This window comes from Rana temporaria, chromosome 4, assembly GCF_905171775.1.
Source record: "Rana temporaria chromosome 4, aRanTem1.1, whole genome shotgun sequence".
NCBI classification, from domain to species: domain Eukaryota; kingdom Metazoa; phylum Chordata; class Amphibia; order Anura; family Ranidae; genus Rana; species Rana temporaria.
Genome location: NC_053492.1, coordinates 403,857,591 through 403,929,679, shown reverse-complemented (window position 1 = coordinate 403,929,679; position 72,089 = coordinate 403,857,591). Strand labels below are relative to the sequence as shown.

The following is a 72,089-nucleotide window of genomic DNA, read 5'->3' as shown; positions in this document are numbered from 1 at the left end:
CGGGGAAGCCGTGTTTACACACGGCTCTCCTCGTTCTTCAGCTCCGGGGAGCGATCGCGACGGAGCGGCTATAAACAAATAGCCGCGCCGTGGTCCCGGATCGCTCCCCGAGCGGACCCGACCTCCGCATGTAGCGGGGGGGGTCCCGATCGGACCCCCCACCCGCTAATAGGCGAGGACGTACCTATACGCCCATGTGCCTGTACGTGCCATATTGTGGACGTATATGTACATGGGGTGGTCCTTAAGTGGTTAATCGTTAAAAAATCATGATCTTGATTCAACCCCCCTGACGATCTCCAATGCAGAGTTTGCGATTCTTTCATATGACAAGTGGAGAGACTTTCAGCTGTCAAAAGAAAATATCTGGGGAGCCTGCCAAGTTTTTAACAGGAAACATTGTAACTAACACTTCCTTCTTAGATCAAAGGGATACACTTCTGTGTGTGTGTAAAGAAAAAATCTGGGCTGTCTGCCAAGTTTGTAACAACATTAAACATTGTAACCAACTTCCTTCTGAGGCCCGGTACACACGAGCAAACGTGTACGATGAAACCGGTCCGTCGGACCGTTTTCACCGTACATGCCTGCCAGAGGGCTTCTGTACGATGGTTGTACTAACCATCGTACAGAAGTCCGCGCGTAAACAATACGCGGGGCGTGTCCGCGTCGTCGCCGCGATGATGACGCGGCGATGACGCGGAGACGTGGGCGGGCCTGCCATTTAAAGGCTTCCACGCATGCGTCAAAGTCATTCGACGCATGCGAGGGACGGCGGGCGCCTGGACATGTACGGTAGGTCTGTACTGACGACCGTACATGTCCGAGCGGGCAGGATTCCAGCGGACGGTTTTAAAACACGTCCAGGAATATTTGCCCGCTGGGAAAAGGCCCGGCGGGCAAATGTTTGCTGGAATTCGGCCCGCTCGCGCCTACACACGACCGAACATGTATGCTGAAACTGGCCCGCGGACCAGTTTCAGCATACATGTTTGGTCGTGTGTACGGGGCCTTAGATCAAACTTCTGTGTGTAAATGCAGGAAATGTAACCACTTAAAGTCCAACACTTGTTTCTTAAGTTAAAATCAATATTCTTTGCTAGAAAATTACTTGGAACCCCCAAACATTATATATATTTTAGCAGAGACCCTAGGTAATAAAATGGCAATTGCTGCAATATTTTATGTTACACTGCATTTGCCCAGCGGTCTTTGAAATAATTATTTGGGGGAAAAAATACAGTTCAATGAATAATAAAAAACAAAAAAACAAAACAGTAAAGTTAGCCCATTTTTTTTTTTTTTATGTGAAAGATGAGGTTACGCAAAACAAGAATCGTGAGAGAATCGTGATCTATCTTCTAAGCAAAAAAAATTGCAATTCTCATTTTAGCCAGAATCGTGCAGCTCTATACCATGCAACATAAAAAGTTGCAAAGATCACCGTAGAGTGATTTTCTAGCAAAAAACAAATGATGATTTTTACATGTAGTAAAGAAGTGTCAGAATTGGCCCGGGTGGCAAGACGTTAATTACCATAAGTAATATACAAATAATTATTATAAGCACTGTGATCCTCTCAGTCTGCTGCAGTGTCAGCTTGTATTTATACTGGCCGCTCTGTATGTAGCTGCTGACAGGCTGTGCAAGCAGGCCTGTATCTCCGAAACCATAAATGATAGTCGTCCCATATTTTAAACAATTATGGGGTAGGTCTTCACCTGCCTACCCCCCAAATGTGGGGTTTCTGTGACCTCTGGTCCTCGAGCTACAACCCCCGAGATCGATCTTTTTTTTTTTTTTTGGGCAAATGGGCCTATCTTGAGAAAGGGGCCTGGAGCTGCAGCTCCAATAGCCCCTATGTTAATCCGGCCCTTTTTGTAGCACAGTAAAATGAGATGGAGGCACTTCTGCCCTCACTCCAGTACGGCGGGGATCCTCGGCCGTACAGGAGCGATGACGTGGGTGAAGCAAGAGCGCATCCACCGTCATTTAGGGGCGGGCTTTGTGTATACTTAAACCCGGTTGGTGCAATGGTGAGTCACGCCCTCAGACAAAGTCCAGAAGTGACGAAACGTGTCAGAGCGTGACTCTCCAGCAACCAAACCGGAAGTGTCGTGTGCGTTCCATGGAGACAAACCAGGAAGACGCTAAGAGGAACCTCTCCACGGCGGTCTTCAGGGTCAAGTCAAGTGAGGAACATCAAAGCACACATTTTGCCTGTTTTTTATCATTTTTTGGTACGCATATATGTATGAGGGGGTATTTACTTTTTGGGTTTAATAAATCTTCAAAACAATACTGCTCTATTTGGATCTTTTTTTCTCATATGATTGCGGGATTGAACACTAAATATCGGGAAAGTGATAACTACAGACGGTGAACACGGAGGTGTAATGAATGCTGTTTATATTCTGTCATCTGGTGAGTGTAACCCCCGAAGGGGACCCTATATCCCCCCACGCTGTGAACATCCCTTGGTGAATGGAGCACTCATGTTAAAGCACACCTACCCTGGGCATTTAAGTGTTATTGACACAAACGCACAGTTTGTAGTGCTGCTGCAGGACTTTTTGTAGACTCTGTGGGAGTCTGCATCATTTCTGAATTTTGGTTATATCATTCATTTTATGCAGCTGCTTCTGCTTTGGTATATACATCTGATCAAATCGTTTTTAGATATCTAGGCAGCTTAATCCTGAGCGCTGGGGCTGTACTGTACTCATTGGGTAGGGCTAGTTTTCAGTCCTTTTTTTGTATTAAAATTATAGACTGATCATTTTTTGTCAGTGGGCAAACATACAAAATCAGCATGGGATCAAATAATTGTTTTCTTCTTTCTTGTATGCAGCACCTGCAGCTCTTTCGGCAGCAGTGGCGGCTGGTGAAGTTTTAGGATGGGGGAGACTGCGGACATATTGCATTAGATTACCAGATGATACTGCGAACATATTGCACAAGATTACCAGAGACTGCGGACATACTACATAAGATTACCAGAGACTGCGGACATACTGCACGAGATTACCAGAGACTGCGTACATACTGGACAAGATTGCCAGAGACTATGGACATACTGCATAAGATTACCAGAGACTGTGGACATACTGCACAAGATTACCAGAGACTGGGGACATACTGCATTAGATTACCAGATGATACTGCGGACATATTGCACAAGATTACCAGAGACTGCGGACATACTGCATCTGCGTCTGCCGGGCCTTAAACCGAGAATCCCCTGTGCAAATGCGCCGCTGCAGTCAGTGGCTCATTGCAAGGGGAATATCTCCTAAACGGTAAAGGTTTAGGAGACATTTTTTTTACCTACAGGTGCTGCTCGCGGCCGCTATTTTCGGGGAACATTTACAGAAAAAAACAGTTAATGAGGGGGGGGGGGGAAGTTAATGAAAAGTTAATAAGGGGGGGGGATGGTGCTCGCGGACGCTATTTTCGGGGAACATTTACAGAATAGAAGAGTTAATAAGATGTCGCGGCCATTTAAAAAAAAAAAGTTACTAAGGGGGGGGTTGGAGTGTCGCTATTTTCGCCTGATATGTAAATAAATGTTAATCAGCTCAGATGTGTGGGAAGACGGCCGCTTTAATAGGAGGTTTTTTGAGCTGCTGTCTCTACAAAATTACTCGGCATGAATTAGGCTTCTGTTCTTTACCTGTTATGGAGACTGCGATGAGTTCCACTAAGCCGACGTCACTTCCTGTACTTCCAGTGACGTCGGCAGTAGCACAGAAAGCACCGTCTAGTTGGGAACTGAAAAAATCTCTGTACTGTGTGCACCCGCAATACAGTCCATCGCGCCGGAAGCATGTGGTGCGATGGGATTATTTTTTTTCTTAAAGAGACATGTTTAAATAATTTTTTTTTTTTTTTACTGACTTGGGGGGGGGCGACGCTCTGGGCGCCCCACTGTTTGGCAGAGGAAAGCACCCAGAAATGTATTGCCAAGTTCATGAAACAAATGAATAAAGTGCAGCGCTCAAAAATCCACAATATCCCACCTCTAAGAAACCTCAATGTCTAATTAATAAAATATATGCCCCTTAACTTGCCAAAATAGCTCAGTTGGGAGAGCGTTAGATTGAAGATCTAAAGGGCCCTGGTTCAAATCCAGGTTTTGGCAGCTGTTGACGCATTCCCAGGTGTTCGAGGAGGTAGACTCAATCTGTATTAGTCATATAGAGAGTGATATATGGAGACCTGATGAGCGATCAATTTGCCTATGAAACCATGACCATTTCTAAACGTTTATTGTAATAAACTTTTTTTTTATGGAAAACACAATGATGTATGTTTTGGGCCCCTTTCACACAGTGTGAAGTCGGCAATGTTTTGACATCTGTCCACCGAAACTGAAGGTGCACAGGAGAAGACCCCTGTCAGCTCTATGGGCAGCCGGGTGTAAAGGTTTATTCATTTATTGAACTATCTAGACGGCAGGGGTAGACAACCGAAGAGACAAGGAGATCTACCTAACAACATGGGAGAAGTCAGAGATCACAGGGTGCAATATCGTCCACTCACCACCTGATTTAAACCTAGAATTGTTGTACCACCGCATCGCAATCACCACCTCACTAGCTGTAAAACATACCCGGATTGCTTTTCAGTGGAGCAACAGTGCCTTCTACACTTGTAAATGAGCCCTTAGTTGGATTTGGTGGCGGAGCTTTTAGGGCTCATTCACACGTACGGTCGGAGGGCAGTAAAATCCTGCAGTTGAGCCACAGTTTTACTGCCCTCAAGCTGTACCCCCTTCAGCTGCGAAAGCCTAGGGTGTACACATGCTGCAGCAGGAATTATAATCCGTCACTTTCAGTGGGCACTACCGCCCGCCAAACGCAACCCATTCAAGTAAATAAGGCTACTCTGCAAGCGCCCGGCAACTACATACTTGTGTGGGGTCCAAGGGGTTAAAACAGGTGGTGAGGAGGCGATGCAAAACCTCCTAACCCCCCCACTTTAATCCCTTGGTCGCTGAACTGTACAAGATTGTAGGGCGCTTGCAGAGTTGCCTCATACACTTGAATAGGTCACACTTGGCTTGCTATACCTGCCAAGCGTGACAGGGCATATAATTCCTGCAGCAGCTACAACAGGTGTACACCCCTAGCCACTATAGCTAAAAAGGGTGCAGTTTTGGGGTAGTAACCACTCTGGATAATACTAGCAGGGATAAGAGGCGGAGTGCAGTTGATATCACTCCGCCTTATACTACAGCTGGAACTACAGAAGAGATATCAGCAGATGCAGTCACCAGCTCGCTCCATGGCACAGATGAAACCACAAAAGTAGTCCCTCTGCTTATATAGGGCTGCAATGCATTTGATGCCGAGGGCATGATCTACCAGTCATCTGACTGCGATCAACTGAAAGATCACGATCAACAGGTTGCTGACCCCAGCTACTGTATAAGGCCTCATGCACACAGAGCGTCTGTTTAACCCCTCTGAACGCCCTTTCTCCTGGCAGAAGAATAGCTGCTTAAAAAATGTGGTAAAAGGGTTTAGGTGCATCAGAAATCCGCGCGTACACGATAAGCGGTGACGTGGCCGCGCCGTCGCCGCAACGATTACACGGCGACATGCGCGGCCCTGGAAGGTCAATGCTTCCACGCATGCGTCGAATCACTTCGACGCATGCGAGGGATGGTGGCCGAGCGGACATGTACGGTGAGTCTGTACAGACGACCGAACATGTCCGACGGACAGGCTTCCAGCGGACATGTTTCTTAGCATGCTAAGAAATTTTTGTCCGCTGGAAAACGGTCGACTGGACAAATGTCCGCGGACCAGTTTCAGCAGACATGTTCGGTCGTGTGTACGGGGCCTTGGAAAAAGTTCTGCAAGCAGCATCTTTGGGACCGTTTGGGAGCACTGTATATTTATTGCGCTTCGAAAGCACTGCAACACAAGAGTTTTAAACCCCTTCTTTACGGTTAAATGCTCCCCGTTAGCGGACGAAAAGCACTGCTAAAACGAGTTGCGCTTTACCACTAACACCCCAATGTGAAAGGGGTCAAAGGGAAATACGCCAATTTTGTGGTTTTAATATAAGTGATGTGCTGACATTTCGGGTGCTGAAAATGATCGACCGAAAATAGGGATTTCAGTGTTGTGGCAAACAAAAAGTGCCTAAAATGCCTGAGATTTTACCTTGCTTTTTCATAGGTTATGTGACTGTAAATATCCATCAAAAACGAAACACGCGTTCTTCCTGCCTTTTCCATGCATTTCATCAGGTAGGTGTTATTCATTTAAATTTATAATAAAAAGTTGAATATAATACAATATATATTAAACGTCAACTTCGGTTTCGGTCAAGTGCATCCTGAATTTTCGGTTTTGCCACTGAAATTATCATAATAGTAAATATTGATGCCTTGTACAGAATGATAGAAAAGGGGGAGACGGTTTTAATTCCCCCTTTTCTCATTGGAAAGCGGCAGGGCAGGCAGTTTTAAGGCTCCCCTTGAGGAGCCTGCTATGAGTCTCAAGGGTTCACCTGGTACTCACATGGCCTAGGAGAGTTAAAACGTGACTTTCCCGGGCTTTGGGGGAACACCTGGTGCTCACATGGCCTGGAGAAGCTTTACACGTGACTTTACGGGGCTTTTGGGGGTACTGGGGACTTGTTCCAGTTCTATCCAGCCAGGTCCAGTACTAGTTAGGGCTATAAAAAAGGGGGTTCCGTTCCCTTGATTCAGTCGCCTCAGAGGACAGGATCTGTGGTGTTCCCCCTCCCCCCCTGTTTTTTATTTTTGTAGCGGCTGTAAATTATGTGGTAGTGTCACCTTTGAAAAAAATGTATAAAAAATCTTCAAAGGGGGAATAATTTGTTATGAATTTATTTATTTATTTTATGGATGATTTTAAAGTCTAAAGTTATTATATACAGCCTGAGCCGTAGTGGCTGGATTGTTTAAAGTTTAATAAATGGTTTTGTTATTGATTTAAATTTAGTCTTAAAATCAATAATAAAGCAGCCACGGCCATATTTATTCCAAACATTTGTCTGAATGTTTTTTTTTTTGTTGTTTTTTGTTTTTATGGAGGTCCTGCCTGCTGTCCCATGAAATCTATCAGTGTATAGGTACAATAGAAGAATGTCACATAATTAATAAAGTGACATCTGGATAGTTTAGGATAAAACAGCGGGCCCCACGGAGACAACATCTTCTAGGGGCTTCAATTAAGTAGAAGCAAAGGGTGACCCCCAGTGTGTTCAAAAACACTGTGCAGCTTTGACCTATTGTGATTAGTTATAAAGCCTTACCTGTAGGCCTCAGCTGTGCCCCATCCTGTCCTGTTGCTAGGAAGCTTGTGAAACGGTGAACCAGGACGCACCGGACCCCTGCTGTGAGCGGCATGCAGCAAAAGTGTGAACCTAGCCTAAGTTTGCAACCCCCATGTCCTGACTGTTGCTAGGATGTGAAAACTGTTGGATGATACTGCAACAGCACTACAGGAGCAAAGACCAATAGTTTTCCTGTGATAGCAACAAGGCAGAATGTGGGGCTGCTAACAGGGTTTTGTTTCAGCCAGGCCTCTAGGGGGCCCCAGTTTGCTTAGCAATGTTGTGAGGGAGCGCAGTGTACACTCAGGGGTTTCAGTGAGGAGAACTCTCTCTCCTGTGATTCTGGGGGAGAGCGTCTATTGGTCGAAGCTTCCTAGCAACAGGACAGGATGGGGCACAGCTGAGGCCTACAGGTAAGGCTTTATAACTAATCACAATAGGTCAAAGCTGCACAGTGTTTTTGAACACACTGGGGGTCACCCTTTGCTTCTACTTAATTGAACTAACTACATAATGTGGCCCCTAGAAGATGTTGTCTCGGTGGGGCCCGCTGTTTTATCCTAAACTATCCAGATGTCACTTTATTATTTATGTGACATTTTCAAAGGTGACACTACCACATAATTTACAGCCGCTACAAAAATAAAAAACAGGGGGGGAAGGGGAACACCACAGATCCTGTCCTCTGAGGCGACTGAATCAAGGGAACGGAACCCCCTTTTTTATAGCCCTAACTAGTACTGGACCTGGCTGAATAGAACTGGAACAAGTCCCCAGTACCCCCAAAAGCCCCGTAAAGTCACGTGTAAACTTTCTCCAGGCCATGTGAGCACCAGGTGTTCCCCCAAAGCCCGGGAAAGTCACGTTTTAACTCTCCTAGGCCATGTGAGTACCAGGTGAACCCTTGAGAGCCATAGCAGGCTCCTCAAGGGGAGCCTTAAAACTGCCTGCCCCGCCGCTTTCCAATGAGAAAAGGGGGAATTAAAACCGTCTCCCCTTTTCTATCATTCTGTACAAGGCATCAATATTTACTATTATGATAATTTCAGTGGCAAAACCGAAAATTCAGGATGCACTTGACCGAAACCGAAGTTGACGTTTAATATATATATATATATATATACATACTTTTATACATATTTGTATTATATTCAACTTTTTATTATAAATTTAAATGAATAACACCTCCCTGATGAAATGCATGGAAAAGGCAGGAAGCGATGACTAAGCATTAGTTGTTAATGCGAAACGCGTCAGATGTCTATCCCACTGTATGCTGTTGTGTGCTGTGCATTTTTTCCTTTTTACAATAAAGAGCACGTCTTTTTTCAACAAGACTTTTTGGAGTGCGGCTGTCCATCCATTCTCCCACCTGCTTAATTCTATGCATTGCCAGCACCCGTGTGATTCCTGAGTGGACATTGATTACCTGCCTGTGCTCACCTGGAGCGGCGGTCTCCCTACCGAAAAGGCAGGAAGAACGCATAAAAAAATGCACACGTGTTTCGTTTTTGATGGATATTTCCAGTCACATAACCTATGAAAATGACACCATAAGCAAGGTAAAATCTCAGGCATTTTAGGCACTTTTTGTTTGCCACAACACTGAAATCCCTATTTTCGGTCGATAATTTTCAGCACCCGAAATGTCAGCACATCACTTATATTAAAACCACAAAATTGGCGTATTTCCCTTTGACCCCTTTCACATTGGGGTGTTAGTGGTAAAGCGCAACTCGCTTTAGCGGTGCTTTTCGTCCGCTAACGGGGAGCATTTAACCGTAAAGAAGGGGTTTAAAACTGAGACAGCGAGGAATCGCAATCGTGGGTTACCTGGACGACTTCCTTCTAGAAGCAGCTTTCGCCTCAGAATTAGAGGAGGATGTAGCAATCGCCAGTCAGACTCTTCGGGAGTTTGGTTGGGTTCTAAGCCTTCCAGAAGTCGGTGTTGGTACGGACTCAACACCTGGAGTACCTGGGCATGATTCTGGACTCCTCAGAGGCAAGAGTTTTTCTCCCTTCGGACAAACTGCAGACTCTTCGGGCTGCGGTGAAGCTGTTGGCGTCCTGCAAGTGGTCGTCGCTGCGCTTCTGCATGCGAGTCCTGGGTCTCATGGTAGCCAATTTCGAACCGGTACGGAATGCTTAATTTCACACTCAGTGGAGTCATGCAAAAGGAGATCCTGTCCAAATGGGACAAATCTCTGTTGTCTCTGGATTGTCAAATTTGGGTGAGCCAGCTAGTCAGGGATTCCCTGATCTAGTAGCGGAGGTCTCCGGCCCTTCGGTCCGGAAAGTCGTTCCTTCCTTTTCATTGGACGGTGGTCACGACGGACGCCAGCCTGACTGGTTGGGGGGGAGTTTGGGGCGTACAGTCGGCACAGGGTCGTTGGACGCAGGAAGAATCCCGCCTGCAGATCAATGTGCTGGAACTTCGGGCGATCAGGTGGTGCCTCTCCACATGGTCGCGGAGGCTGCAGAGACGCACAGTCAGGATCCAGTCAGACAACGCCACGGCGGTGGCGTATATCAACCATCAAGGAGGAACAAGGAGCTCGACTGCAGCATTGGAGGTTGCTCACATCCTGTGGTGGGCAGAGCAGCGCGTGCCGGCCCTATCGGCCGTGTACATTCCGGGCGTAGAAAACTGGCAGGTAGATTACCTAAGTTGTCAGATGCTGGACCAAGGGGAATGGTTGCTACATCCGGAGGTTTTTCGACTCCTTTTCCTGAGATGGGGCATGCCGGATGTGGATCTCCTGGCTTCTCGACTCAATCGGAAGGTACTGAGGTTTGTGGCCAGGTCCAAAGATCCCTGGGTGGACGCGTTGGTGGCTCCATGGGGGCATTATCAGCTGATTTATGCCTTTCCCTCGTTAAAACTTCTCCCTCGTCTGCTTCGCAGAGTGGAGACCGAGGGTATTCCGGTGATTCTGATTGCCCCAGATTGGCCTCAGCGCCCCTGGTACGCCGACCTAGTACGAATAGTGGCGGATGTTCCTTGGCGACTGCTGATGTGAGAGGACCATCTGTTGCAAGGCCCTATACTTCATCCTGCTTTACAGTCACTGGCTTTAACGGTGTGGCTCTTGAAAGTCAGGTGCTAAGGGACCGAGGTCTGTCGGAGTCGTAATCTCCACTATGCTGAGGGCACGGAAGTCATTTTCTCTAAAGATTTATCATTACACATGGAAGGCCTAGATCTCTATGTGTGAGGAGATGGGGTGGTGTCCACGTACGTATTCGATCTCCAGGGTTCTGCTGTTTTTGCAGCGGGGAGAGGATCAGAAACTTGCCTTAAGCACCATTAAGGTGCAGATATCAGCCTTGGCTGTCTTTTTTCAGCGTCCCATGGTGGCTCATTCATTGGTGAGTATGTTTGTGCAGGGGGTTTGACATGTGGCTCCTCCGGTTCGACCACCGCTGCCTCCGTGGGATTTGAATCTGGTGCTCTCGGTACTTCAGAAACCGCTGTTTGAAAACATTAGGGAGATCCCCCTTGTTTTGGCTTTTCATCTAAATGAGGACATTGTGCTTCCATCCTTGTGTCCTCGGCCGTTGCATCCAAAAGAGGTTGCTTTGCACTTCTTGGATGTGGTCCGGGCTCTAAGGTGACCACATGTTCCGAATTGCCGGGAATGTCCCACATTTTGCAGGTCTGTCCTGGGTCCCGGGCAGCTTCATTCCAGGACAACACAGTCTCCCGGAATGAAACTGACACCGCCCCCCCCCCCCCGGGACAATCTGATGCCCCCAAAAAAAGCCGCCACATTGCTGCTTTACTCACAATACTTGCCCTGGCTGGGAATGTCTGGAAAGGCACAATCCCCACCCCCTGCTTTTGATTGGAATAAATCATAAATCCTGCCTCTTGTGTCTAATCACTGCAGGGCAGTGTAGAGCCAGCGTTGGAACAAAGTAAAACGGGTCTCGGCCGACCAGTACAAGTCCCGTCAGTGAGTAAAGTGGCGAAGTGGTGGCCTCTTTTGGGGGCGTGATCAGTGCTTCTGAGTAGAGCGCACACCCGCCAGTGTTGTGCTATGATTTGTTGCAGCACAAGCAGATTTTTGGGAAGGAGGGTTGTCCCTGAATTGCAGTTTGGAAATGTGGTCACCCTATCTGCAAGGGGGCGGGTGTATTACAATTATATCGTGTAAGGGGCGGATGCCACAAACTCCCCCATCAACAGTGCAAAACTTGCCCTTCTTATCATACACCCGCCCCCCCCTTGCAGATGGTATAATTTTTATATACACGCCACGCCCCCCGTGGCCTGTGTATTACTATTATATTGTCTGATAGGGGGGGCGGGTGTATGAAAAGTAGGGCATGTTTTGCACTGTTGATGGGGAGTTTGTGGCATCTGCCCCTTACACGATATAATTGTAATATACATGCCCCCCCTTGCAGAGTGGAGCGAGCATCGGCAGCGACTGTCACTATGCCCTGTTCATTGCGCAGGCGCAGTCTACAGCTCATGCCCAGCTCTTCATGTTCGGTAATTTTCGGATCTAGAGCGTTGCGCCTGCGCAGTCCAGGGCGGGCATTATCCGCCAGGGGGACACATCTCAACAGAACACCAGCAAACACAATTTAAAAAAAGCACCCGCATTCCGGGGGTACGTGGGGCGTAATAACTGACTGTGTTGATGGGCAAACCAAGCAATTTTCTAAGGAAAAAAAATGCATAATCTATGGGTTGCCTTAAGCCTCGTACACACGATCGGATTTATGGCAGACAAAACATCAGACTTTTGTCTGAAGAGCGTTGGCCATTAACTTGTCTTGCATACAAACGTCACACAATTGTCGGCCAACAAACACGAACGTAGTGACTTTCCTACATGAAGTTTCAGCTCTTGAGCGCCACCCTTTGGGCAACTTCTGCTAATGTCGTGTTTGGTGAGCATTGATTCCGAGCATGCGTGTTTGTACTTTGGACTTTTGTGTGAAGGACTTGTGTACACACGATTGGAAAATCTGACAACAGACCGTTGTCTGCAGAAAATTTATAAGCCTGGCATCCAACAATTGTCCGCAAAAAGTCTGACAACAATTGTCTGATGGAGCGTACGAATGGTCGGATTTTAGGTCAAAGCCTCGTACACACGATCGGACTTCCATCAGACTTTTCTGTGGATTTTTGTTCAAAGGGCCTTGGCCGTTAACTTGTTCTGCATACACACGGCAGAACATTTTGAGCCAACATACACCAAACCACATGGTTTTTCCGTTCTTTACCGCCACCCTTTGGGCAACTTCTGCTATTGTTGTCTGATGTTTAGCATTGGTTCCAAACATGCGTTGCGTGTTTGTACTTTGGATTTTAGTTGGATGGATTTGTGTACAATCCGACGTAACAGATTTATTGTCAGACAATTGGTGAGTATGAGCAACCAACATTTGTTGTCATTGATTCCGCCAACAATTTCTGATGAAGCATACACACGGTCGAATTATCCGACACAACACGTCCATCAGACAATTATGGTCATAAAATCTGATATTGTGTGCGGGCCTCAACAGTCTGTCATCACACAATTCCCGTCAGAAAATTCGATCGTGTGTACGAGGCTTTAAGGCTCATACACACAATGCAACATTATGGCCATAATTGTCTGACGGGCGTGTTGGGTCTGAAAATCCGACCGTGTGTATGCTCCATCAGACAATTATTGGCTGAATTACAACAAAAGTTGGCTCTTCATGCTCACCAATTGTTGGGTAATAAATCTGTTACATCTTAAACATCAGCCAACAATAGCAGAAGTTGCTCAAAGGGTGGCGGTTAAGAGCTGAAAAACCATGTGGTTTGGTGAATGTTGGCTGAAAATGTTGTGCCGTGTGTATGCAGAACAAGTTCACGGCCACGGCCAACGCCCTTCGGCCCAAAATCCATGGAAAAATTGGTTGGAAGTTCAATTGTGTGTACGAGGCTTTAGGGCCCTTTCAGACGTGCGGAGCGTATGTCTGCCTTTTCATCTATCCGTTTGCGGATGAAAAAGGAACATACATCCGCTGACACCCGTAATCACCTGCCTCCGCAAAGATCCGATTTTGCAGACGGAAGAATGTCCTATTTTTTCTTCCGTCTGCAGATCGGATGAACATGGACACACGGTCCGTGTTCATCCGATCCCCCCATAGGGGAGAGCAGAGAAAAGACAGGGCGGTCCCTGCACAGTGTGCGGGGACCGCCCTGTCAGCCGCCGGCTCAGCTGGGATATACGGAGCGATCCCCGCTGAGCTTACGGACACACAGAGGCAGGGCCGGATTTGCTCTCCCTGCCGCCCCAAGGCCAGGTTCCACAATGCACTCCCTCCCCGCCAACCGAACCAGCCCCCCCCCCCCCAAATCAACGGAGAATGGCAACCGGATGGCAGGGGCGGCACGATTAGTTCAAATATTATAAAAAAAAATCTTTTACTTTTTTTATCACTTTTTTTATTTGTAGCTTGTCGTTTTACTTTTTTTTTTTTTTATAATTTTCTTATTTTTAACATTATTTTTCTTATTCTTTTACTCTTTTAATTTTTTATTTAATTATTATTTCTTTTTTTTATCATTTTTTTTTCACTTAAAGGATCACTAAAGGTTTTTTTTTTTTTAGCTAAATAGCTTCCTTTACCTTACTGCAGTACTGGTTTCATGTCCTTATTGTTCGTTTTTGCTTTGAAGTTGCTGTAAAGCTGCTCTGATCTCCACACTTCCTGGTTGTCTGTTTCCTTATAACCATTGTGACGGTATCGGTATGATATCCCCGTCAAAGATTCCCTTCTTCCATAAGAACATCACCCCAATATTCCACTAGGAGGGATATTCCTGAGATCGCCCATTAAGCCACACATTAGTCCAGGCTTACTGCTAGAACAAGACAGAGTTTAATGTTATATCACACAGCTTATATGTCATTTCCAAAACTGTTACAATGACAAATCTCCACCCCCCTCACACTGGGGCTTCCATACAGATTATAGGCAGACACGACGGAGCCGAGTCTGAAAACACATTTTCTTTAGACAATGACATCAATGACGCTGAGTACTGAATACACTAACTAGACAACTCGACCCCTCATATAGAGAGATAATTACCACAATGAAGCAATCAGAATAATTAACACAAGCCACTTAAACACAGATCTCCTTCACACAACACAATAGATCAATTAACCTTTAGAAATAGTGAGGGGACATTAGCACTTCAATAACCGGATGGTAATCACAATGGCAAGCAGGGAGAATTAAACTGAGACATATAGGCAAATGTATCACAATGGCCCCCCTTTTTCTCCCTGCTCCGGAAAACCCGGTTGGACCTTCCCTGGTCCAGTAGGGTTGACGGGTTTAGAGCTTTTAGTCCGAGGTTAACTCCGTTTGGCATGACTGACCTCCCTTGGCAACTGCTTCAGACTCAGGTATGCCACCGGGTCGTCAGATCACACGCCGGTCAGTCCCCAAGTCTTTGTGCGATCTGCAAAGTCACCAGAAGTCAGTGTGAAGACGGCGAATGGGTCTGTGCGCCGCCATCTAGGTGTCCCGCTATGGGAGGGGGCAGGTTATGGCTCTGAAGTGACAATCACAGGAGATTCATAAAAAGAAAAAGTTATATTTGTTGAAATGCTGTAGCACTGGTGCTCAGAGTCCGGGGGGGGGGGGGAAGGGGACTCAGAGCCCCATAAGGTCAGCCACCCCCTGCTCCCTCCGCAGCCGCCGGTTCTCCTCTTTGAGCTTCTCCAGCTCCATCTCCAGTTCATGGAGTCTGGGGGGTCAGCCCGCTGTGACCTCAGGTGGTTGTTCTCCTCCTCCATGCGGCTTATGCACTCCTCCAGCTCTATGTACTCACGGATCAGATCCTGCTTGCTCATGTCCTGCAGGCTTTCCACGTGGTCCTTCATCATCAGGAACTGGGTGGTGGTGTAAGGGACCACCGGTGGGCCCTTGGCGAACATCTCGGCCCGCATCTGGGGCGCCCGCTGCGATTCCATCTCCTCCAGTCGCTTCTTCTCCTCCCAGGTCCGCTGGTTATATGACTTCCAGGACCTCTTCTTCTTGGAGGGTAGCTGGCGGTGCCTCTTGCTGCCCAGCCCCCTCCAAGGCCCCTCCGGCTCATGGCTGTCGCCCATGACCAGCTGACAATGGTGTTCCCTGTTGTCCGTAATAACAGATTGTACCATGAGGGCTTCATAAGGGGTGCCCAATGGTTCTTCCTGACCCAGCTCCTGGGGATCCCAAGCCGAGTCTACACAATGGGCTGCTGCTGGTGGGCGGTACCCAGGTTGAGACCAATTTGACCTGGTGTTGTCATTCATGGGGCAATTCTGCTTGAAGTGACCCAACTGTTTGCACCGGAAGCAGCGTTGTTCGTTGTCCTCCTGGCGTGGGTAGCGAGGGCTAGATGTCATCGGTCTGTTAGGCGGTTGGTATCTAGCGGCTGGTGGGTGTGAGGGCGCCGTTGGTCGTGGAGGTTGTACCCGTGGTGTGACCTGGTTTGTCTTGCGAGTATCCGCATATTCATCCGCCAACTTCGCGGCCTCTGGTAGAGTCATGGGCCTGCGATCTCTCACCCAATCTTTGACGTCCGTCTGGATGTGATTGTAAAATTGCTCCAGGAGCATTAGTTGCAAAATGTCCTCTGCGGTGGTGGCCTGGCTGCTGTTAACCCAGTTAGAGGCCGACAGGGACAACTGGCATGCCCATTCCGCGTAAGAGTCTTTCGTGGTTTTGCGTGAGTCCCTGAACTTCTGTCGGTGGGACTCTGGGGTTACTGCATAACGAGCCAAGAGCACTTCTTTAACCCGGGCGTAGCTATGGATATCCTGATCTGGCACGGTCCGGAAAGCATCAGAAGCTTTGCCTGACAGTTTGCCTGACAATATTGCAACCCACTCTCTTCTAGCTATTCGGTGCAGGTTACATTGTCGCTCAAAATCCGCCAGGTAGTTATCAATCTCACAGTCCTTTTCATCAAAAGCTTTAAAAGCGCTAAACGGAATCTTCCTTCCGTCTGCTGTGCTGTACTCACTGTTCGGAGAAGGTGCGGCTGCTTGTTGGACTGCTGCCAGTTTTAACTGTAGTTCTGCGTCCCTTATTTCTTTAGCCTCCTGTAGCTCCATCACTCTCAGCACCACATCTGCCGTTGGGTTCGGGCCGAACCATACTAGCTTCTCTCTCATTAGCTTGTTGGCTGGCGATTCCTCCTCCTGAATCACTGGTGTCTCCATCTCTTGTACCGCTGGAGTTGCTGCAATCCCGTTCTCCTGGTCTATCTCCATTGATTCTGCTATGATGACCCGCTTGGTTTTGTTGCTAGCAATCCTTCCACGAACTTCCAGTAGTTCTTCCAGTGTCTGCTTGGAATCCGGGTGTGAAGGGGAATAGAAGGGAAAATCCCACTGCTACCAACCAATTGTGACGGTATCGGTATGATATCCCCGTCAAAGATTCCCTTCTTCCATAAGAACATCACCCCAATATTCCACTAGGAGGGATATTCCTGAGATCGCCCATTAAGCCACACATTAGTCCAGGCTTACTGCTAGAACAAGACAGAGTTTAATGTTATATCACACAGCTTATATGTCATTTCCAAAACTGTTACAATGACAATCTCCGCCCCCCTCACACTGGGGCTTCCATACAGATTATAGGCAGACACGACGGAGCCGAGTCTGAAAACACATTTTCTTTAGACAATGACATCAATGACGCTGAGTACTGAATACATTAACTAGACAACTCGACCCCTCATATAGAGAGATAATTACCACAATGAAGCAATCAGAATAATTAACACAAGCCACTTAAACACAGATCTCCTTCACACAACACAATAGATCAATTAACCTTTAGAAATAGTGAGGGGACATTAGCACTTCAATAACCGGATGGTAATCACAATGGCAAGCAGGGAGAATTAAACTGAGACATATAGGCAAATGTATCACAACCATCATACTGGGAGCTTTTCACTGTGGTCTAAGCTGTCATTACTGTGTGTCTAAAACTTAACAGAACCAATCAGATTAATTTTAAAAACAAAACACTGCCCTGGATTTGTTTGTTTTTGTTCTGTGTGTCTCTCTAGTTCACAGGAACATGAAACCAGTTTAAAAGTGAAACTAACCTGCAGGCACATTACATGATTGATTTTTATCTATTTGTAATCATTTTTAAAAGGAATCAGTTAACTTTTATGTCTCTATACCCTGTAAACAGTCATTTCAGCAAAAAAAATGTTTTCCTTTAGTGACCCTTTAACTTTATTGCTTTGTCACCTCCAATTGTGTGATAGCAATTGGAGGTGACAGGTTCTCTTTATTGACCCTGTTACCTCCAAAACAGGAGTCCTAGCACTGTGCTAGAACTCCTGTCACGGCTGAGATGGGAAGAGCGCAGCTCACTCCTCTCACTGTGTACATCGGCGGCAGGGACAGAAGACAGACTCTGCAGCCAGGGGGAGGACAGATTCTTGAAGGCAAAGCCAGCAGAGAGAGGTGTGTGTGTGTGGGGGGGGGGGGGGGGAATGGATGGCAGCACAAGGTGATTTCGGCGACATCGCAGCAATCACTTGTTAAAGAGCAAGCAGATTCCCCCACACTACATTTAGTCCTGCTAGAAAGCAACTTATCGCCCTTAAAGCGGAGCTCCACCCTAAAGTGGAACTCACGCTGATCGGAACCCGCCCCCCCTCCGGTGTCACATTTGACACCTTTCAGGGGGGAGGGGGGTGCAGATACCTGTCTAAAGACAGGTATTTGCACCCACTTCCAGCCACACGACACGGGCAAAAGACGGGTTTTTCCTGACTTCCCGTCTGTCCCCCGTTGTGTGCTGGGAACACTCGGCTCCCAGCACACAGCGTGTGAGCCAATCGGCGGGCGCAGTGCGACTCGCGCATGCGCCGTAGGGATAGGGTTGCCACCTTTTCTTCAAGCCAAACCCGAACACTTTAGCGGCACAGGGCACGTTTTTTCCCATAGTATACACAATCGGATAATAAAAGACCTGGGGCACCTTCGGGTGCCTCAAGGACAGTGGTATTGCAGCTTGCTGTGGCAAACAGTGGGTGTGGCCAAACTGCTCTTGCTGACATCGTGGCTCCCCCTCAGTGATGCCAAACCTGCCCCCAGACTGCGGCCCGCATCTCCCAAATGGCAACAGATTTTTGTGTGACTACCTCAGTTACTTGGGGAGCCACAGCCCAGTCTAAATAATGTGTCCGGGTTTCAGGCAGACTGAAACCCGGACACAAGATCCCAAACCCGAACTGTCCAGGTGAATCCTGGACAGGTGGCAACCCTACGTAGGGAACCGGGTAGTGAAGCCGGAGCGCTTCACTTCCTGGTTCCCTCACTGAGGATGGCGGGGGGAGCAGCAGAGAGACGAGCGATCGCTCTTCCTCTGCTGTGGACGGCGCTGTACTCCAGGACAGGTAAGTGTCCTAATATTAAAAGTCAGCAGCTGCAGTATTTGTAGCTGCTGGCTTTTAATATTTTTTTTTACTGGCACATCCGCTTTAACTGTATGTTCCGGGCATCGGGGTACGCCATGCCACTGCCGCCCCTTGGTGCCCTGGCCTCGGTGGCCTTGTGGGAAATCAGGGCCTGCACGGAGGCGGATCATTACTGATCCGCCCCGTGTGAAAGGGCCCTTAGTCTGAAAGAGATTAAATTATGCCACATATGACTTTTTATAAATACAATAAATTATTCGGAGGTCAAATGTAGTTGGAAATGCTTTGATTGTTTTCATCAGGGTTGTATCAGGTGTGGGAAAGCGAACATTTTTTTTCAAACACTAGCATAATGAAAAGGGTGTCCAGGATTTCGGTAACAAAAAAGGGATTGTTCTGTTATAACATGATATATTAACTCAAAGCTTTTCTTCAATGTCATTTTTTTTTCTTTGTGCTTTTAGTGGAACATGCTATGTTACTAAACAGGTTTCCCTCTATTGCGTGCAAACCTCATAGCTGTGCTCTGCTATCCACGTTTTTTTGTTGTATAAGGTCCTTCATTGCGAGTTGCATAAGCCTCCCTATTCTTCATGTCCCAGCCAATCAGAAACTCAGAATATGAATCACATTGACAGCCTCCAAAAGGGGCAGCCCTGTTTGCTCTTGTGTAACTTTTGTTTTACCAAAAACCTGACATTACATGGTCAGTACACGGAAAGTACATCAAAGCACTGGAGCTGCGGACACATCACTGTGAGTATGGACTGCAATATAATATTTATTAGAGACTGAATAATTAGGAGAATGCCTGGAGGGCGTCTAATCTTAGCATGGGTGTGAGCAGACTGATCTACACAGAGGTTTTGAATTGTGTCTGTTTATTCAATCTGAAAGACACATAGCAGCAAGGCAGAAAACAGTTCCAGATATTTACTACTGATATTGTTGCTATATATTTTGCACATCAGCATGCTAGGAAATTATGTAATTTTAAGGTATCATTTCATTTTAGAAAGAGCATTGAATTTATATATGCAATTTTTAACCACTTCAGGCCCGGAAAGGATTTACCCCCTTTCTGACCAAGCCCCTTTTGCGATACGACACTGTGTCGCTTTAACTGACAATTGCGCGGTCGTACGATGTTGTACCCAAACAAAATTGACGTAATATTTTCCGCACAAATAGAGCTTTCTTTTGGTGGTATTTGATCACCTCTGTGGTTTTTATTTTTTGCGGTATAAACAAAAAAAGTGACAATTTAAAAAAAGAGGCTATATTTTTTAACTTTTTGCTAACATCCCGCAATTTTTTTTAAATATATATATATATATATATTGTATTCTACATATTTTTGGTAAAAAAAAACGCAATAAGCGTATATTGATTGGTTTGTGTAAAAGTTATTGCGTCTACAAAATAGGGGATAGATTTATGGCATTTTTATTATAATTTTTTTTTTTATTATTAGTAATAGCGTTGATCTGTGTTTTTTTTTCTTTTTTTGTGACATTGCGGCAGACAGACCGGACACTATTTTGGGACCATTGGCATTTATACAGTAATCAGTGCTATAAAAAAAGCACTGATTACTGTTTAAATGTCACTGGCAGGGAAGGGGTTAAACACTAGGGGGCGATCAAGGGGTTAAGTGTGTTCCTTTAGCATGTTCTACCTGCAAGGGGGGGTGAGCTCACTGGGAGCAGTAGATCCCTGTCATGTTGCTAGGCAGAACAGGGAAATGCCTTGTTTGCATTGGCATCTCCCTGTTCTGCCTCTCCATAGTCCGATCGCGGGCGGACATCGAGTTTGCGGGACCCGCAGGCACGCTCCAGCGTCGATAACGTACGGGTACATTGTTTTGCTCATCCATGCCACTTTGCCGACGTGTATCGGCGTGAGCCAGTCGGCAAGTAGTTAAATGATTATTGCTACAAAAATAACATGAAAATAGACCAATGGGTACATTGATAAAAAAAAAAATACCGATTTGCCTAGTAACCAGTACATTAATTCTGTGTGAATGGGGCAAAAAATGAAAGTTATGAGGCTATTTCCTGTGCTTGCCCAATGTTTTTCATTGATTAAAAATGGAAATAACAGCATGTGGCCACTAGATGGCACTATGTATCATTGGAATGTGCTATGACACTTGGCTGTAACCGGTGGTCAAATGTTTTAAAGCAGTAGTAAGCCCCTTGCAAATTTCTTTTAAATTATTAACTCCAAGGAAATATACTGTGTGCTCAGCTTCCTACCTGTTTGCTTTCAGTGTAATCATTTGATTTGTGTGCAATGACGTCACCGGCGCATGCGCTGTTTGCCCGTTTTTTTTTTTTTTTTTTTTTCGGCAAGCTCTTTGTGCCGTAAAGATTTTGTTTACATGCCAGGGCTGCGTCATTTGCTTAGCTCGGCATCAGCCCTGAAATTCTGCGATACTACTACCCTCTTCTCAAGTAAGACAGCAGCAGGATCGGTGTTACATCGGCTCCTATTCGCTAAAGAAGGTTGCCATGGTAAAAATGGAATGAAAACGAGGCTTGAATTCGGGAAGTACTGCTCAGGCACGGGATAGGATTATGGACACGAAGCCCAAGTGAGGGTGGAAATGCAATACTATTCAGACGCGGAAGACAGGAGTTAGAATGGCGGCGGCTGCAAAGAAGCAGGAGCTTGTCAAAAAACATTTATACTTATTTATAATTTAGGGTGCAATGGTGTGAGTTTACTATGGCTTTAAATCCATGAAAAACATTTAACCAGCACAGGAAAAAACAGAGTAACAATTGTTTCTGTCTTTTTTGCACAAATATACATACATTCTCACTGGGCGATTTGCTATGTGAATTTTTTTTATAGATACACTCCCTAGTGTTAAGCTCAGGTCTTAAAGGGTCACTAAAGGAAAAACATTTTTTTGCTGAAATGACTGTTTATTGGGTATAGAGACATAAAAGTTAACTGATTCCTTTTAAAAATTATTACAAATTCAATTTGATCTATCATATAATGTGCCTCTAGTTTCACTTTCGGTTTTAAAGGTACATACATGAAGTTCCGGGTGAGAGGTGAGTCGGGAAGACTCACAGAACAAAAACAAACAAATCCAGGGCAGTGTTTTTGTTTTTAAAATGAATCTGATTGGTTCTGAGGAGTTTTAGATACACAGTAATGACAGCTTAGACCACCGTGAAAATCTCCCAGTACCATGGTTATAAGGAAACAGGCAACCAGGAAGTGTGGAGATCACAGCAGAATAACAGCTACTTCAAAGCAAAAACTAACAATGAGGACATGAAACCAGTACTGCAGTAAGGTAAAGGAAGCTATTTAGCTAAAAAAAAAAATTCCTTTAGTGACCCTTTAAGATAGAATAAAGTCTTCACCCAGTGATGCACAAGAGAAAAAAAAATCCTTTGTTACAAAAGAGCGTACTGTTTTTATGTTGCACTAATGGATAAGGCTAATGGATAATGGTATGCTATCTTGAGGACCATGTGCTGCTAATTTACCTATTAAGGCTCCATGCACACTGAAGCTCGAGCATAAATGGCAGTTTTTGGGAGTTTGGGCATTTTTTTTTAACAGTCCATAAACTCCCCTTTATGTTATCCTATGTGTCCATGCACACATGGACGATTATCAGCAGTGGAGTATATGGGCTCCTAATACAGTATTAGGAAACCTCCATAGCATAGTGTTTAGGAGACAAAAAGACTCCACATAGTGCGATACTTTCCTGGCACCAACATGACAACATACATGGGGGGAAGGCTGACCGCAGGTCAGCCTGAATTTGTAGGAGGAGTCGGGCTGTATTTAAGCCGACCCTCTAGCCTCCATTTCCTGTCGACGTTTCTCTTGTGTCGCGTAATTTCCAATGCGACCGTCGGAGCCGCCATCAGGGGGGTACAGGCATTACACCCGGTTCTCTGCTCAAGGGGTGTGTCATGCCTAAAGCTGTGTAAGGGGCCCCAAAATTTGTGATGGCTGCCCTGGCGACTGTCAATGTAATTTTTGTGTTTCTTTGCAGCAAAATGTACGTACGGCTGCAGCTATGGTCACTTCTTCCTGTCTTGCGCGCAGGCACAGGTATCAGTCGGGGGGCGGACTGTCTTGTGGCCGCTGTGTTGGCATCCAGAGGGGGGTGGGCTGTTTTGGGTGTCCTTTCACGATGGGGAGGTTGGTGGCGGGGGCGAAGTGTGTCGCTCTGTATATGACCGGTTTTCCTTGTCCACAGGGGGATGGTGCAACCAGCGAATGCTTCCTTCACTGTAAACTGATATGGGTTATCTGGGGGGGGGGGGGCGTTTCTGTTCTGGGCCACGGTGGTGGCTTTTGGGGGGGCTGGAGGGCCTGCTCCGCATGGCATCTGAGGGGGGGAGGGGCTGTTGAGGCTCTTCTCTCGCTGGGGAGGTTGGAGTAAGGAGGTGTGTGTCATTCAGCTGAAGTTCTGGAGACTGTTGTGAATACCTTACTTAGGTATACAGGGGTGCAGTGCAGGCAGAGTGAGGACACTGGACAGGCTTAGTATGGGTTGGAGGTTTGTGGGGATTGTGTTGCTGGAGCCATGTTGGGTACAGTGTCCATGGCCACATAAGGTGGGTTGTCCTTCGGTTGCATGGGCCTCATTTCTTGGCATAGGTTGAGTCATGGGGCAGCACTGCTTACCACCTTGTTCCCGCCACGTTACTTGGAAGGAATCTGTCTGTCCAGAAGTCGGGACAGTTTACATTTTTAATTGGCCTGCTTCACCTCTGGTTACTCGGTCTCAGTAATTCATATGGTGAACATTTTCTTAGTCTTATATGACGCATGCTTCATTTTCCCCTAACATCGGGTTCATTGTCATTGCATACACAGTACATCATATCCTCACACTGTAGGTATTACGGCGACACTCCACTGCAGGTTTACCTACGACGTTGGGTACGAATGGATTGAGATGATCGTTTCTAATTGACTTGTGCGGTGACAAGTCTCCTTATCCCTTTCTCATACGGCTAACGTTACGATTTCATATGTCATGAGATCTCGCTACTCATATAACTTGTCTGACACGTCTTCTGGGGGGGGGGGGGGGGAGTAAAGAGATTTTTCCTTTCTTTTGGGGTACATTAGTTATAACTCGCTTGCTTATGACAGTGTTGTTCTCGGTTACATAGGTCATGTCACAGGCAGCAGATATCGAAGACTTTGCCTCCATCCCTCCTTCTCTGGCCAGGTGTTCTGAACAGGGTAGCACGCACTCTGGAAGAACCTGGACCATACCGAGACTCATGGCAGAACTATGACGCAGGGGTATTTTGTACCCGGCTTTGGCTCACAAAGTGGAACTATTAAGATTATTATTCCCCTGTACTTCAGACTCTAATGCTTAGCAGGTAACCCTACAGAATGTCGCCTTGTCCCTTTCACAGATTCACTCCACCCTGCGCTCACTAGCAACCTCCTGTCAGGAGTTGCACGCCAGACTTGAGGCTTTGGAGAGCCATCCAAGTCTGGCCCCGGTGGATCCTGCCTTTCCAGGGACATCAGTAGGTTTCAGGACCCCCCTTGGTACCAAGCCTCGGGCCTTTAGCTTTAGGTTAAAGCGCAGGTGCTTCCTCCATTATCGGAAAAGATAGCTCAGACGGCTAAGACGTTAATTTGGTGTCTCTTTTCATTGTCATCCGCGATGTAGCCAACAACAAGTTGTATGCTTGCGGTGATGTTTCCGGAGTTGTTGAGACCAGGGGCCACAGGCTCAACCATAAGCTTTCCATCCGAGAGTTTTTCCTGGCTTTGTTATTTAGGAAGATTATTTGCTCAGTGAGCCCCCAGAGGAGGGAGGAGCTAGATCTTTACCTCTATGTGGTAGTGGAGTTATGTCAAATTTATGGAGGGATCGGTTTTACAATTATCGTTCTTTTTCTGCCAAAGCCCCTGCCATTTTTTCTCAACACCAGGTGATGACAGTCTGGAAAAAATTAGACATACGCTGTTTTGCCGGCATTTTGCTGGGCTGAGGTTGCCAGTTTGTGTGACATGCCAGTTGTCCTCTCATACCATGTACTGGTGCCTGAATACTGAACTTTCAATTCTACCGGGTATGTCCAGAGCAAGCCTGTTCCAGAATAGAATTGCAGTCACTGTTAAGCATGCATAAGTTTGCTATGGGTATTCCCCAGGGTAGGTCGTACATTTCTCGTTTGTTGGCCTTGTTATCCTTAGGCCCTGACTCAAACTCTTATGTCAAGTTAGATTCTGCATCTCTATCTGACTTGTGTATGTGGGACGAGTTCCTTCAACACTGGAATGGGGTCGCCATGTTCATCCCTGCAGAGTCGGTTTTTTCTCCTCAAGGTTTTGAGTGATGCAGCAGCCATCAAAGGCTATGTGGCTATTTTTTACATTCACTGGCTATCTGGGCCATGGTCAGGCGAGATCTTCACTATTTCAGGGTTGCAGTGATATCTGCTTTATTTGAGATTTACCCCATAGTGTCTGCAGCGCAGGCGTGGGGTCACTTTTGGACTAGTGAAACAATGGTTTTCTCCACGGACAATCGGGCTACTTCAGAAATTGTTAAAGGCAGATCCAGGACTTGCTCATCATGTCTTCTGTACGTAGGCCGATTTGGCTGTCCCTTCAGTTCCAAATTCCACATACACTGTAGGTTCATCAGTGGTGTTGCATATATAGCAGCGGATGCTCTATCTTTTCAACTACCCAATATTTTACTGACATGTCCCAGACACAGGCGTCTGTGTCACACCGCCCCCACAGTTCTCCCTGGATTCCCATTGGACCGAAATCCCACTGGGCCGACGCAACAGTTTTGATCAAGTCATTTTCAGGAAGGCTTATGACATGGCCTGGAGTACTGTCTAGGTATCCTAGGAGTGATTGCCACAACAATCATTATCTACTTGCTTTCATTGCTTTCTGCCACTCACAGCTCAAGCTGTCCTACAGCACTATCAAGACATATCTGGCAGGTATCCAGAATTTTTTGTCCTTACGGAACCCTAGTAGGCCATCCATTTTGCAGCACATCCCATCAAGGCCATTCTCAAGGGGAATCAGAAGAGTAGCCCCCCTACCACAGTTAGCATATTTGTCTGATTTACTCTTCAAGTCTCCTTTCCGACTGCTACCCAGCTTGGTCCACAAGGCAGCCATGTATCTGGCTTTCTATGGTTTCCTCAGGCCAGGTGAGTTCACTTGTATGGGGACGAGATCCCGCATACTCTTGATCTACCAGTTAGTTAGGTATCCCGTTCATTTCCATTTGCTTCTGGTCGCTTGCAAGACGCAGCAGACAGGAGCCGGTACTGACGCTAGATTTTTCGAGACCAGCTATACCTGGTCCCTGTTCACGTAATCATGAAGTTAGGTGGGTGGAATTCAGAATGCTTCTCCATATATTTATCCCGGATCCACATGTGGAGATGTCACAGGCATTCAACACTTTTGGCTGAGTTATGCTGAATACGGTGACCTTCAATAAATCTGTTTGGCTAGCTCATCCTACTGTTTTTTAATTTTTGCCCCATTTAGGCATACTGACCACATGACTATGGCACCCCCCCAAGTCACTTCCTGTTTTTCCTTCGTACCTTTCCTAATACAGTCTACTAGAGACTCAGAGTACACGTGGGAAGGCCTGAATTTGTAAGAGGGGTCGAGCTGTATTTAAGCCCGCCCTCTAGCCTCCATTTCCTGTCGCCGTTTATCTCGTGTTCCACCCTCCCTTTCACTTTTCTTTCTATTTTCTTCTTTTACTTATACTTGGGTATGCCCCCTTTAGGCATACTGACCACGTGACTACGGCACACCCCAAATCACTTCCTGTTTTCCCTTTGTACCTTTCCTTATACGATCTACTAGAGACTCCAAATACAAGTGATAATTTCAGCATGCTGTCATGGGGTGGCAACAGGAATGGAAAATTATGGTAAGCATTTGATACAATTTTTCGTTTTCCTGGCGCCAACATTGAAGTATACTAAACTTATCACCTGTATGCTGCAATGGCTTGGCAACAGGAAAGGAAAATTACGGTATGTATTTGATACAATTTTATTTTTTATTTTGGATACAGTAAGGGAGAGTTCTAACCTCCTGTCAGTTTTTATTTTTTACGCCATCTGTGTCACATTTGGGAGATTTTCCATCACTTTCTGTCCTATAGCCAAAACAGGAAGTGAGAGGAAATTCCTGCAAATTAAGGGAATCCCCTGTGGCACCCCAGGTCACTAGAATTAGGGTTCCCCATTGGAAGATTTCCTCTCTTACTTTTTTGGGGACAACCCAAATTTGTGATTTTCTTTTACTTTCACGTTTAACGATAATGGTAAACAGAACAAATAGAGAGGGGAGGGTGAATCTTCCTAACAAGGACACAGGCGGCAATTAAAACCTGACAGGTGTTCTAAACCATCTCCACTCTGTCCAAAACGAAAAAAAAAAGTTTTGTCTTATATTCATACTTTAATACTTACCCGTCTTACTGCCCAAGCCACTAATCTTCACTCTGTTGCAGGGCTACAGTGGCTGAAGAAAATAATATTCTGCACCCATTACTTCTGGGAGTGTCAGATGCCTAGCCCCCCACCCGCAGACCCCGACAACCAACGGCCAGGGTTGTCGGGAAGAGGCCCTGTCCTTATCAACATGGGGACAGGGTGCTTTGGGGTGGGGGGGCCACAGGATGCCCCCCTGCCCCAGAGCACCCAACCCCCCCATGTTGAGGGCATGCGGCCTGGTACGGCTCAGGAGGGGGGGGGCGCTCGCTCGTCTCCACTCCTTTCCTGACCGGCCGGGCAGCGTGCTTGGATACGGGTCTGGTATGGATTGTGGGGGGACCCCCACGCAGTTTTTTCGGCGTAGGGGGGTCTCCTTGCAATCGTTACCAGACCTAAGGGCCTGGTATGCCCCTGGAGGGGAACCTATTCCGTTTTTTTATTTAAAATTTTGTGTGGAGTTCCCCCTCATGATTCATACCAAACGCCGCGGCTAGAATTGGCGGGAATCCAAGTCGGATCCCCGTCGCTTCTATGACGGCTTTTTCCCCATTGCGGCGAGCTGGCTCCCGCGATGGGGCTCGTAGGTGGTCAGTCTCCCCGAGAAAGGGAGCGAGATTGACACAATATCGCGGTCACCTACAGTACATGTTTTCTTCAGACTATTTGAGATTTGGTGTGTACAGTATGTACAGATGCATCTAAAAAAAAATTGAATATCATCAAAAAGTTAATTTTATTTCAGTAATTCAATTCAGAAGTGAAACTTTTTTTTGTAGAAAAAGGTGCACAAGCAACAGGGATAACCACAGCCTTGAGGGGATTATGAAGCAAAGCGCATTCAAGAATTTGGGGAAGATTCACAATATTTGGACTACGGCTGGTGTCAGTGCTTCAAGAGCCACCACAAATCAAAGTCCTAGAGTCTAGAAGAAGAGTGGAGAGGCACAGAATCCAAGTTGCATGACGTCCAATGTGAAGTTTCCACAGTCAGTGATGATTTGGGGAGCCATGTCAAATGCTGGTGTTAGTCCATTGTGTTTTATCAAGTCCAAAGTCAGCGCAGCCCTCTACCAGGAAATTCTAGAGCACTTCATGCTTGCTTCTGCTGACGAGCTTCATGGAGATGCTGATTTCATTTTGCAGCAGGACTTGGCACCTGCCCACACTACCAAAAGTACCAATGCTTGGTTTAATGATCATGGTATCACTGTGCTTGATTGGTCAGGAAACTAGCTTGACCTAAACCCCTGTGGGGCATTGCCAAGAGGGAGATGAGACCCCAGACCCAACAATGCAGATGAGCTGAAGGCCGCTATCAAAGCAACCTGTGCTTCCATAACACATTGCAAGTGCCACAGGATGATCGCCTCCATGCCACGCCGCATTAATGCAGTTATTCATGCAAAAGGAGCCCCGACCAAGTATTAAGGGCCAGATCCACAAAAACCTGACGTAACTTAAAAAATCCAATTTAAGTTACACTGGCTTAAAGTTTCTACCTAAGTGCCTGATCCACAAAGCACTTATCTAGAAATTTCAGGCTGTGTAACTAAAATTCCGCCGGCGCAAGGCGTTCCTATTCAAATGGGGCGAGTCCCATTTAAATGAGGCGCGCTCCCGCGCCGGCCGTACTGCGCATGCGCGTTGGCCGTACTGCGCATGCGCGAAGTTACGTTACGCCGAGTTTTGAGGATCGCGACGGCTTAAAGTTGCGTCGGGGAAAAAAAAAATGACAGCGGCATGCATTCCTGAGGGAGAACTCCATGCCAATTTTCAAAGAAAAAACCGGCATGGGTTCCCCCCCCAGGAGCATACCAGGTCCTTAGGTCTGGCATGGGTTGTAAGGAGACCCCCCCACGCCGAAAAATTGACGTAGGGGGTCCCCCTACAATCCATACCAGACCCGTATCCAAAGCACGGTACCCGGCCGGCCAGGAAGGGAGTGGGGACGAGCGAGCGCCCCCCCCCTCCTGAGCCGTGCCAGGCCGCGTGCCCTCAACATGGGGGGGTTGGGTGCTCTGGGGCAGGGGGGCGCACTGCGGGCCCCCCCACCCCAGAGCACCCTGTCCCCATGTTGATGAGGACAGGACCTCTTCCCGACAACCCTTGCCATTGGTTGTCGGGGTCTGCGGGCGGAGGCTTATCGGAATCTGGGAGTCCCCTTTAATAAGGGGGCCCCCAGATACCGGCCCCCCACCCTAAGTGAATGGATATGGGGTACATCGTACCCCTATCCATTCACCTGGAGGCAAAAAGTAAAAGTTAATAAACACACAACACAAGGCTTTTTAAAATAGTTTATTATTCTGCTCCGGACGCCCCCCCTGTCTTCGTTATTAGCTCAATTACCAGGGGGGGCTTCTTCTTCCGCTCTCCGGGGGTCTTCTTCCACTCTCCGGGGGTCTTCCGCTCTCCGGGGGGGCTTCTCCGGACTCCGGGGGGGCTTCTCCGGACTCCGGGGGGGCTTCTCCGGCCTCCGGGGGGCTTCTTCCATCTTCTCCCCTCTTCCGCTCTTGACTCGGCGAACCCCGGTTCTTCTGCAGCTCTCCGGTGCCTTCTTCTTCAGCGCTGGCTGCCTGCTATGTTTGTGTGTTAGCTCGATTTCAAACAGGCAGCCGGCGCGGTCTTCTGTGGCGTCAGGGTCTTCTGGTCTTCTGTTCTTCCGATGTTGCCTCGTCGCCTGTTGTCACTGTAATGATGGAAGCGCGCCTTGCATCCCATTTATATAGGCATCACCGTCCCATCATGCTCCGGTAGGTACCCACGTGGTGGGTGCACGTGGGTAGGCACCCACCACGTGGGTACCTACCGGAGCATGATGGGACGGTGATGCCTATATAAATGGGATGCAAGGCGCGCTTCCATCATTACAGCGACAACAGGCGACGAGACAACATCGGAAGAACAGAAGACCAGAAGACCCTGACGCCACAGAAGACCGCGCCGGCTGCCTGTTTGAAATCGAGCTAACACACAAACATAGCAGGCAGCCAGCGCTGAAGAAGAAGGCACCGGAGAGCTGCAGAAGAACCGGGGTTCGCCGAGTCAAGAGCGGAAGAGGGGAGAAGATGGAAGAAGCCCCCCGGAGTCCGGAGAAGCCCCCCCGGAGTCCGGAGAAGCCCCCCCGGAGTCCGGAGAAGCCCCCCCGGAGTCCGGAGAAGCCCCCCCGGAGAGTGGAAGAAGACCCCCGGAGAGTGGAAGAAGACCCCCGGAGAGCGGAAGAAGAAGCCCCCCCTGGTAATTGAGCTAATAACGAAGACAGGGGGGGCGTCCGGAGCAGAATAATAAACTATTTTAAAAAGCCTTGTGTTGTGTGTTTATTAACTTTTACTTTTTGCCTCCAGGTGAATGGATAGGGGTACGATGTACCCCATATCCATTCACTTAGGGTGGGGGGCCGGTATCTGGGGGCCCCCTTATTAAAGGGGACTCCCAGATTCCGATAAGCCTCCGCCCGCAGACCCCGACAACCAATGGCAAGGGTTGTCGGGAAGAGGTCCTGTCCTCATCAACATGGGGACAGGGTGCTCTGAGGTGGGGGGGCCCGCAGTGCGCCCCCCTGCCCCAGAGCACCCAACCCCCCCATGTTGAGGGCACGCGGCCTGGCACGGCTCAGGAGGGGGGGGGGCGCTCGCTCGTCCCCACTCCCTTCCTGGCCGGCCGGGTAGCGTGCTTTGGATACGGGTCTGGTATGGATTGTAGGGGGACCCCCTACGTCAATTTTTCGGCGTAGGGGGGGTCCCCTTACAACCCATACCAGACCTAAGGGCCTGGTATGCTCCTGGGGGGGAACCCATGCCGGTTTTGTTTTTTACAAATTGACGTGGAGTTCTCCCTCGGGAAAGCATACCAAATGCCGTCGCTGCAATGGGCCTTTACAAGGTGTGACTAACTTTACACTTTGTAAAACGAGCCCTAATTTTACACTTGCAAAATAACACTTACGGCGCAAAAAAGAAGCTAGAAAGCTTTGTGGATCGCCTTAAGTGCTAATTTGCATACTAGCAACGGCATTTCGACTCGAAATGCCCCCAGCGGCGGATGCGGTACTGCATCCTAAAATTAGGCAGTGTAAATCAATTACACATGCCGGATCTTCTGTGTAACTTTGGAAAAAGCCTTTTGAGGATCGTTTCCAAAGTTACACACAGACTGAACAGCACTTAAGTCGGAGTATCTCTTTTGAGGATCTGGCCCTAAGTGTATACTATAATATGCATGGACATACTTTTCGGTATGCCAACATTTCTGTATTAAAAAACTTTTTTTTTTTTTTTTTTTATATTGGCCTTATGTAATATTCAAATTTTCTGAGATACTGAATTTGGGGTTTTCACTAGCTATAAATCATAATCCTCAAGATTAATAGAAAGAAATGCTTGAAATGTCTCTCTCTGCATGTAACGTATCTATATATTCACTTTTTGAGTTGAATTCCTGAAATTATTTTTTTGATGATATTAAATTTTTTTGGAGATGCACCTGTTTGTGTGTGTGTATGTATGTATAATAAATATATATAATTACTTTGGGGCAAGCCTGGATTGCATATATCTAATGATTTTCAATTTTTTGCCAGGTTTAACCATGTATGAACACAACATTTTCAAAATAATCCTGATTTCCCTCACCGTGGCTGTCTACATTGTCATGGTAGCATTCAATGCCGGAGCAGGTTCTGGTCTAATGAAAGGTAAAACATGTATGTCTGATATATAAGATATACTAAACTTAATTGTTTAAAGCACACCAACTTTTGAACAAAACGCATGCAGATCAGGAGTCTGATGCCTCGTACACACGACCAGGTTTTACAATGGGAAAACTGCGAGGAGAGCTTTTGGCTGGGAATCCCTGCTGTGTGTATGCTCCCTCGCAGTTTTTCCGACGGGAAAACTGCCAAACTCACTGGCAAAAAAAGAGAACCAGCTCTCTTTTTTTTTTTTTTTTTTTTTTTTTTTTTTCTCGTCTGGATTCCCGACTGACTTTTTCCCCTCGGAAATCCTGAGCATGTGTACGGGGCATCAGAGTAAAGTCAGAATGCTTGTTCTGAGCCAGACAAACCCACCCCCAAACCACCCTCGGGTACCCTGCAAAGGCAGTGACTAGGGGTGTTCAAATGACTGCAGTGTCACTCATTTCCAGGGGATTCTGCTCCACTCCAACTTCTCTCTCCTCCCCTGGGCTCCTCACCATCGGAACACAATCACAGCGGAAGTGATTGGCTCTTTTTTTTTTTTTTTTTCTTGTTCAACCTGCTGGTTGAATTAAAAAAGTATAAATAGGGAAAATAACGTGTGACTGATCTGGTGGATTCAGCCCTGACCTTGGTGTAGCAGTTCTAAACCTGTATGTCCATATGAGCCCCACAGGACATTTTGGCTTTGCACACATTTGCAAAGTGCATTCTTGGTGCTTGCTACAGAAGATTTGCGTTGTGCCGGACAGTTCAATCCTGAGAGCTATTGGTGCTCAGTAAAATCTTACCCCCCACCCTCTGCACAGTAGCATTTTGTTATGAATACACTTATTTCTCCCAAATTCCCGAGTGACACTTAAAGTAATTCTAAAGCCTTAAAGTGGAGGTTCACCTGGAAATGACAATTTTTAAGATTACATTCATGCTCATTTTGTCAAGGGGAATCGGGTAGTTTTTTTTAAATCGATGCCGTACTTACCGTTTTAGAGATGCATCTTCTCCGCCGCTTCCGGGTATGGGCTGCGGCACTGGGCGTTCCTTCTTGATTGACAGTCTTCCGACAGGCTTCCGACGGTCGCATCTATCGCGTCACGATTTTCCGAAAGTAGCCGAACGTCGGTGCGCAGGCGCCGTATAGAGCCGCACTGACGTTCGGCTTCTTTCGGCTGCTCGTGACGTGATAGATGCGACCGTCGGAAGCCTGTCGGAAGACTGTCAATCAAGAAGGAACGCCCAGTCCCGAAGACCATACCCGGAAGCGGCGGAGAAGATCGCTCTCTAAAATGGTAAGTACTGCTTCGTTTTTAAAAAAACTAGCCGATTCCCCTAGACAAAATGAGCATTAATGTAATCTTAAAAATTTATTTTCGGGTGAACTCCCGCTTTAAGATTTTATACCTTAATGCATTTTCTGCATTAAGGTAAAAATACTTCTTTGTCCAGGATCCCCCCTTATAATTACCTGAGCCCAATTGTTTATCCAATGCTGTGCACTGGGCAGTGGCTCTCTCCACTTTATCCCTCCTCACAGGGCAGATTGATTGCTGTAAATCAAATCCTATGACGTGTGTCTATAGAAGAAGCCAGTGGTGCTCAGGAGCGAACTCACATGAGTACCTCTCTAACAAGTGACTTGCTGGGTGTGGCACAGAAGGCAGGAGGAGCCAGTAGCTCCGAAAGAGGATGCTACAAGAGGAGGATAGGGGCTGCTCTGTGCAAAACCCTTGCACAGAGCAGGTGACTTTGACATGTTTGTTATTTAAAAAATAAGATTTATAATAACTTTAAAGCTTTGTAACTGTTTATTGATATTTTGGCTTTCCAGTACTGTATATCATCTGTGTTGTAATGTAGAGTGACCCCAACATAATCTTTATTTGGTGGGAAAGCGTTGGAACTTTTTTCATATTTTTATTGTGGTGTCCAAATGGGATTTCTCCTCCTTTTCCTTTAGCCCCATGTTGTCACTAGGGTAGGGAGTGAAAGAAAATTCCCCAGCAGGGACCCAGACAGAAATAAAAACCCACCCCGAATTCTAAGGCCAGTTATATAAACTTTCTCACATTCAACCCCGCTGATTCTACTAATAATTTTCAATAAAAACAGAGGTTTTGGTTGCGCAACATTTGCAAATACATGTTTAAGCCACACTGACTTGTCAAGAATAGGTGAGATTGTGCCTTGAGACTGGATGTGTGACCTGGAAGGAGGAACCATCATGTTGATGGGAAAGGTAAGTATAGAGCAGGGGTCTCCAAACATTCTAAACAAAGGGCCGGTTTATTGTCCTTCAGACTCTTGGAGGGCCGGACAGTGGCGGCTGGTGCTCAACATTTTTGGGGGGGCGCAAATGAAAAAAAAAAAAAAACAATTGCAGCCTCACTGTGCCCATCAAATGCAGCCACTGTGCCATGCCACCAAATGCAACCACTGTGCCATGCCATCAAATGCAGTCACTGTGCCATCAATTGTCACCACTATGCCATGCCATCAAACGCAGTCACTGTGCCATGCCATCAAACACAGCCACTTTGCCATCAATTGTCACCACTTTGCCATCAATTGCCACCACTATGCCATGCCCCGCAATTGTCGACCACTGTGCCCCGCAATTGTCACCACTGTGCCCCGTAAAATGCTGCCACTGTGACCTGTAAAATGCACGTACCTTTCTGGGGTCAGCCGTGCTTTTACCGTCCCTCGATTTCCCTCGTCCCGCCCTCGATGACGCTTCAGCCAATCAGATTACCGGATTGGCTGAGACGCCTGTCAGTCTTATCCAAGGAATGCACCGCCGGTACGTCCCGAGGATAAGCATTCAGGAAGCTGACTACAGAGCCGCTGGCTCTGATAGGCACTTCCACACAGCCAACCAGCTGCCGTTATTCAGCTGGCTGGCGCTCAACATCCGGCCAGCTGAATAGTGGGCGGCAGTGGCAAAAATATATAGATTCATACAGTGCATGAATCTATATATTTTAGTGGCTGTGCGAGAGCCAGAGGGGGCGGCGCTCCTGCGCCCTCTATGGATGAACCGCTCCTGGGGCCGGACTTTGGCCAGCAGGAGTGGAAATTTTCCTGGCATCATTGTTAGTAAACATCTGGTATTAGGGGGAGGAATAGTGCCACGTTGCTGGTATCATAGGGAGGAATAGTGCTCTATTAGTTGTGTCAGTGGGAGAAATGATGCTCCATTGTCAGTGTCAGATGGCAGAATAGTGTCTCGTATCAGTGGGAGGGATAGTGCCCCAAGGGTCGGATAAAGGCAAGCAAAGGGCCACATCCGGCCCTCGGGCCGCAGTTTGGAGACCACTGGTATAGAGCCTCTTTTATGGGTAGTTTTTTCTTTCAGTATTGACTCTGTAGTGAATTTTAGTGATCCTTCTTCTGGACAATTTTTATCTACAATTACTCCTTTTCCTATTACAGGAATATTCTTGCAAAATGTAGGAAATATCTCAAATAAATTCAGTACTGAATTTACACCATCAGGATGGACATTCATGATCTGGAATGTAATATTTGCTTGGCAGTTTCTTTGGCTTGGATATGTTCTTGCTGGGCTCTGTAGACGGTAAGTGTAAGAATTTTGATGACTTGGCATTTGCAGAACATTGGCAGTAATGCACTTACCTTGCCACACCAACTTGTTTTGCAGAAAAATTGGCAGCAGGTACATTTTATATTATGACAGTAGAGACTCCGGAGGAGCTGCTGGTTTGTTTTGGGTGGCATGTTACCTCGTGCGCCACTCCTGCCTGAGTGGACTTAGTGTACCTGGACAGGCCTCTCTCACTGACCTGGCAGCCAGAGTATCACTCGAACTTTTAGGGAAAAGTCTCTGCCACAGACCCTCCTGGAATGGACTTGAACCTTTTGGGAAAAGTCTCTGCCACAGACCCTCCCAGAGTGGACTTGGGGAGAAACCTCTGCCACAGGCCCTCCCCGTGATTATGATTACGGAGATGATCCTCCTCTGTAGAATTGCACCTGGATCTCCTTCAGATTGTTTTCAGGTACCTACTGACAGGTGTCCAGCCTCTCAGTGTCCGGCTACCTTGATCCCCGGTGGTTTGTTGAGACCCTATTGGATCGCCAGCCTCTCATTGGCTCTCCTCAGATGGACTCCCCATCGAACAGCTATCTCGCTTGGGATCTTCAGGACTGGGAACCAAATCGACTACTGGGCTCCCTGCCACAGCTCAAATGTTCCAGACCAACATGGTCCAGGAACACCTCGTGGCATGCGCACCCCGGCCTGGAAGGCTATTACGCTGGGGGGGCACTGTGATGCAGTCACCCTAAAGGTGGGTGCCGCACTCGAAGAAGAACCCAGACCAATGGCGTCTGTCCCATAAATACCCTCCCCCAGCGTGCACAGCGAGGAAACTCCCTCCTGATTGGCTGCTTGGGAAGAGCACCCAAACCTCGACTCCACTGCTGCCACCTATTGTCCTGGGGTGGGAACGGCACCCCAGAAGCAACAGAATAAGCCCACAGCACAGCCAAGCTGAGACATAGACCTAAATTTAAACATATTACTGGATCAGAGTCAATTAACACTCTGATCCCCCTCTAAATTTAACTAGCACCGGTACTTTGAAGTAACCAGGCGCTACACATAAAGAGTGTCGCAGACTCCCTTTAGGATTCTTCGTGACCACTGCACCAAAATAGTTTGTGCTTGCACCTGATTCATGTACCTGTCAGAGATTAGTTTATTGGCTCTAGTTCACACCAGATGCAGTTCTGTTCAGTTCCTTGTGCTTTTTTCTGCACAAAATGCATGCACATTGTTTTCCATGTATTCTAATGGCTCTAGTTCACACCAAGCAGTCAGTTTCCGGTCCGGAAACTGACTGCATGGTGTGAACTAGAGCCATTGGAATAAATGGAAAACACTGTATATGCATTTTTAGTGCAGAAAAACTGCGTCTGGCCCTAGTTCACACCAGACGCGGTTCCGCTCAGTTCAGTGCTCCTTTTTTTTTTTTTTTTTTTTTTTTTTTTATATGCAAAATGCATGCACAGTGTTTTTCATGTATTCCAATGGCTCTAGTTCACACCATACAGTCAGTTTCTGCATTTTTAGTGCAGAAGAAATGCACACAAAACTGTACAGAACTGCGTCTGGTGTGAACCGGCCCTTAATGTTTCGGAATTTGGTTCTGGGGTCAGCGTGTCTCCTTCTGCAATGCGCTCCCCTCCTAGCCACTTCAGATACATGCATGACAGAGGACTTCTGTTGAATGGGTGGGGAAAAAACTGGGAGACTAGTTCCCAATCTAGTGCACCTTACTGTTGATTGACACTGGAGGGCAGTTGGTGGATCCATAGCAGCTATTCCATCCAATAATGACTTTTGAATCTGCCCTCTGCCAGCCGCTCAAAATAAAGGCATACCGCATCTAATCTCTGTTTACCGTCAGGCTCCACCCATCCAGTGACTCAAGTCATTTTACATATATAGGCATTGCCATATTTAGATAATGGCATCACCAGTATCCCTGGCCTTGTGGAAAACTGTGAGCCCCCGTACACACGTCCGAGTTAATAGAGAACATGTTCTCTTTTCGGCCCGACGGCTTTCTCGGTGAAAACTGTACACACGACCGAGTTTCTCGGCAGAATCCAGCTCCGACCGAGTTTCTGGCTGAATTCTGCCGAGAAACTCGGTCGTGTGTATGGGGCCTCACAATCATAACAGCTTTCCAACACGGACATGCCCCACTTTAAACATTGGTGTACACCAGCCCACCCAGAGCTGGTCCCAAGTACCACCAGCTTCCCAATGTGCAAAATTCTTTAACTACCAGAATTTGTTATCTGTGACTGTATTATTACGGAAACTGGTGCGAATACTTTCCTGAATTGGGTGCTGGTTGTTTTAAAAGGGAACTACCACTGGAAAAGTGTGGTAAAGGCTTTACTAAATTTCTTTGTCTACTAGTCCCTCCTGCCATAAAAATATTTTCCGTCCTGCCCACTTAGTTGTATATTGCACATCGTTGCATAGTTAGTCTAGTTAAAAAAAGACACAAGTCCATCTAGTTAAACCAACTGAAGGGGGGAAAAAACATAATCATGTCCTAAAGGATATGTAGAAATAACTGGACCCCAGTGTAGCTGCCAACTTCTGGAGAAAAGTAGACGACAAGATATAGACAACAAATGCAGCGCTTGATGGGACCAGTGAAAAAATTACTTTTGCAAATATCGTGCTTGATCAAGTTCATTTATTGGATGCACGCTTAAAGTGGAGTTTCCATCAAAAAAAATCTGCCATTAATGTGCATATAATACTTAAAAAAAAACATTTAGATATTTTTTTTTTTTTTTTTTACTGACCTTGAAATAGCTGTTGCTATGTGGTCCCACGAAATCTGGTTTCTGTCGTCATTTCCCTTGGTGCCTCCGCTCGCTACTGCTCCTGGGAAATGTGTCATTGTTTCCCAGGAGTCAGTGCGCTTCCCCTAGGGCTAGAATCGCAGGACTTCCAAACCAGAAGTGATACGATACAAGGAAGATTTCGGCACCGGCTTCTTACACTGTTTTTGTTTTTCTTCATTGCCATCACAACAGGGCGGGCACTTCCAACGCCTGTTGTGATGGCAACCTGAGAGGTTGAATGCGGTGCGGTTACAAAGCACATGCGCGAAAATGGGGCGGGACGGGCGGTGCATGATGGTCACAGATTGTCAACAGTATCCAGGAAGTAAGTGCTTGTGGGCTTCACATGCCCACAAGCAAAATGAGAATGTCGAAGAACATTTTTTAAAAATGTCTTTCTATAAAAACTCGGGAGATCGGCAGCGGATTTTTCAATAGTAAGTGAACATAGATATACAATATGATTGCCTCATGAAAGATATTACTTTTAAAAATTGATTAATGTAGTTGGAACTCCACTTTAAATTAAAAAAACAACTGTCAGATGAAAATGAGTTGATTAAAATCAAACATAATATAAAAAAAAAGCTCATGGTTGAAGTACTCCGAAAATTGTTATATACGATACCACCACAACTCCAGATGACAAAGGATTAACATCAACCAGTGTGCTCCAAAGTCCCGTTCCTGAATGGATAACCCTATTAATGTGCAGAAAGAAAAGCACACTTGTTGATGTTAACCCTTTGTCAGCTGGAGTTGTGGTGGTATCGTATATAACAATTTTTGTTTAAAATCATTGGGCGGAAGTGACGTTTTGACGTCGCTTCCACCCTGCCGACAGCTCCGGTGAGCAGCGGGGGGCACCGGAGAGTGGCGGGAGGGGGGCCCTCCCACCGCCGATAAAAATGATCTTGCGGCGCATCCGCCACAGAGACCACTTTTATCTGAAAGAGGACCGCCCGCTGAATAATCGGATACCAGGGATATGGTAGCTAGCTGCTACCATAACGGTATTCATCTTCAAACAGCCGACGTATAATGATGGCGGGTGGTCTGTAAGTGGTTAAATCTTTGGCACGCATTTTTCTTGTCGTTTGTCCAGATGTCTGTTTTTATCAGGTCTACTCACTAAGTGAAGAGGGGTGAATTGACAGAAAAATCTAAGCCAAAGTGGTTGAAGTAGAAGGGGGGAAAAAAAAAAAAAGCTCTCATTGAAATATTTTTAGTTCAGCTTTTTTGGACTATATTTTACAATTTCCCTAAAAAATGTACCTCAAATTACTGAATAGTGCATTAAGACAAAACTGATCTTTATAAAAACATTTTTATTAAAATATTTCAATAAAATCAATACAAAACACTGGATTACATCAGTGTTTTTTTTATGTTTTTTTATTTTTTATTAGGGTGACTATTTTAACAAAACATACAAAAGAACATTCTCAAAAACAATAAAAATGATACAATAATAATAAAAAAACACAAAACAAAAATTGCAGTACTATGCGATACTAAAACAGTGATAAGGTGCACTAATTCAAGAAGCTAAACAGCAAAAAGACCTATGCATAAATGACTATCCCTAATTAAAAAAAAAAAAAAAATACAATAATATGTGAAACGGTGATAAAACTGTTTCGATCAAAAGCAGATATTCATCTGATTTTACATAAACAATAAAATAAGTCCCAAATAATAAAGTGCATGTGCATCAAAAAGTGATGAGATGTGAAGATCACATGCTCAAAAAAACAGTTCTTGAAAGTTGTGAAGACAATTGTTCCCACCATCCAGGCATCCACCAGGAATGTGCCCTAGCAGCAGGTCTAGTGGTGCTTTGGTATACAAATCCTTAATGGCAGGGCAATTCAAGTTCCACTCTCCTCTCCTGCATCAAAATCCACAGCTGGGCTGACAAGGCTTTAATATATGGATCCTTTATGGGAAATCACATTCCGCCCCGGTTCACACTGGCACGCTTTGACATGTCAAATTGGCTGCATTTTCCGGCAATGGCACCGTCCTAATCGGTGCAACGCTGCATCTGTGGCGCTGTACCGATTTCAAAAAGTAGTTTCTGTACTCCTTTTTTCGATTTCAGGACGCGATTTACAGAAACCTGCACAGATGTCTCTGTAAACCCGGCCGAAATCGGGACTGACCAACAGGAGTGAAAGTTCAGCTGAACTCGCTTGGCTTCACTCCTGCAGCCCAGTGTGAACCTGGGCTGCGCTCCACTCTACTCTCCTACAAGCGCCACTAGACCTGTTGTGGTGTTTGTTTTAAGATGAGCTGCTAGCATATAAACAGGGAAAAATAAAACCTTCCAAATTGTGCTCCACCAATGGGATATTGGGGTTGGGCACTCCTTGATTTCTATCTCTCTGAACTCCATATCAGATCTCATAGATACCACTCGCCTCTCTGCACACCATGCCCCAGCACCAATTAAAGAAAAACCTTACACACAGCAGAGAGCAAGGATGAAATTTCAGCCACAGTGCTCCCTGTGGTGGGATGACTATTGCACAACATAACTGAACTAAAAAGTGCGGCAGACTTGCAGAATGTTTGCAAAAAAAGTTGATCTGGAGTCATGCAATGCGGACTTGCTGCAATTGTGCAAAAAACTTGTGAAGCTTGACAAGTCTAGCAAGAGCTTAGCAAGCCATTTTCAAACTTGCAGCACAACTACTTGCTATCTGGGTAATTGGTTGCCTTGCACAGCTGTTCCAGATTCTGGTTGCTCCAGTCAGGCTGGTGATACATTATACAATTTTCTTATTAAATGTTTCTTTTATATTTACCAAAGCTGTATAATGAGGTCCCATCAAAACACTTTCAAGTTGAATGCAATCAGGCAGGCCCTTGTAATACATAGTTGAAGGTAAATCTAAGGCTCGGATTCCACTAGTGCGACTTGTCATTCGACTTGGGACTGCAAAGTCGCATGACAAGTCGTACACCATGATTTCCAATAAGTGCCGTTCATATCTGTGTGACTTCAAGCCGCAGCGACTTCAAAGTAGCCCCTGCACTACTTTGGTCCCACTTTGATGCGACTTGAGGTCCATAGACCTCAAGATTACACAGGCATTGCTTCAAGTCCCATCAAAATCACTCGACTTTGGGGTTGCAATAGTGGAAATCTAGCCTAAAGGAAATTGAATAATGTATGGCCAGTCTTGGTAAATTCCCCATAAAAAGTTAAAGTGATTGTATGGGTTTGTTTTATTTTATTTTAAAATAACAAACATGTTATACCTCCACTGTGCAGTTAGTTTTGCACAGAGTGGCCCCGATCCTGCTGTTCTCGGGTCCCTCGGCGGCTCCTCCCCGCAATAGCTAACCCCCACTGTGGGAAGCTCTATCCCGAGGCGATTAGCTTGCAGGCATGCTCCCTGTCATACACGACAGCATCCATAGACACAGAGAGTATGACTTGGTCCCGCCCCTCGGCGGCTGCGTCGTTGATGTGATTGACAGCTCCGCGAGCCAATGGCTGCTCTACTACCAATATATCCAATCTAGCCAATCAACGGCCAGACTCAGTGGAGAAGAGGACGCTGGGGGACACGTACAGCAGGTGAATGGGCTCAGGTAAGTAAGCTGGGGGGGCGTCATTGGCAGGTGTTTTTTCACCTGGTAAACACAAACCTTTACAACCCCTTTAAGCTGACCATAGATGAAGTGTTTTTCTTTTCTGCAACTACCATTCAGCCTGGCCATACATGGTCCGATTCTCAGCCGGTCCCTGCTGAACGGGTCAAGATTGGAACTGTCTATGGCGGGCCTAAGTAACATATGTAGCTACGGTAGCTTACCTATAACTGTGCAGTGTGCTTTCCTTACTGGCTAAAAAATAATTAAACTGCGTTGATAGTCCTTTGTTGGCAAATCTAAACATGATTGTGTAGATTATACAATCGGATTGCAACATTCGTTGCCAGCTTTAACCAAGTCTTGGACCATTATGCAGGTAAAGGACCTGGCCCCTTTTTGCAATTCGGCACTGCGTCGATTTAACTGACAATTGCGTGGTCGTGCGATGTGGCTCCCAAACAAAATTGGCGTCCTTTTTTTTCCCCACAAATAGTTTTCTTTTGGTGGTATTTGATCACCTCTACGGTTTTTATTTTTTGCGCTATAAACAAAAATAGAGCGACAATTTTGAAAAAAAGTCAATATTTTTTACATTTTGCTATAATAAATATCCCCAACAAAGATTTAAAAAAAAAAAAAAATTCCCTCAGTTTAGGCCGATTCGTATTCTTCTTCTACATATTTTTGGTAAAAAAATCGCAATAAGCGCTTGATTGGTTTGCGCAAAATTTATAGCGTCTACCAAATAGAGGATAGTTTTAGTGCATTTTTTATTTATAATTTTTTTTTCTAGTAATGGCGGCGTCATGACTACGACATTATGGCGAACACATCGGAACCACTTTTGACACTATTTTGGGACCATTGTCATTTTTACAGCGAACAGTGCTATAAAAATGCACTGTTTACTTTAAAAATGACACTGGCAGTGAAGGGGTTAACCAGGAGGGGGCGCTGTAGGGGTTAAGTGTGCCCTAAGGGAGTGTTTTTACTGTGGGGGGGCGTGGCTGTGCGTGTGACGTCACTGATCGTCATTCCCTAACACAGGGAACAGACGATCAGTGATAGCCACACTAGGAAGCACGGGGAGAGGTTTGTTTTCACTTACCTCTCCCCGTTCTTCCTCTCTGTGACCTGATCACGGGACTCCGGCGGCGATCGGGTCCGCTGTTCCCGCAACGTATCTTTTTGTCGACGTATATCGTCGTGCGGCGGTCCTGAAGCGGTTTAAGTAAACCTGCAATGATAAAAATGAGACCTAAAAGGTATGCGTCATCCTATTCCTACTTTTGCAGTGTAGTGAGTCAGTTAGCATGCATGAAGTCAGTGAAGTGTGAAAAGTCTAAACTTGTGTCTTGCATGCAGGCTTTCCTGATCTGTATACTGAACATCTCTGTGACTCCACAACGTATTAAAACCAATTAGGTCAGTGTAACAACCAGGCAAAAAGCATTTTCAGAAATGTTGGTATAATTTTGTACAAGAATAAGCATGGTTGACTATGTGGGATATGCTCCTATTACATGATCACAAGCTGCTGAAACGAGGATGATATTATAACATTCCGATACTCTGTCAAATTAACATTTTTTACTTTTCTCTCCCCCACAGGAGTGAGCTAGGGTGGATGTATGTAAAACCAGATGTGTTTCCAGTTTGCTTTTACTTGGTGTGGATACTCAACAATGTGCTTAATATAGGATGGCTCTTCCTCTGGGATCGAGAGTAAGTTACTGAAGCAGTAAAACTCAAGTTTTAATACAGGAATGGGCAAATTTTATGAGGACGCTTGTAGCAACCAACAGCAACTAGATTTTAGTATGTGGTGCTCAGATATTTAAGACATGCAACTGAATTTGTCTGTCACACTATTCTAGTAAGGACCAGTAAAACAAAAATGTGTAAGATGGGCAATCCTAGCAGAGGGTTCTTTTGGGCGCTAAAGGTTATGTGCCTACAGGCTCCAGTGATATAAACCTGACCCTGGCTATAGGCTTTGCAGCAATGTTCTTACACCAATATCCTGAGTACAAAGTGCACCTATATCATTTTATTTAATTTTTTTACATATTTCAGATTCTTGATTCCTGCACTGGTCTTTCTAGGAGCCATCGCTTTAACCAACCACATTGTGTTGTTCATTTCCTACCGAGCTCTATACCTTAATGGAGACTGGCTTTTCAGACAGCGGAAAGTGGATTTATGGCTTATTCGCATTTTTGTAAGTCACATTGCTTTTATTAAAGAGTATGCTGTATATACCAAAAACTTTTTTCAGTTTTGGATAATTTAAAAAGGGGTTAAAAGCTTCTAATCTTCTTCTGCTTGTGTCCCCTTGGTAAGAATTTCTTTAAATTCCTGTTGCAAAGATGGAATAGGAAGTAGAAGGAAATCCTATACAAAGTAAGAGAATTTCCCCTCTTAGACAGTTGTCCCCAATGGAACATTATCCCGCTAATCCTCTTGCATAGTTACATAGTTAAATAAAGACAATAGTCCATCCAGTTCAACCTGTGTAGGTGTGTCTATAATTATTTGCCATATCCCTGTATGTTGTGTTCTTTAAGATGCACATCCAAGAGTCTTTTAAATATATTCATACTCCCCGCTGCCACCACTAATTTTGGAAGAGTTCCACATCCTTATTGCCCTGACAAAAAAAAAAACCTGTGCAGCTTAAGGCTTAACCGCTTCTCCAATCTCATTGTGTGGCTATGTGTCCTCCTACCCTCCCTGAGACTGAATTGTTTTTCCTATGCTGGGATCACCATTGAAGTATTTGTAAATTGCTATCATGTCCCCTCTCTAGCGTCCCTTCTCCAGCGAAAATAAATTTAGTGCTTGTAGTCGTTCCTCGTAATTGAGGTCCTCCAGTCCCCTTATTAATTTTGTTGCCCTTCTTTGGACTCTCTCCAGTTCCAGCACATACCTTCCGAGGACTGGTGACCAGAACTGGATGGAGTACTCCAGATGTGGCCTAACCAGAGTTTTATAAAGTGACAGGATTATTGTTTTATCCCTGGAGTATATCCCCTTTTTTATGCATGCTGATATTCTGCCGGTTTTGATAGCTGCAGCTTGACATGGCATGCTATTGCTCAGTCTGTCCACTCCACTTGAGAGCTTCCATCAGTACACTGGTTCCTCCAATCTGGATCCTCAGATATCAAATATTACAGCCCATATATTGTAACTAAGAACAAGGTGAGACTAGCTCAGTTACACAGCTTGAACATAGAACTGTTTTTTATTAGAACAAGAATACAGTCTTATACATACAATTCAGAGGGAGCCCCCCCCCCCTCCCTGCTAATACATCTGTTACCAGAAACATAAATTAACATGAGCTAATTAACTAATCATTTACCCAACCTAGGTGACTCCGATGTATGACCTTTCAGGGCAGACTTGCCATCTTTTAGCTCAGAAGACACAATACACATAAACATAAACACAGAACACATTCACACAATAGCAGATGGACTGTCTCCTACATTGTATTGAGGCCAATGTGATCGGCGCTTTCAATTAACATGTCGAGTTCAGAATCAAACAAACCAGGAATAGTCTTTATATATTGTGGCTAAATATTATGGTTTCATTTTAAGTAATCCAAACCACATTTTCTCAGTCACACTGTGCCCCTAATGGACACAGGGTAACTTGGACATATGGGGTGTATGGCGAGCTGAAACAATGGTCCTAACCTCTCCAAAGGGATTCTGGGTTCCACGGCGCTCCTGTCACATCTCTCCCCTTTCAGCAGAAGACTAACACAGGAGGAGACCCCAGACGGGTTGACTCCGAAGTTAGTCCATAGTTCCATTCCCCCAATGCCTGTACCCACACAGTTTGTTCCAAACGGAGCATTGCTCGACCAGCCAACCTCTGCCTCTCTCGTAGAACATACCCGCTTCTGGGGGGGGGGGGGAGTGTGGACTGGTCCTTCCCCCTGGAGTCCCTTTAGCCGTCATGCTGTTGGGGATCTGGGCCGACTGCCCAGCCTCACTGGGGTATACAAATGGAGGCCATAGTTGCATCCACTTTCACAGGCAATCCATCCTTTGTTAGTGGAGGGCAGAGGCAAAAAGTGTTCTGTCCTGTTGTCAGCAGTTCAGCTGGGCATAGGAGCTTTACTTTTCGCTAGGGAGGAAGGCTGACTGGCCCAGCTCCCTGGAATTCCGCAGTTGTTGCTGGGCGGAGGTTGGTAGCACTCTTCCCTGTTGCCAGCACTTCTGCTGGGTTTCTGTTAGTGGAAACCGCAGGCCCATCCACCGACACCAGCTCAAGCTGCCGTTGTGAGGTGCTGATTGCATTCTCTTCCTGAAGCTCCTGTGGAGTGGATTGTTGTGGGCAGAGGCCAATAGTGTTCTGCCCTGTTAGCACTTCAGCACTCACATCATCCCTTCTGGCTAACTGTTGGGGAGGGAAGACCGTTTCCTCCATTCTGACTGACAGTTGGGGAGGGAAGATGACAACCTCCTCATCCTGGGCCTCCAGAACTGCTGCAGAGGTGGGGCAGGGGTCTTGGACCCTCTGTCCTGTTCCCAGCACTTCAGCTGGGTTGGTGTCATCATTCTGGGGCGGTGGCGTACTGGTACTTCCTGATAGTCCCAAGTAAAGGGAGCCCAGCCTTGGTGCTGAGCAGAGTCTAGCAGCCATCTGTAGGCGATCTCCATCTCCCATTCCTGAGCGGCCAGAAACTCTCTATCTTCCAGTACACTTCCGAGACGGTCACTATCTCTTCTTTGAAATCCATGATTTAGTCCAACTGCTACTCCAAATCGCTCCCAGTTGGGGTCCCCTGTCAGCTTCACGTACAACAGTCCCTGGCCGCCACAGCCTTCTGTTGGGCTTTCATCAGTTATTTAAGGGCATGCTTGGGATACATGGGTCTTCGGGATTGGGCGTTCCTTCTTGATTGACAGTCTTCCGACAGGCTTCCGAAAGGCTTCCGACGGTCGCATCCGTCGCGTCACGAGTAGCCGAAAGAAGCCGAACGTCGGTGCGGCTCTATACTGCGCCTGCGCACCGACGTTCAGCTACTTTCGGAAAATCATGACGCGATGGATGCGACCGTCGGAAGCCTTTCGGAAGCCTGTCGGAAGACTGTCAATCAAGAAGGAACGCCCAGTCCCGCAGCCCGTACCCGGAAGTGGTGGAGAAGATCGCTCTCTAAAAAGGTAAGTACAGCTTCGATTTTAAAACAACTAGCCGATTCCCCTAGACTAAATGAGCATCCATCTAAGGGTAAAAATAGCAATTTACCGATGAACCTCCGCTTTAAAAAAAAAAACACAAAAAAAACAAACACCTGTTGGTTTTAGGCCCCATGTACAAGGGAAGAAAAAAAATGGGTTCAGACACAGAAGATTTCCACGTTTTCAGTGGCCACATGCGAAATGTTTTTGGCCATTTAAAAAAATATATATACAGACGTTTTAAACGGGGGTTACTATCTGTCAAGCTTAATCATTTAGGAGCAGTTGTAAAAACGTCCCGTGTACATGGAGCCTTACTCATATTTTTTTTGTTTTGTATTAGTATCCCTTAAGGGGCATGTCAGGGAGGGTGTCATATGCCTTCATACTTCTGCTTATAGGTGTCCTTCATTCCCATCTCAATAAGTTGGACGGTATGAAGCAACCACGATTATCCACATCCTACTGTGAATCCATCTTCAGGAATCTGCTGGATTTTTGCCACAGCTGGAACTAAAATAATGTGTGAAGGAGGCTAAAAAAATTACCTTGTATACATAGGACTGTCATAACATAACATAGCATGGCTGGCTCAACTATGTTTTCAGTCTACTGATGGAGAAATACATCTACCAGCACAGGGGTAATGCAGGTAAATTTTTCAGACTGTGGGACCCATGGCTCGCAACGCCGGGGCTGAGCCCCGTGGAACTAGTTCAAGAGCGGTTACTTGGGGGGATGTAGAGACGGGGACTGATCTGCGGAGCCCCGGGCCTGCGTACCTGTGCGGACAAATGAAGGGGGGAGAATGGGGAGAGAGGGCGGGGGTGGAGTGGAAGGGTTGGTGCCCAGATGGGTCTGTTGTTAAAACGATCGTGCATAAGTGACCTTATAAAATGCATCTGATGGTTGAACTGTATTCTTGAAGATATACTCTTTTGCAATTTTAAATGTACAATGTCATCTGTACTATGTTTATCTGTTGTGTGAGCAATAAAAACCTTTTTGATCAAAAAAAAAAAAACTATGTTTTCAGTCAGGAAGTCAGCTTTACACGTTGGTGCATTGGAAACGGTCTCATTCACTTGAATAGCTATGACAACTGTAAAGCCTCGTACACACGATCGGTTGATGGAATCTAGTCCGATGGATTTTTTCGTCGGCTATCCGATGAAGCTGACTTTCATCTGTCTTGCCTATACACTATCAGTCAAAAATCCGACCGTGCCAAAACACGGTGGCGTAAAACACTACGACATACTGAAAAAAATTAAGTTCAATGCTTCCGAGCATGTGTCGACTTGATTCGGAGCATGCGTGGATTTTTGACCGATGGACTTCCACACAGATCGTTTTTTTCTATTGTTTTTTTTATCCATGGGAAAAATTTAAAACATGTTCTAGTTTTTTTATCACCGATGGAAAACAAACCGATGGGGCCCACACACGATCGGTTTGTCCGATGAAAACAGTCTGTTTTCATCGGACAAACCGATCGTGTGTATAGGGCTTAAGAGTTTTTTTTTTCGTTTTTCATTCCTATTAACTATTGAATGTTTTCTATTCCTGTTTTTTTATGTGGATAAAATGCATAAGGCGTATATAACTGATTGATTTATCTAAAGAATATTACAGATATTTGGTTTGCTTTCTAGGCACAAAATGGAATAGCTGTATATGCAACATGGACTACGATAGCCTGTCTCCTGAATTTTTCTGTGGCCTTAACATATAATGGCGGCATTCCCAACAGTGTATCCACTACTGTATGTCTATCTATCCTGGCTTTTGAGGTGGTATTATGGTATGTAACCTTAATGCATAGATCATTATACAGTAGTTTATATTATATGCTGAAATGTTTAATGTGTGTGTGTGTGTGTGAGAAAACCCAAGAACAAACATGTAATATATTGCAGCTTACCAGTTCTTAAATGTGGTGGCTGGATTTTATATATATATATATAATTTACTTTTTTGACAAACATTTAATCTTTCATGGCTTAATTATGTGCGCGAGTCCTGTTTATTAAAGTATAAATATATTGTTATATAAATGTTCCATGGGTTTTTTCAAGGGGGGGGTGTGAGTTTGGCCCTTTTCCAGCCTGACATTTGATAGCTGATTTCCTGTAATTTCTGACAATATTTTATTGAAGTGCCACTTGTGGACAGCTTTAGCCCCTGTTTACATCGATGATTACCGACAATGGGAGTGTCCCAATCGGTGCAACACCGCACCTAGTTTCTGCACTACTTTTGATGACTTGGATGGCGATTTTAATAGACATCTGTGCATTTACCCGCACAGATGTCTTTCAAGTTGCCCCCGAAGTCGGACTGAAATGCAGCTCTGAAATTGTGCGAATTTAGACGAACGAGGGCTTAAAGGGTTTGTAAAGGTAAATGTTTTTTCATCTTAATGCATCCTATTAAGCCCCCCCCCCCGAACCCCCGTTTTTTCTTACCTCAACGTCCCGCGAGCGTCCCCGTGATCCTCTTCGGTTCCCAGCCTGGCCATCGATTGGCTAGGCTGGACAGATTGATAGCAGCGCAGCCATTGGCTGGCGCTGCTGTCAATCACATCCGATGGCGGGGCGATGATACAGTCGGCGGCTAAGTCCGCCTCTGTATCACGGGAGCGCGCCCGCAAAAGCTTTCCACCATGCAAGCTCGCTCGCATGAAGGTGGAAAGCTCTTGCGAGGAGGAGCAGAGACAGCCGCTGAGGGACCCCAGAAGACAGGGTTCGGGGACACTCTGTGCAAAACGAGCTGCATAGTGGAGGAAAGTATAACATGTTTGTTATTTTACAAAAAAAAACATTTTTACTTTAGTGTTCCTTTAAAGAGCTGTATATGGAATTTGCAACAAAAGGTTTCAATGGCTAATTTGTGATTATGACAGAAATCTGTGTTGTAATACAACATCTTCCTTTTCATTGACACCTTTGTTCCACTTTGACTGGACAATTCACTTTTTTAGCAAAGAAAAATTTCTGAAAATATGGCATTAAACAGCCAGTATACCATTTTCCAGTACACCAATTAGTTATGCAATTAAAGTATTTATTATTGCAGTGGAAAACGGGTAAATGGAATGGCGTACAAAACTGATATCTAGTTTTACGAGTGGACACTGGCAATTTCAATCACTTGCCACTTTCCTAGCAAAATCGATATTCTAAGCCAGAGCAAAAAAAATAATCAAGTTTGTTAACCGGTTCTCGACAAGCTCCTGTACATATACATCGGCAGAATGGCACGGCTGGGCAAAGTAAAGTGTGTGTATATATACGTCACTTTGAAATTCCTGTTGTGCAGGCGCCGCCGGCATACGCGCACCCCTGCTGCGAGCTTCGTGCCCGCAGGACCCGCGGACTCGATGTCCGCCAGTGTCCCACAATCAGGTCACAGAGCTGCAGAACGGGGAGAGGCGCCATTACTAGTAAAAAAAAAAACAATAAAAATGCCATAAAACTATCCCCTATTTTGTAGACACTATAACATTTGCGCAAACTAATCAATATACGCTTATTGGGATTTTTTTCCCCAAAAATATGTAGAAGAATACGTATCGGCCTAAACTGTGGAAAAATATTTTTCTTTTTTTTTATAGCTTTTTTGGGGATATTTATTATAGTAAAAAATATTGTTTTTTTTTTTTCAAAATTTTTGTTTATAGCGCAAATAATAAAAACCGAAGAGGTAATCAAATGCCACCAAAAGAAAGATCTATTTGTGGGGGGGGGGGAGACATACATTTTGTTTGGGAGCCACGCCGCACGGCCGTGCAATTGTCAGTTAAGTCAACGCAGTGCTGAATTGCAAAAAGATGCTCTGGTCTTTGGCCAGCGAAATGGCCTGGGGCTTAAGTGGTTAATATTTACTAAAGTAGAATTCTAGGCCAAGAGTTACATTTCCAGTTGCAATACATATGATCCGGCACCCCTGCCCCGCACAGCCAGATGGTGAAATGCTTTCTATGTTACCTCTCTACCTCCAGCCTACTTATTGGACCATAAAATCTGCATCAGCACTTTCGTGTAATGCCCCGTACACACGATCACTTTTTGTGATGAAATAAAATTACATTTTTAAAAATGTCATTTAAAATGATCATGTGTGGGCAAAACATCGTTTTTTGTCTTCTGCAAAACGACCAAAAAAAATTAGAACATGCTTCAATTTTTTATGTCATTTTTTTTAAAATGTCATTTTTTGTGTCATAAAAAATGATCGTGTGTGGGCAAAAACGAAGTTTTAAACCCGCACATGCCCAGAAGCAAGTTATGAGACGGGAGGTAAAACTACCATTCATAATGGAGTAAGCACATTCATCACGCTGTAACAGACAAAAAAGCACGAATCGTCTTTCACTAACAAGTAACCAGCTAAAAGCAGCCTCAAGGCGAATAGAACTTCCTCTTTAGAGTGCCGTCGCTTTGTTTATTATTTTTCAAAAACGATGGTGTGTGGGCAACATCATTTTTAATCAAGTTGGAAAAATTTCGGGTTTTTTTCATGATGAAAAATTACATTTTTTTTCAAGACAAAAAGTGATCGTGTTTACGGGGCATAATAATCAGGGAAGCGTTTAACCACTTAACATCCGCCCGATGACGGTGGGCAGAATGCTCTATTGTTCCGACAGGACGTCATATGACGCGCACCCGTCGCGTCACTGGGAACACAGCGCGCGTGCCCGGCGATTGCCCAGTAACTGTGCAGGGACGTGGAGCTCTGTGTGTAAACACAGAGCTCCACGTCCTGTCAGGGAGAGAGGAGACCGATCTGTGTCTCTTGTACATAGGGACACAGATCGGTCACCTCCCCCAGTCACCCCCCTCCCCCCACAGTAAGAAAACACACAGGATACACATTTAACCCCTTCCCCGCCAGTCACATTTATACAGTAATCCATGCATATTTATAGCACTGTTCACTGTATAAATGTGAATGGTCCCAAAAATGTGTCAAAAGTGTCCAATGTGTCTGCTATAATGTCGCAGTCCCGAAAAAAAATGCAGATCGCCGCCATTCCTAGTAAAAAAAAAAAAATCATTATGTCCCCTATTTTGTAGGCAATATAACTTTTGCGCAAACCAGGTTATTGCGATTTTTTTTTTTTTTTTTTTTTACCAAAAATATGTAGAAGAATACGTATCGGCATAAACAGAAAAAAATATATATTTTTTTTAAAAAAATGTGATATTTATTATAGCAAAAAGTAAAAAATATTGTGTTTTTTTTTTTTGTTTGTTTTTTTGTAAATTGACGCTCTTTTTTTGTTTATAGCCCAAAAAATAAAAACCGCACAGGCGATCAAATACCACCAAAAGAAAGCTCTATTTGTGGGGAAAAAAAGGACATCGATTTTGTTTGGGAGCCACGTCGCATGACCGCGCAATTGTCAGTTAAAGAGACGCAGTGCCGGAAGCTAAAATTTTGTCTGGGCAGGAAGGGGGTGTAGGTGCACAGTAGACAAGTGGTTAAGGAAGATTTGTAGGTGAACCAGAAAATACTTTCTTGTACTTTATGTAGTGTGGCAGAGTTATGCGAAATTGTGAGAAGAATATTAAATAATTTGGCAGGTAAAACGGTAAACACGGACATGTTTCAAAAATATATTTTGCTAGCGTTCTTCTGATATGACTACTTTTGTTCCACAATGTTTACTTTAGAAAGGTCTGTATGCCATCACCTTACTTTACAGTGTCCAATTAGTCATAAGGATGAGGGTTATACAAGTCTCTAGGCCCCTGGCAGGGAAGAGAGAAGGTTTGCTATGGTTTATCATTAATACTGCCTGAACAATCTATCGTTGCAGGTTTATTTTGGAAAACTTTGTATTTGAAAAATATGTCCGCTATACATTGACTGTGTATCCTGTGGTTATTGTGGCTTTATCGGGATCTCTGGACAAAAACTTTAAAAATCCCTCTCCTGATGGAAATCACATCTATATAGGTAAGTCTGTACATTAGATGGTATAATATGGGGGGGGGCACAGGACCACCAATCATCCTTTTGCAAAAGTAAACTGTCTTGTATTCTCATAAAAATCAACAATCAAAACCGCTTTCTTCAGAAAACAAACAGTCTAAGACTCTGGTATAATGTAAATATAACATGTTCGCTCACTGCCACTATACCAATCCCACACCAGGGTTTAGGGGTTCCTGTCTGCTTATGGGTGACCGAAAAGGCCTCAGGAGATTAGAAAACAGCATCTCAGATGTCAGGCAACCCACACTTTCTCACATCTACTGTATGAACAAGTCTTCCGGACTTTCCAAACCGGAGAGGACTGAAATCAGTCCTCTCAGCTGGGGACGAGCTGTCCTTTTACACGGTCTTGAGTGGGCTGGAGTACAAATTAGTTAGTGTTTTGAAATACAGGAATGTTAATCATCTACACATCTTGCATTATGTCAAGGAAATGGCATAATCAATGCAAACTAAGCTGTCCATTCCTACTGGAATGGATTGCATTCTGATATGTGCCTTTTGAAATTCTAAATGTGTTATATGGAAATCTTTAATGCCGCATACACACCATCACTTTATGTGATGAAAAAAAACGACACTTTCTGTGAAGTAAAAAATGACGTTTTTGAAACTTCAATTTTCAAAGACGAAGTTGCCTACACACCATCGTTTTCTCACAATGTTCTTGCAAAGTGAGGTTACGTTCACCACGTTTTACCATTGAAGCTTGCTTCATAAGTAGCTTCTGGGCATGCGTGGATGAAAAAACATCTTACAAAACGACGTTTTTTGCTACACACGGTCAATTTCTGTGAAGTAAAAAGTGCACTTTTGAAAAACGACACATAAAATTGAAGCATGCTTCAATTTTTTTTGGTCGTTTTTTACAAGACATAAAACAACGTTTTCCCCCACACACAGTCAATTAAAGTGACGTTTTTAAAAACGTCATTTTTTTTTCATCACATAAAGTGATGGTGTGTACGCGGCATAAGTCTTGCAAAAATAAGTACAATATCTAATAAAAAAAATTGGAAAATAAATCAGTCCTCTCTCCCCCGACCGTTTTTCCGGGAACTCTTCACCCTGCATGGGTTATAACCCCCTGCGTAAATGTTCCTTAAACTCTTCCTTTAAGGGATCACAACCCAGATAGTGGGGAAATGTATCTTCCATCCAGGACCCATCCCTGGCATCCTGTACAATGGAAACACTATCTACAGTATATTGGTAAGTACTGATAGATTATATTATATTACAGGAAGGATTGAATAATAGTACATTGCAAAGTTCTTGGGAGTCGATTTATAAAAGTTTTTGCGCAACATTACCCAACTTTTACCCAGTATTCACATTTTTCAGTTCAGAAAATATGTGAATCTTGGCGGAAGTTGCGCACATCTTATGTGAAAACGTCTAATTGACCCCTTGGTAAAGAGGGATATGTTTAATGGAATCGGTCAAATGGCCATTTGTTGGGATCTACTGTACATCTTCACTCTCTAGAACTAAGGGCTACTAGCAAGTGGGTGGGATTTTACCAAAATGTCCAAGTATGCGAAGGATGCGAAGCACATTATAGCACACCTACCTGCCAAAAGGACACCTCCAGTGCTGCGATCTCCCTTGTTGCCAATGTTGACATCTTTAGCCTGTCTTCTTCTGGGTTCATATTCTTCAGCCATCTTGGTTGGCCAGCCAGCATGCACAGCTCAGTGTACTAACAAGATTTTTGAAAGGCAGAAAATTAGATTCTTATTGCAGAAGCATCTTCAATAATTAAAGGCCAACCTCCCCGCATTTTTTTTTAGTTCTGCTTGAAGTTGTTATATGAGCACATACTTAAAGCCCAACTCTGAGAGAAACTATCCCCTGCAGTGGGGCTGCTCCCACACTGCAAGGGCTAGCTGCTTGTTTAGGCTGGGGGGGGTTCTTTAACTTACCTGATCCTTCGCACCCTTGACATGCAGTGGACTTTCCTCTGGTGTCATCACATCCAGTGCAGGACTATGAACTTTGCATTAGTCTTGATGACATCAGAACCTTGGACTGCTGAAGTGTGGGGGAAAAGAAACAGTGGGAACAGGTCTAGTGGCATGGAGGAGCTAAAGATCAGGTAAGTAAGTATTCTTTAACAAGTCCCCTAGACCTAAACAAGGTTGTACTAACCCTGGCAGTGTGGGGATGTGCACATGCATATGAAGACTGCATTCAAGGGGCATGTGTATACATGTATGTCTAGAAGATGCCAGACTATGAATTTATGGATCTTGGATCATCAAACATCAATATTCTAACATCAGTAATTTTCTCATACTTCACTTCTATATACTTAAACTCTGATTCTGATGCAGGCTGTCCAGTTGTTTTGTATACATACAGCCTGTCTCAAAGTTATGTAGCTGGTTGATGGGCCTATGACCTAAGACCATTGAAAAGTCGGAATTGTTATTTATGTCTGTCTGTTTTTTTTTTTGTTTTTTTTTTGCAGCTGTGTTGCTGGCGGTGGCTTGTGCGGTGTTCATTGTACGTCTTGTGTTGGTCATATGGAGACATTTCAAGCAGCCATTGTACACCAGAACATCAAGCAAAACCACATTTCCTCTGGCCTAAAAGGAATGTAATATGTGATTTAAGACCTGAACATGCTGAAACAAATCGAGAACCAAGATCGCATGAGCCCCAACTATTAGCTTGTCTAAACTTTCAGATACTATCTGTAGATTTCCGGAGTAGTGTTCAAATTGGTAGCTGAAAGAAAATAAAACGGCTCTTAATCTTTGATACATAACGTCCAATATTAAACATTACCTCCTATTTATTCTTTGATATAACCTCTATAAATTCTGAATGTTCAGTTTCTGTAAATCTCCTTTTCGATTTACCAACACTAAGTAATCCTTTGTATTACTTGAGGCAGATCCTAGCAATACATAGATAATGGTGGCTCTGAAGGAAGTTGTACCATCAGTTTGTACAGTATATGGTCAGCTTAAGAGAATATAAATAAATATATATAGTAAAAGGGAATGCTATTGCTAGATCAATCTACACAGTAACATTTTGATTGTACAGCCCATCCACATTTATCACTAACCCTGTAATGTAAGGGTCATATAAATTAGATACAGTTAATTAAATAATATAATAATAAAAAAACATATTAAATATAACAATATTTTGTAGAATTCAATCAACAAAGTATGTGGTCAATTTAAAATATTACTTGAACAGTTGTTAAGAATTACATTCCTATGAATATGGGTGTCTTATATTTAAATGATAGATATCATTAATAACAATATGTAGTAGTGAAATTATAAAGCACTTTGTGAACATAAATGAATGTCCCTAATGCACTTTTTACCTAACCCTCTTAATCAAATATAAATAATATTGGCAGGCTCACACTTAGTTCAGCATGTGTGCCCAAGCTGGCTGTTATTTTATATTGATGAGTCTGACAAATGTGAGCTGAGGTGGGTCCAACAGGACCCCACAGGATGAAATTGCTGTCCAAATACAAATGCGTACAGGTCTATATTTTCTGTTACACGTGTAATCGGTGGGGAAGGGGGGCGGGGTCTTGGCTGGGGTGGAGGTCAAGGATGCTGAGAGTTAGGCTTTTTTTTTAACCGGTAATCCTTAAATGCACAAATATTCCAGTCTAGTCTAAAGCTTACTGTCTGCTATTCCAGCTATTCTGGAATTCCAGGTATAAAGATTGTATACATAGTTGCATTGGTCCAGCTTGGACCATTATTTATACCATACATGGCTGATGCTCTTGGAAGCTGTATACATTGCTACGCTAGTGATCTCCACTTACTTTCAGGTCCCTTGTTGAGCAGATGCCCTGTTGCATTCTGAACACAGGAGGTTAGCCGCTCATCATGGGCGCCATTCAAAGGATGCTTTGCATTTTTTAAGTTAATGCAACGTGCTCTCTAAATGGATGAGTTGAAGAGCATGATGTCACCACCTCACTTCTCTGCCTCTTTCAATCAGAGAACACCTTGCATTCATTCATAAAATTGAAAGCATTCTCTGAATGGTGCCCATGTGTTCTCAATGCAGCAGGCCAGGCACTCAATGTGAGATCCAAAAACAAGTGGAGACCACTGGAGTAGCGGTGTCTACTTCAGTGATTTACAACTTTCAAGAGCATCAGCCGTGTATGCTATAAATAATGGTCCTAGCTGGACCAATGTAACTATGTATAAAATCTTTAAACCTGGAATTCCTCTTTTAAGAACACTTCATGCTGGTTCTAATAGCAGGGGATTGGCCAGGTATGGCATATACAAGCTGGACCAATGTAACTTTGTGTAAGATATCCATACCTGGAATCTGGAATTCCTCTTTGTGTTTTTGTTTTTTGTGACCAGATTTCAATAATGAAGGACTAACGGTAGACAGTTGTAATATGTAGATTTTATTGTACAGTATTTAAAGGGAAATTAAAACCCAACTGAAGTCACTTAACTTTTTATGTATTTGTAGTCCTGTATGCCTGCATGTTATGATTTAGGCTTGTGAGTTTAGCCAGGAAATGTCTTAAAATACCCTTTTCTATCAGTAAAAATGCTGCTTTTTGCCCTGACACTCCAGTGCACGTTAGTTGTGGTCATATGCACTACTCTATGCACATTACACATCCCATATTCCATACTTCATCTCCGGAGTGAGCAAGAGAGAGACTACATTATTGCATTCTCTGGGACCAACCTAGTTACCCTCTAACAGAAAATTGGATCACAACAGCAAATTTTAAAAAAAATTTGATTTTTTGAGTTAAAGGGTAACTCCACTTTTGTGGGAAAAAAATTGTAAATATAAAAATATACAATTGCTACACCAGTCATATTGTAGATGAATGTTATTTGAAAAAAACAGTGGAGGTGTTCTGTACACAGATTGTGTATGTCATTTCCTGTTTGTGTGATTGGCTTACTGACTTTCCCAGAAGTCTGCACTAAGATACGAGTTTTCGGGCATCTCCTGCACCAAACATTTTTTGGTGAGATACTTTCAAAGGGAAGTCACTTTTAAACTAATTTAGATCCTGCAACTTTCCTCATTAGAAGCTGATTGATAATTATAAAGTCACTCCCATTCACATGCACTGTGCACATGGACATAGACAAACGTCTATTCCTTTAAAATAACAAAGAATAGAAATCTGCAAAAACAAGTTTGTTAAATCACTGCAATTTACATAGATCACCCAGAGGGGAATGCTTTTATTTTTCTCAATAAATGTGGAGTTACTCTTTAAGAATGCATATTTGAATAGAGTTTTTTAAAACCAGAGAAAGTGTCCCTTCAATATTTTCTTAGACATAGACCCAGAATAAGCACCCCGATTAAAAAAAATCAGAACTTTCTATACTTGTTCTGCGCCAATTTACTAAAGCTATTGGATCAGCATCACAACCAGGCAGCTAACTTTTTTTTTTTAGAAGCATGGTTATTAATGGCGGCGGGTATTTTATTCTTAGTACAGGTTTCCTTGAAGCCATAGTTACTAGGTATACGATTTGAATGATGATATGCCCGACAGGAGCTCAGATGCAAGTCATACTATAACATTGGCCTTCTGTCAATTTTACACTTAAAACTACATATTAAAGTTCCCCTTTAAAGGAGAAGTATGGGTTTCTTTTTTATTTTAGATTTATAATTACCTCGGTGAATGGAGCATCGGACCGATGTTCTCGGTGCACTGAGAACCGAGCCACCGAACATCGCCGCTGGCTCAGTTCTCACAGATCCCCGAGAGGAAAGAGGCTGACTGTCAGTCAGTCTCTTTCCTTCTCCACGCTCATTGGAGCGCTGAGCCGTGGAAGGGTGGGGAGATGCTGTCTCAGCGACTCGCTGAGATTTCCATTAATCAGGGCAGCTGGTGGATCCCGACTTGGGAAGTCGTGATGACGCGCTGCCCCGACTGATGGCAGTGCTGAAAACGGGTCACAGGAGTGCAAAATGAATTGCACTTCTGTGACCCAGAGGAGAAGCCCAGCCTAAAAAGCTCAGGCTGCTTTTACTGTCAAAAAGAAAAAGCTCAGGCTGGATTTCTCCTTTTTTAAAGAACTTTTCAATTTTCTACTAGAATTTACATAGAAAACCCAATCCACTGGTGTAAAAGCCTATTTAGAATCTCTTTGGAGCACAGCATATGTTGCCAATCAGCAGAATACTCCTTAAAAGTGTTACTTGAATGGATGTGTTCTCTCTTTTTTTTTTTTCATACATTGTTTACTGTTTTTGTATATATATCTTTTGATACTGCACTTGTTTAAATTTTTTATGAATCGGTTAAAAAAAATGTGGAAATATAATAATAAAACACTACCTTTAGTTTTGCCTATATGAGATTTGTTCCCTTTTATTTTTGTGGATTATTTATCATAATAGCCAAAGATGGTTATTAACCCCCTTCCCACCCAGCCCCAGCATCCCCTTAACAGGGTCTTTATGGCGAGGAAGGGGAACTGGGTGCTTGAGCATTATGATTGGCTGTCACAGTGGTTTTATGATTGGGAGCCAGAACCATCGGCTCCCAGTCATCAGTAAGAAATGAGACCTGTTTTTGACAGCTCAGACACTGTGCTGGGAGCATGTACATACTGAAAGCTTGTCCTAAAAATGTGAATGTTCGTGCAAATAAAAAAAAAAGTATCGTGAACAGTACTCAATTATTTTTGTTGCAAGTGCAATAATATAGCTATAGTTCCCTCAAGCATTAGAACGCAAAACTTAACTGCCAACCCATTTCAACAAGCCCTGAAACATTGTAAAGAAGTTCAGCCTCTGAACTGTCAACACAGCACTATTGATTTAAAGTGTAATTGGCTGGCCTGTGTTTCAGATGTGCTTCAAATACAGGAAAATAACAAATGTCTGCATGACACAGGCTTGTGAGGAGAAGGTAGTAAAATGATGTGTCTGGCACAAAGCACAGTGAAGTTACCAATAAATAAAAAAAATTGTGTCTTTTTTTTTTTATTGCAACATAACAAAACAAAAATAGGAACAAAGTATTTTTAAATAAAAAAATAAACATATGAGTGGAATGAAATTAACTAATGGTTAATAAGGGGTTAGACAGGTACATCTTTTGTTTTGGAATATATTTGTCTTACATTTGTAGACTTTCTGAAACTGCCATTATATACAGATGAATTGCACATAGGCAAAAAACAAACCCAATCCCCAAAAAATAACTTTACAATCACTTACTTTGGGTAACAGCAAGAAGTGTATATATACCAAAATAGTTCAGCAGGTCAGTGATATGCTACCCTATTTCTTCTGCCAGCCAGCTCGTTGGGACCCAACTGTTATGGTGGAGCTCTCAAGGTTATATTACTGTTGCAGGCACTGCCACTGTTTCTTTCAGATAACTCTGTCCCTCTTTTCTCAAGAGTAGTGCAGGATTGGCCTGCGGCCTTTACCCACTCTGTGTCAGCAGGGGATCTCCTTCTGCTTACTGGTAAACTGTACCTCAATCAGTGTCCTTATCATCTAGCTCCTCAATTAAAAAACAAGCCCAACCAGCATCCAGGGCATCCTGCAGTATTTTGAACAGGCTTCCAATTGTGTCTCTTTCACTCAGGTGCAGCGGTCCACTCGCAGCCCTAGTTTCTCTGCCAGTTGTGTTTTCCTTTCTCTCCTCTCTACCACAGTGCCGCTGGGAACTAAAGTATTTTCTTCTTAGAATCTAAACCCTGTTCAGTCTGTAGAAACTACACCTCCCATAGTCCTTCACACTTTTCTTCAGAATCTTTAGCAGTCAACATCCTCAATGTACCCCCTAGTGGATAGAGGGCTTAACATTGGTTACTCTATGTTCTGCAATAAGAGTCGTATCCTGTATCTGTGTAAATGTCTTCTCTGCTGCCAGACACAGAATCCTTTTTCTGTCAGTGTTGCAGACTGGGCTACACAATTAAACCTGAAGCCACTGTTTGTAGGCCTAAAGCTGAATTCCAGCAGTGGTTGAGGCCAGTTGGCCAACCCCTTGTAGAGTGTCTGCAGGAAACTAGAGAACGGGGTTGGGTATAAGACTATTCTGCACAAGGAGAGAACGTAGAAGTGGTCATTGTTCTAGGATGTTCCTCAGAGGTAAAGTTATATGCCATGTACACACGATCGGAATTTCCGACAACAAAACCGTGGATTTTATTTCTGAAGGAATATTGGCTCAAACTTGTGTTGCATACTCATGGTCACACAAATGTTGTCTGAAATTCCGACCGTCAAGAACGCGTGATGTACAACACTATGATGAGCCCAGAAAATGAAGTTCAGTGATTTCAAGCATGCGTAGGATTTTTGTGCGTCGGAATTGCATACAGATGATCGGAATTTCTGACAAGAACTTTTGCCGTCGGAAAAATTGAGAACCAGCTCTCAAACATTTGTTGTCGGAAATTCCGACAGCAAATGTCCAATAGACCGTACACACGGTCAGAATATGCGACCAAAAGCTCACATCGAACATTTGTTGTCGGAAATTCCAATCGTGTGTACGCGGCATTACACTGGATGACTGCACAGTATGGAAGAAATGCACAAAGCAGATGTTACATGCTTCATACAGAAGCAAAACTTGCATACTTCTTATCGACGATAATTGCCTATACCAGCTTTAATTCATAAAGGAACATCTGTCCCGATGTGATCTTCAGACTGTCTGGGCAACTATGAAGGCAAGTTGCCCAGATATGGGCAACTCTTATGAATTGGCCTGACCCTGCACTCATAATCGTCTCCTGCTTGCATTTGTATCCCAAATATGCAGAATCTGAAGTTTTCTTCTGCAGAGTTGTCATGTTTTTACTTTTCAGTTTTGAATACAAGATAATGTTTGAAAGCACTGTGTATGTTTCATTGCAGACCTTCTGTGTTTACTGTGACATAAGGCAGTGGGACATGTGGCACATCAGAACAATTATGAAATTAATGTAGGCTGCTTGGGGGCGAGGCGGAGTGGGATGGCAGCGGTGCTTCATTCTGCTGCTTGATTCATCCCCAAATGTAACGTATTAGTCAGCAGGGCTTTCATGATACTACATTTTTAAATATTCATTCTTTTATGGCTTATTTGTTTAATGCAGATTTATTTGTTAAGAGAATCATGCTCATCTGATGTTTAACTCATGATTTTAGTTGAATGGGTTTTGTATCCAGGTTACTGCTGTGTGCAGGCTACTCTGCACACCTGATTAAAGAGAGAAAGAAAAAACTACCACTAAGAAATTATTGCTGATGATGGATATGCAGCAGCTCACCAGTTACATGAAGTTTGTCAGTGGCAATAGTTAAAGGTAAATAAATATCTGCAGTGTAAATCAGTAGCCATCACTGTTTCATTTCACTGCTAAAGGCACCAGAAAAGGGGTAAGTGTGCTGCTGTATTAGGGTGCAGGTTAAAGTAATATTAAATGCTCTATTTATTTTATTTATTTATTTTTGCTAAAACTTTAGAAGTCCCCCTCCGGTACTGTCTGCTCCTCTTTCCTCCAGGTGCCTCTATAGCAAGCTAAATTCTTTGGGGGCATCATTGCGCACATGTTCCTGAGCCAGGTTGTGTGTGTCCATAGACACACAGCACTGGTAAGCCACGCTCCCTTCTCATGGGAGTTTGACTGACAGCAGAGAGAGCCATAGGCTTATTGTTTATTGTGAGACCCAGAAGTAAAGGAACAGTGCTGCAACCAGGACAGTGCAGGATTGGTGGCAGCACTCAAGAAAATGTTTAGGGATGGGGCGGCTAGAATAGGTAGTCTGGTGTTTTACCTTTAATGTATAGAATACATTAAAATAGAAGTATGGCTAAAGTTTTTTTTGACCATACTTCTCTCGCAGATACCACTGGGAGCCTGATCTAATGAGCGCTGGAGATCCAGTGAATCCCACTGACAGGACAGAGCTCTGTATTGTTTACATTCACAGAGCTCTGTCCTGTCATCCTCTTTGCAGGTGCTGGCAGTCAATCATTGGCTGAGACTGACTAATCACAGCACAGCGGCTGCGCACATGCTGGATCGCGTACTAGATACTTGATCAAGCGCAGGAGAGAAGCTCTGCCACCCTACTCCTATGTGAGGTGGTTGGCCAACGGTTAAGGTGAAACACATTTTGAGTTTAGAACCATTTAAAGAATTACGTTTTCATGTTACGGGTTAGTGTTAAGTATTAGAGAGCAGTTAAGGGTACATTTTAGGGGTCAGGTTGGGTGTTAGGGACAGCTTAACAATTCAGATTCAAATTCATATTCAGAATACTTGGGATATGCCAGAGGTTTAGGACACATAGACAATCAACCAGACCTCTAAACAGTCCTGGATTTCCATTATACCTTGCATAAGTCCTGTTATTATAATCACCGTAGCAGGGTTCTTTGAGGATCTCAAACAAATGTAATGAAGTTAGTTGAGGGAAAGGGTCCCCGTTACACCATAAGGCTCTGTTCACACCGCTGCCGCATTCGTCACACAGCAGGTGTCCGAGGCGTGCTGGTTCACTGTTTCAGGTCCAATTTCAGCCTGAATTTTGGGCTGAAATCAAACCTGAAATGCACCAAAAAAGGCACACGTTTTTCCTGCACACCGCACTGGACCCGCTGGGGAGATATGTGAACTGGCTCCATAGAGAGCCAGTCCCATTCTCCTGCTATGAGAATTGGATGCAGAGAAAACACGCATTCAATTCGAATAGGTGTGAACTGAGCCTTAAGTTTTGCTTCTGGATGCTTTAATCAGCACAGTAGCACCCTTCTTCTCAAGCCTTGCATAAGTCACTATTGTAGCACAATTTGTAAGCAAATTTAGTTATGGTAGCTCCTTTGTAAGTGGAGCAGGGGTTGAATACTTAGGGCTGTTCAGTGTCTCAAAAGCTGATGTTCTGCTACTTCCCTCTGGCTTCTAGAGACTTCTAGAAGTATAGTGGGAGGGAGAGCAGAACATGCAGTCTGAATATTTATGGGACTCCAACCAATTCCTGGGGAGGTATGCCCAGAAGGTGTGGGAAGAACCCATAGATATTCTGAGGCCTGGCAGCAGGAAACAGAGTTCCTGGATCCAGTCCTTCAGGAGGAAAAACCTGTACAGGTTTCTGTTTTCTGTAAAGTGGAAGTTTGAGGAGCCTTTGAAATATTGAGGTCCCAGCTAGGCTTAGATGGGAGCATACCAAAGAGAGCTTGGTCCAGAGACTGCACAGAGCCAGAGGAGAGTTGGTGGGATAAAGACCAACTATTCTGAGTGAGTCATTGATCCTGCTATGTAAACAGTAAAATAAATCAGCGCAATAAAAACCCTAACAGCAGCTGAACACAATTCAAAGGGTCAAAAATATCAAATCCCATACATCAACAGATTAGAAGGCAGTGCAGCGCAATAAACACACATAACAATTACAAATAAAATACTACAAAGTGCATAACAATTTATAAAATTCATAAAATGCACAAAGTTCATAGAATTGACAAGTGACAGAGCACTGAAAGTGTCTGATGAGTGTTTCTATGCGTATACATATGGTGATTCTGTGATGACCTCCACCAATAAAGATGCTAGCAGCTCACCTCAATGTGTGGACCCCTGACTTAACAGATAGGTCGCAGAAGCTTTGCAGAATCACCATATGTTTTACGCATAGAAATACTCATTGGACACGTTCGGTGCTCATGTGCTCTGTCACTTATCAACTATATAAATTCTATGAAATTTGTGAATTTTAAAAATGTTTATGCACTTTGTAGGTTTTTTTTTTATTGTTATGTGTGTCTATTGCGCTGCACTGCCTTCTAATCCATTGATCCTGCTATACAGAGGATAAATGACTGTGGAGTAGTTTGATCTCACAAGCAAGTGCAGTACAGCCAGGAGCTGTGCAAAACAGAAGAAAACATTATTTTAAAATTGTGCAATGAATCACTGAAAGGCTAAATACAATTTCTTGAAAAATTAAACATTAAGCTGTGTCAGTCTCTTCCCACGATTACATTGCAATGAAAAGCTCACTGTCATTACTGATGCCTAATGTACAGCTGAATAATTAATGCAAGCTGAAGGCTCAGTGCTATGTAGTGGATTTATTCAATTTGCTAGTATGGTTCTGTCAAGCTAATTACTGAAATTCTGCCAAACAGCTGGTGTATATCTGTTGTAAAGAAGTGAAACATGTTCCAGGAGCAAGATCAAATTTTCAAGATTTCTAATGGAGAAAATGCTGAGGTTTGTAAATGTGTGTCCTGTGACTGTCATAAAGAAAGATAATCCATTCAAAATCCATTTTATATTCTAATGGAGATATTCAAGGTCATCTAATCTTGTGCCCCTCGCTTGTACTGTGTTCTATACTATTTAAGGAAGGGATGAGCCCAAGGTTTGGTTTGAACACAAGTTCAGACTGAAGATTGGCTGTGGTTTGGTGGAAGCGAAATGTCAGTATGGGGAGTTTTTAATAACCCGTGACTTTACGGGTCCCTGTCATTTACATCCCCAGCCATAAAAGCAAGGAGGCAGACATAGTTTAAAACAAGAATTTAAAAAAGGAAATAAAGGCTGGGGTTCCCCTAATTTTTCATACCAGACACTTTGAGTCTGGTATAAATTTTAAAAGGGTACCCCAAGCAAAAAACAAATAATAGAAATAAAGTAGGTTGCATAGGAAATTCACACCAGAATCCTTCAGGTCTGATACAGATTTTAAATTAGATGTTATAAAAAAAATGTGTGGGGTAGCCCTAAATATTCATACGAGACCCTTAATCTGAGCATGAGGCCTGGCTAGCCAGGAAAGGAGGGAATGAGAAGGCACCCCCCTGATCTATTTGGTAGGATACAAGAGCCTATTCCCCAAAACCCTGACCAGTGGTTGTGGGGGTCTGTGGGTAGGGGGTTTATCAGAATCTGGAAGCCCCCTTTAACAATAATGGGGTATACATATACTGCCCCCCTCCCCAATGTAAATGACTATTGGATACATAGAACCCCTACTTTTTTGAAAAGAGAAGGAACCTAGAAATAAAGAGATTTATATTATCGTCCTTTTATAAAAAATAAACAAAATCCCCAAAAATGTCCCTCATTTTAAATCCAACTTTTCAGTGTGTGCTCATCCTTTCCGAGCTAGCTAGCTAGCTAGCTGCATGCTCAAGTTAGGGTCTTGTATGGATTTTTAGGGGGACCCCAATCATTTTTTTGTTTTGCATAAGATCCCACTTAAAGTTGAGGGGAAGAGGCCCTTGTCCTCATTAAATTGGGTACAAGATGCTTTAGTAGCATGGTATCCCCCCATGTTGAGAACACATGGTCTTGTCTGGTATTGTTTGGGATACATGATTGGTTTAAGGATCTGGTATTGATTTTCAGAGAGAACCCCCACACTTAAATTTTTTTGTTTTTATCTCATATTTTTTTACTTGTAGCCTCCCACCAAGTGGGTACATTATTACTGTCTGGTGACTCCAAATTGGCCCTTCGAATAATCTAGTGACACCAAGAAACATATTCATTCTTTAGCCTTCACGACCTGGTTGACTATGGAGAAAACTCCATCACTTTGCAAAAGATTTCACTCATTATTCCCACCCCCATAAATCCCTCCCTTGGTGGCCTCAGTTTCTATTATTACAGTTCCTTGGTCTGACCACGATCCTATATTGGTAACCAATCAATCGTTATTGTGTAAGCCAACATATTCTCCTTGGGAGATGAATGACTCTTTACTTTCCATAGCTTCTATTCAGGCAGATTTGATGAAGATATATACTGAATAATTCACTCTTAGTTCAGGCATGGTTTATTTTCCTATTACATTATCGGAAGCCTAATATCAGTCATGAGAGGCAATATTATATTAATATTAATTAATATTATAAATCATCACCCACTTTTGCTAAAAGTAAGGCTTTGAACCAAGCAAGTACTGAGTTGGACCTCTGCCTTACAGTCTCGGCTGAGAAAACACTCCATTGGTTTCGCCAAAAATGGTATTTCAAGGCAAATAAGCCTGGTACGATGCTTGCTAATAGACTGAACGCGTTCACCCCTACATATTCTGTGATCACACTATGCACCAACGCTGTATCCTGGCCTAGGCCGACAAAGCCCAGGCCTAGGGCAGCACTTTGCAGGTGAGCAGCATGGAAAGAGTCTCTGCCGGCTTGCGCTATACTGTTAGTGTAGCGCTAGTCTTATGGGGCGGACGGGCTGGGAGACAAATTAGTCCACATAAAGCGGCCACACTACTTCTGGTATGCTGGCGGACAGCATTCCGCAACTGTGGGGGGGCGGCGCCGCTTCTAATTTTGACTGTCCTATCATCCTGGACCATAAACCTTCATCACTGTGCTATATGTCTTCTGCTGTACCATTGGCATGGTTATATCTTCTTAGTCCTCTCCAAAAAATTATCAAAAATTTGTGCTTAAAGTAGAACTATAGGCAACACTTTTTTTTTCATTTTGGATAGAGTAAGGGATGGTTATGGCCCCTGTCAGTTTATTTTTTACTATCCCTGTCCCATTGCAGAGATTTCCCTTCACTTCCTGCCCCATATCCAAACAGGAAGTGAGAGGAAATCTCTGCAAATTAAGGGAATACATTACCCCCCCAGGCCCTCAGAACTAGTGTCCCCAATGGAAAATTTCAGGATGGGTCTTAAACAGCAATGGGTGTGGCCTTGACAGGAAGGGGTGGATCATATTTAAATAAGGGGGTGCACAAGTTTAGTCAGGCCTAGGGCAGCACAAAACCTAAATACACTACTGCTATGCACCAGACATAATTTGCGTACCAGTAATCCAGTCTGAGTCCTAGATAAGTTTAGGCACCATATTACTTCTTCTTTATACGCTGATTCTACACAGGTAGATGTCCCCAGTCTTGAGAGCTTCCTGGAACAATTACCACTTGTTAAACTAACTGCGACGCATAGAGAACTCTTGGACTGATATATAACAGTTCTGGAAATTCTCCATACCATTAAAGATATTAAGCTTTAAAGATGTCAGAGCCCTGACATCTATAAGGCCCTCTATTATAAGAAGCTGGCAGATGGTGTTGCACCTCACTTAGCAACCCTATTTAAGTCACTTAAGTGAGGAGGCTCTTTTTCTTCTCTCCTCTTGGCGGCTAAGCCGATCGTCCCTAAGCCCGATAAGGATCCTCATTGCTGGGCTAACTACAGACCTATTTCCTCAATACATTTTGACATGAAACTCCTCATGAAAATCTAGGCCAATAGACTTACCGTAATTCTTTTCTATCCTATCTTATTAAGAAAAAACAAGTTAGCTTTGTTTCAAAACTTCAAGTAAGTGATAGTATTAGGAGGATTTAATTCATATTGCTCCCCAACATTGTAGGGAGATGATACTCTTGTCACTTGACATTACTAAAGCATTTAATACCCTATCTTGGTCTTAGCTCATTACAGTGTTGCGCCATTTGGGCTTTGGACCATCCTTCATGCAGTGGATAGCAGCATTGAACAGTTCTCAGGCTAAATTGAAATACTATGGATTTGAGTCTTCTACCTTACCCATTTGATCTAGGCTACCCCCTGGATTTAGCTGGGTCCTCCCATTAAATGTCTTACCTCACCCCGTCTCTCTTTACGAAACCTCTTCAAACACTTGGATACTTTTGCTTCCTTTTCTGGATTGCGAGTAAATCCATCAAGAGTGATTTCTGTATCTCTATCCACTCAAGTACACCCTGAAACTTTCCTTTTCAGGTCAACTACCCCACCATACTTGGACATCCAACTGAACCCCTCCTATGACACTGTACATCAGACAAAATTATAAGACTCTTAAAGTCATTTTCCTTTATCATGATTTAGGATTAATGCTGTCAAGATGATATACCTTCCAAAACTTGTATGTGCTTTTAGAGTTCTACCTGTTAAGTACAAGAAGAGGTTGATCGCACCCCAATCTTCAGAGAAATGCAAGCTTTATTAAATAACATCAAGATAATACAGACATCACAGACCCAAAATACAATATAACAGCATGATGGTTAACGTGTTTCATGCAGAATGTGCTTAGTCAGTTATGCCAAAAGGTTTTGCCTAGGGATACACTTTAATAATCTTTTTTATCAGTTTTAATCCTGCATTGATAGCATAACCATTTTACTGTTGCCTGAAATTGCTGTTTAGCTAATACTGACTATACATAAAGCAATAATTAACCACTTAACCCCCGGACCATATTGCTGGTCAAAGACCAGAGTACTTTTTGCGATTCGGCACTGCGTCGCTTTAACTGACAATTGTGTGGTCGTGCGACGTGGCTCCCAAACAAAATTGTCGTCCTTTTTTTCCCACAAATAGAGCTTTCTTTTGGTGGTATTTGATCACCTCTGATGTTTTTATTTTTTGCGCTATAAACAATAAAAGAGCGACAATTTTGAAAAAAAGTGATCAGTGCTATAAAAATGCACTGATTACTGTGTAAATGTCACTGGCAGGGAAGGGGTTATCACTAGGGGGGGATCAATGGGTTAAATGTACGTTCTAACTGTATGGGGATTACAAGGTGAGGAGCATAGGCGTGCGCACAGGGTGTGCCAGTGTGCCCAGGCACACCCTAATCACTCCCTGTAGTGCAGATTCCCCCTGCTGCCCAGTGTCCCCTCCCACAGCATGGCTGGCTTGCCTCCTCTCCCATTGGCTACTGCAGTGGGCACACAGATGATATTTCAGGATGAGTGGGGGAAGAGGTAATGTAATTTCTTGGCCCCTTCCCTTTCTGAATGAACACAGTGAGAGATTCGTACCGTGTTTTTCAGCTTTCAGATGCACACCCTAATGCAACAGGCTGCGCACACCTATGGTGAGGAGACATATCGTTGTTCCTACTTAGTAGGAACAAACTTCATGTCTCCTCTGCCCTGACAGCACAGGGATTTGTGTGTTTACACATGCTCGCCCTCTGCTGGCCCTGGTGCGCGTGATCGTTCATGGCCGGCGGCGATCATGCCCGCTGGCCACGTGCATTGGGTCCTCGGTGCTGCTTTTCCTTTCACTGTACAGTCAGAGGCTGGGGTGGGTCCAGGATGGACTCAGAGGAAGCGGGTTGAATAATGCTGGTCATCAGACTAAGGGCATCTTGCAGCAGATCAATGTACTATATTGAAACTCCTGGACATAAAGGAAAAAATCGCAGAAAAAACTTGGTTTGGTATTTCATATTTTTAATGATCTATTCATTTTTATATATTTTTTTGTTTTTGTTACTGGAGTTCTGCTTTAACCCTTTCGCTGCCAGGTCTGTACGTCATGCAGACCTAATAGCGGGGAGTTATACACACAATCCAGAGGCTGCAGCATGTGAAACAGGCAGGCAGACTCCTGCCTGTGAGGTAAGAACATTTGTGCAGCTCCGCTACCGCCCAATCGCTCGCGCACACCCCTGTACTGGTGCCCCGCCCTCTGCTGCTGCGCCCCACAATGTTTACCGGGCTCCGCTTGCCCATCAGCGAGCCCGGGATCTCCATGGCTGGTGCCGGCAGGTAGAGGGGAAGGAGAAGAGCTGACACATGTCCGCTCTACTCCCCTTATTTGTGTGACCCGGAAAGCTACGTCTCTGACATCACTTCCGGATACAGCTCTCGGTGTCCCCGGGTCTCGTTTTGCTGGGAAAGAATGTTTTGCAATGTGATCTGCACACAGGGGACATGCAGGGTCTTTTAGATCCTGTATATCACAATAAAGAGAACCTGTCACCTAAAATCATCACATAGGGAACTGTTTGTCCCCTTTGTGATGAAAAACAAAAGTTAAAGGGGTTGTAAAGGAAAAAAAATGTTTTCCCTAAATAGCTTCCTTTACCTGTGCAGTCCTCCTTCACTTACCTCATCCTTCTATTTTGCTTTTAAATGTCCTTATTTCTTCTGAGAAATGCTCACTTCCTGTTTTTCTGTCTGTAACTCACCACCATAATGCAAGGCTTTCTACCTGGTGTGGAGAAAGCCTCTTGAGGGGGAGGGGCGAGCAGGCAAGTCAGGACACTCTCTACTTTGCAGATAGAGAAAGGAGCTGTGTGTGTTAGTGGGCGTCCTGACACTTCTGCTCGCCCCCTCCCCCCTCAAGAAACGTTCTCCACACCAGGATGAAAGCCTTGCATTACGGTGTGTAGTTACAGACTGAAGAACAGGAAATGAGGATTTCTCAGAAGAAATAAAGACATTTAAAAGCAAAATGGAAGGATGAGGTAAGTGAAAGAGGACTGCACTAAGGTAAAGGAAGCTATTTAGGGAAAAAATGTTTTTCCTTTACAACTCCTTTAAGTAAAAAAAAGAAATATATTTGTTTTGCAAAAAAAATAAAGTTACACCCAAGCACATAAAATTCCCCCCCTAAAACAATTTTGAGGCACCCCCACCCCCACATATACACACACACAAACATAAACGCATGCATCGGGACGCCTACACGTGAAAACGTTGATTGCGATACACATGGTACATATCGTCACGCACGCCGGAGTGAGAGCAATCATTCTAACACCAGACCTCCTCCGTACCACTAAACTGATACCTATAGGGGGCTTTTGAAGTGTCGCCTATAGAAAATATAGGGTACTGAAGTTTGACGCCATTTCACGGGCGCACAAAAATTTAAGGTTTGACATGTTGGATATCTATTTACTTTGTGAAACTTTCTTTTATATTTTACTCCAAATTTCGGTAATTTATTGCATTTGTTTGCCCCAATATTCACGTTAGTGTGATTTTTACAGAAATGTTGCAACTACCACTATTTTATTCTCTAGTGTATCTGCTTTCAGAAAATATATAATATTTGTGTGTTGTGTGTAATCTTCAGCCCTAAAATGATTTTTTAAAGAGGAACTAAACCCTGATGGGTGTTACTTTCTCTTTGTTTCCCTGCAAAGGTAA

The 72,089-nt window shown here is 44.4% G+C and overlaps 1 protein-coding gene and 1 non-coding gene across 2 annotated transcripts; both read left to right on the top strand.

Annotated features, from left to right (window-relative positions):
• Nucleotides 1–4,068: 4,068 nt before the first annotated feature.
• On the top strand, nucleotides 4,069–4,141 carry TRNAF-GAA. Its single transcript has one exon. It is a non-coding gene; the product is annotated as a tRNA-Phe (tRNA).
• A 15,258-nt stretch (nucleotides 4,142–19,399) lies between these two features.
• On the top strand, nucleotides 19,400–57,935 carry LOC120937760. Its single transcript, XM_040351230.1, has 8 exons — nucleotides 19,400–19,525; nucleotides 31,862–31,975; nucleotides 35,411–35,555; nucleotides 43,589–43,702; nucleotides 44,054–44,198; nucleotides 48,834–48,982; nucleotides 53,006–53,145; nucleotides 55,658–57,935. The coding sequence occupies exons 2-8, from the start codon at nucleotides 31,870–31,872 to the stop codon at nucleotides 55,777–55,779; spliced, it is 921 nt and encodes a 306-aa protein (XP_040207164.1). The 5' UTR covers nucleotides 19,400–19,525; nucleotides 31,862–31,869; the 3' UTR covers nucleotides 55,780–57,935.
• Nucleotides 57,936–72,089: the final 14,154 nt, after the last annotated feature.

Excerpts from the sequence above, each read along its gene's own strand:
- LOC120937760 (XM_040351230.1), top strand. The coding sequence starts at position 31,870 with ATGTATGAACACAACATTTTCAAAATAATCCTGATTTCCCTCACCGTG. Across the intron at positions 35,556-43,588 it reads CTTGCTGGGCTCTGTAGACG|GAGTGAGCTAGGGTGGATGT; the intron begins GTAAGTGTAAGA and ends TCTCCCCCACAG. Across the intron at positions 43,703-44,053 it reads CTCTTCCTCTGGGATCGAGA|ATTCTTGATTCCTGCACTGG; the intron begins GTAAGTTACTGA and ends TACATATTTCAG.